A 72089-nucleotide genomic window follows, 5' to 3' on the forward strand; every position below is an offset into this window, starting at 1 on the left:
TCAAAGGGATACAATAAACCTGAAGTGAAGCACCGGTATCTATAACTAGTGTCACAAGAATGGTTCAAAACATAGACTGTAAGAAGAGTCAGTCTTCTTGTACTTTAGTCTGCATTGTGCCTTTTGTATTTACTTCCGATGCAATTTCTGTGTATCATCGTCAATAAGAAGATCCAAGGGATACAGTAAACCTGAAGTGAAGCATCGGAATTTATAACAAGTGACACAGGAATGGTTCAAAACATAGTCAGTAAGAAGAGTCAGTCTTCTTGTACTTAAGTCCTCATTGTGCCTTTCCTATTTTATTCCGATGCAATTTCAGTGTTTCATCGTCAATAAGAAGGTCAGAGGGATACAGTAAACCTGAAGTGTAGCATCGGAATCTATAGCTAGTGTCACTGGAATGGTTCAAAACATAGTCAGTAAGAAGAGTCAGCCTTCTTGTACTTGAGTCAGCATTGTGCCTTTTCTATTAATTCTGATGCAATTTCTGTGTTTCATCGTCAATAAGAAGGTCCAAGGGATACAGTAAACCTGGAGTGAAGCACCGGTATCTATAACTAGTGCCACAAGAATGGTTCAAAACATAGACTGTAAGAAGAGTCAGTCTTCTTCTACTTTAGTCGGCATTGTGCCTTTTGTATTTAATTCCGATGCAATTTCTGTGTTTCATCGTCAATAAGAAGATCCAAGGGATACAGTAAACCTGAAGTGAAGCATCGGAATTTCTAACTAGTGTCACAGGATTGGATCAAAACATAGTCAGTAAGAAGAGTCAGTCTCCTTGTACTTAAGTCGGAATTTTTCCTTTTGTATTTAATTCCGATGCAATTTCTGTGTATCATCGTCAATAAGAAGGTCCAAGGGATACAGTAAACCTGGAGTGAAGCATCGGAATCTATAACTAGTGTCACAGGAATGGTTCAAAACATAGACAATAATAAGAGTCATTCTTCTTGTACTTAAGTCGACATAGTGCCTTTTCTACTTAATTCAGATGCAATTTCCGTGTTTCATCGTCAATAAGAATGTCAGAGGGATACAATAAACCTGAAGTGAAGCATCGGAATCTATAACTTGTGTCACAGGAATGGTTCAAAACATAGTCAGTAAGATGAGTCAGTCTTCTTGTACTTAAGTCCTCATTGTGCCTTTCCTATTTAATTCCGATGCAATTTCTGTGTTTCATCGTCAATAAGAAGGTCCAAGGGAAAGGGTAAACCTGAAGTGAAACATCGGAATCTGTAACTAGTGTCACAGGAATGGTTCAAACATAGTCAGTAAGAAGAGTCAGTCTTCTTGTCCTAAAGTCGGCATTGTGCCTTTTGTATTTAATTCCGACGCAATTTCTGTGTTTCATCGGCATTAAAGTCAGAGGTCTACAGTAAACCTGAAGTGAAGCATCGGAATCTATAACTAGTGTCACAGGAATATTTCAAAACATAGTCAGTAAGTAGAGTTAGTCTTCTTGTCCTTAAGTCGGCATTGTGCCTTTCCTATTTAATTCCGATGCAATTTCAGTGTTTCATCGTCAATTAGAAGGTCAGAGGGATACAGTAAACCTGAAGTGTAGCATCGGAATCTATAGCTAGTGTCACTGGAATGGTTCAAAACATAGTCAGTAAGAAGAGTCAGCCTTCTTGTACTTGAGTCAGCATTGTGCCTTTTCTATTAATTCTGATGCAATTTCTGTGTTTCATCGTCAATAAGAAGGTCCAAGGGATACAGTAAACCTGGAGTGAAGCACCGGTATCTATAACTAGTGTCACAAGAATGGTTCAAAACATAGACTGTAAGAAGAGTCAGTCTTCTTCTACTTTAGTCGGCATTGTGCCTTTTGTATTTAATTCCGATGCAATTTCTGTGTTTCATCGTCAATAAGAAGATCCAAGGGATACAGTAAACCTGAAGTGAAGCATCGGAATTTCTAACTAGTGTCACAGGATTGGATCAAAACATAGTCAGTAAGAAGAGTCAGTCTCCTTGTACTTAAGTCGGAATTTTGCCTTTTGTATTTAATTCCGATGCAATTTCTGTGTTTCATCGTCAATAAGAAGGACCAAGGGATACAGTAAACCTGGAGTGTAGCATCGGAATCTATAACTAGTGTCACAGAGATGGTTCAAAACATAGACAGTAAGACGAGTCAGTCTTCTTGTACCTTAGTCGGCATTGTGCCTTTGGTATTTAATTCCGATACAATATCTGTGTTTCATCGTCAATAAGAAGGTCAGAGGGATACAGTAATCCTGAAGTGAAGCATCGGAATCTATAACTAGCGTCACAGGAATGGTTCAAATCATAGTCAGTAAGAAGAGGCAGTCTTCTAGTACTAAAGTCATCATTGTGCATTTTCTACTTAATTCTGATGCAATTTCTGTGTTTCATCGTCAATAAGAAGGTCCAAGGGATACAGTAAACCTGGAGTGAAGCATCGGAATCTATAACTAGTGTCACAGGAATGGTTCAAGGCATAGTCAGTAAGAAGAGTCTGTCTTCTTTTTCTTAAGTCGGCATTGTGCCTCTTCTATTTAATTCCGATGCAATTTATGTGTTTCATCGTCAATAAGAAGGTCCAAGGGATACAGAAAACCTGGAGTGAAGCTTCGGAATCTATAACTAGTGTCACAGGAATGGTTCAAAGCATAGACAATAAGAAGAGTCAGTCTTCTTGTACTTAAGACGACATAGGGCCTTTTCTACTTAATTACGATGCAATTTCCGTGTTTCCTCGTCAATAAGAAGGTCAAAGGGATACAATAAACCTGAAGTGAAGCACCGGTATCTATAACTAGTGTCACAAGAATGGTTCAAAACATAGACTGTAAGAAGAGTCAGTCTTCTTGTACTTTAGTCTGCATTGTGCCTTTTGTATTTACTTCCGATGCAATTTCTGTGTATCATCGTCAATAAGAAGATCCAAGGGATACAGTAAACCTGAAGTGAAGCATCGGAATTTATAACAAGTGACACAGGAATGGTTCAAAACATAGTCAGTAAGAAGAGTCAGTCTTCTTGTACTTAAGTCCTCATTGTGCCTTTCCTATTTAATTCCGATGCAATTTCAGTGTTTCATCGTCAATAAGAAGGTCAGAGGGATACAGTAAACCTGAAGTGTAGCATCGGAATCTATAGCTAGTGTCACTGGAATGGTTCAAAACATAGTCAGTAAGAAGAGTCAGCCTTCTTGTACTTGAGTCAGCATTGTGCCTTTTCTATTAATTCTGATGCAATTTCTGTGTTTCATCGTCAATAAGAAGGTCCAAGGGATACAGTAAACCTGGAGTGAAGCACCGGTATCTATAACTAGTGCCACAAGAATGGTTCAAAACATAGACTGTAAGAAGAGTCAGTCTTCTTCTACTTTAGTCGGCATTGTGCCATTTGTATTTAATTCCGATGCAATTTCTGTGTTTCATCGTCAATAAGAAGATCCAAGGGATACAGTAAACCTGAAGTGAAGCATCGGAATTTCTAACTAGTGTCACAGGATTGGATCAAAACATAGTCAGTAAGAAGAGTCAGTCTCCTTGTACTTAAGTCGGAATTTTTCCTTTTGTATTTAATTCCGATGCAATTTCTGTGTTTCATCGTCTATAAGAAGGACCAAGGGATACAGTAAACCTGGAGTGTAGCATCGGAATCTATAACTAGTGTCACAGGGATGGTTCAAAACATAGACAGTAATATGAGTCAGTCTTCTTGTACTTAAGTCGGCATTGTGCCTTTTGTATTTAATTCCGATGCAATATCTGTGTTTCACCGTCAGTAAGAAGATCAGAGGGATACAGTAATCCTAAAGTGAAGCATCGGAATCTATAACTAGTGTCACAAGAATGGTTCAAACATAGACAGTAGGAGGAGTCAGTCTTCTTGTACTTAAGTCGGCATTGTGCCTTTTGTATTTAATTCCGATGCAGTTTCTGTGTTTCATCGTCAATAAGAAGGTCCAAGGGAAAGGGTAAACCTGAAGTGAAACATCGGAATCTGTAACTAGTGTCACAGGAATGGTTCAAACATAGTCAGTAAGAAGAGTCAGTCTTCTTGTCCTAAAGGCTACATTGTGCCTTTTGTATTTAATTCCGACGCAATTTCTGTGTTTCATCGGCAATAAAGTCAGAGGTCTACAGTAAACCTGAAGTGAAGCATCGGAATCTATAACTAGTGTCACAGGAATGGTTCAAAACTTAGTCAGTAAGTAGAATTAGTCTTCTTGTCCTTAAGTCGGCATTGTGCCTTTTGAATTTGATTCCGATGCAATTTCTGTGTTTCATCGTAAATAAGAAGGTCCAAGGTTTACAGTAAACCTGAAGTGAAGCATCGTAATCTATAACTAGTGTCACAGGAATGGTTTAAAACATAGTCAGTAAGAAGAGTCTGTCTTCTTTTACTTATGTCGGCATTGTGCCTTTTCTATTTAATTCCGATGCAATTTATGTGTGTCATCGTCAATAAGAAGGTCCAAGGGATACAGTAAACCTGGAGTGAAGCATCGGAATCTATAACTAGTGTCACAGGAATGGTTCAAAACATAGACAATAAGAAGAGTCAGTCTTCTTGTACTTAAGACGACATAGTGCCTTTTCTACTTAATTACGATGCAATTTCCGTGTTTAATCGTCAATAAGATGGTCAGAGGGATACAGTAAACCTGAAGTGTTGCATCGGAATCTATAGCTAGTGTCACTGGAACGGTTCAAAACATAGTCAGTAAGAAGAGTCAGTCTTCTTGTACTTAAGTCCTCATTGTGCCTTTCCTATTTAATTCCGATGCAATTTCTGTGTTTCATCGTCAATAAGAAGGTCAGAGGGATACAGTAAACCTGAAGTGTAGCAACGGAATCTATAGCTAGTGTCACTGGAATGGTTCAAAACATAGTCAGTAAGAAGAGTCTGTCTTCTTGTACTTAAGTCATCATTGTGCCTTCCCTATTTAATTTGATGCAATTTCTGTGTTTCATCGTCAACAAGAAGGTCCAAGGGATACAGTAAACCTGGAGTGAAGCACCGGTATGTATAACTAGTGTCACAAGAATGGTTCAAAACATAGACTGTAAGAAGAGTCAGTCTTCTTGTACTTTAGTCGGCATTGTGCCTTTTGTATTTAATCCCGATGCAATTTCTGTGTTTCATCGTCAATTAGAAGGTCAGAGGGATACAGTAAACCTGAAGTGAAGCATCGGAAGCTATAACTAGTGTCACAGGAATGGATCAAAATATAGTCAGTAAGAAGAGTCAGTCTCCTTGTACTTAAGTCGGAATTTTGCCTTTTGTATTTAATTCCGATGCAATATCTGTGTTTCATCGTCAGTAAGAAGGTCAGAGGGATACAGTAATCCTAAAGTGATGCATCGGAATCTATAACTAGTGTCACAGGAATGATTCAAACATAGACAGTAGGAAGAGTCAGTCTTCTTGTACTTAAGTCGGCATTGTGCCTTTTGTATTTAATTCCGATGCAAATTCTGTGTTTCATCGTCAATAAGAAGGTCCAAGGGAAACGGTAAACCTGAAGTGAAGCAGCGGAATCTATAACTAGTGTCACAGGAATGGTTCAAACATAGACAGTAAGAAGAGTCAGTCTTCTTGTACTTAAGTCGGCATTGTGGCTTTTGTATTTAATCCCGATGCAATTTCTGTGTTTCATCGTCAATTAGAAGGTCAGAGGGATACAGTAAACATGAAGTGGAGCATCGGAAGCTATAACTAGTGTCACAGGAATAGTTCAAAACATAGTCAGTAAGAAGAGTCAGTCTTCTTGTCCTAAAGTCGGCATTGTGCCTTTTGTATTTAATTCCGACGCAATTTCTGTGTTTCATCGGCAATCAGGTCAGAGGTCTACAGTAAATCTGAAATGAAGCATCGGAATCTATACCTAGTGTCACAGGAATAGTTCAAAACATAGTCAGGAAGAAGAGTCAGTCTTCTTGTCCTTAAATCGGCATTGTGCCTTTTGTATTTAATTCCGATGCAATTTCTGTCTTTCATCGTGAATAATAAGATCAGAGGGATACAGTAAACCTGAAGTGAAGCATCGGAATCCAAAGCTAGTGTCACAGGAATGGTTCAAAACATAGACAGTAGGAAGAGTCAGTCTTCTTGTAATTAAGACTGCATTTTGCCTTTTGAATTTAATTCCGATGCAATTTCTGTGTTTCATCGTCAATAAGAAGATCCAAGGGATACAGTAAACCTGATGTGAAGCATCGGAATTTATAACTAGTGTCACAGGAATGGATCAAAATATAGTCAGTAAGAAGAGTCAGTCTCCTAGTACTTAAGTCGGAATTTTGCCTTTTGTATTTAATTCCGATGCAATTTCTGTGCTTCATCGTCAATAAGAAGGACCAAGGGATACAGTAAACCTGTAGTGTAGCATCGGAAACAATAACTAGTGTCCCAGGGATGGTTCAAAACATAGACAGTAATAAGAGTCAGTCTCCTTGCACTTCAAATGGCATTGTGCCTTTTGTATTTAATTCCGATGCAATATCTGTGTTTCATCGTCAGTAAGAAGGTCAGAGGGATACAATAATCCTGAAGTGAAGCATCGGAATCTATAACTAGTGTCACAGGAATGGTTCAAAACATTGTCAGTAAGAAGAGTCAGTCTTCTTGTACTAAAGTCCTCATTGTGCCTTTCCTATTTAATTCCGATGCAATTTCTGTGTTTCATCGTCAATACGAAGGTCAGAGGGATACAGTAAACCTGAAGTGTAGCATCGGAATCTATAGCTAGTGTCAACTGGAATGGTTCAAAACATAGTCAGTAAGAAGAGTCAGCCTTCTTGTACTTAAGTCAGCATTGTGCCTTTTCTATTCAATTCTGATGCAATTTCTCTGTTTCATCGTCAATAAGAAGGTCCAAGGGATACAGTAAACCTGGAGTGAAGCACCGGTTTCTATAACTAGTGTCACAAGAATGGTTCAAAACATAGACTGTAAGAAGAGTCAGTCTTCTTGTACTTTAGTCGGCATTGTGCCTTTTGTACTTAATTCCGATGCAATTTCTGTGATTCATCGTCAATAAGAACATCCAAGGGATACAGTAATCCTGAAGTGAAGCATCGCAATTTATAACTAGTGTCACAGGAATGGATCAAAACATAGTCAGTAATAAGAGTCAGTCTTCTTGTACTTAAATCGGAATTTTGCCTTTTGTATTTAATTCCGATGCAATTTCTGTGTTTCATCGTCACTAAGAAGGTCTGAGGGATACAGTAATCCTGAAGTTAAGCATCGGAATCTACAACTAGTGTCACAGGAATGGTTCAAAGCATAGTCAGTAAGAAGCGTCAGTCTTCGTGTAGTTAAGTCGGCATTGTGCCTTTTCTATTTAATTCCGATGCAATTTCTGTGTTTCATCGTCACTAAGAAGGTCCAAGGGATACAGTAAACCTGGAGTGTAGCATCGGAATCTGTAACTAGTGTCACAGGGATGGTTCAAAACATAGACAGTAATAAGAGTCAGTCTTCTTGTACTTTAGTCGGCATTGTGCCTTTTGTACTTAATTCCGATGCAATTTCTGTGATTCATCGTCAATAAGAACATCCAAGGGATACAGTTAATCTGAAGTGAAGCATCGGAATCCATAACTAGTGTCACAGGAATGGTTCAAAGCATAGTCAGTAAGAAGAGTCAGTCTTCTTGTAGTTAAGTCGGCATTGTGCCTTTTGTACTGAATTCCAATGCAATTTCTGTGTTTCATCGTCAATAAGAAGGTCCAAGGGATACAGTAAACCTGAACTGAAGCATCGGAATCTATAACTAGTGTCACAGGAATGGTTCAAAACATAGACAGTAGGAAGAGTCAGGCTTCTAGAACTTAAGTCTGCATTGAGCCCTTTCTGTTTCATTCCGATGCAATTCCTGGTTTCATCGTCAATAAGAAGGTCAAAGGGAATCAGTAAACCTCGAGTGAAGCACCGGTATCTGTAACTAGTGTCACAAGAATGGTTCAAAACATAGACAGTAAGATGAGTCAGTCTTCTTGTACTTTAGTCGGCATTGTGCCTTTTGTATTTAATTCCGATGCAATTTCTGTGTTTCATCGTCAATAAGGAGATCCAAGGGATACAGTAAACCTGAAGTGAAGCATCGGAATTTCTAACTAGTGTCACAGGATTGGATCAAAACATAGTCAGTAAGAAGAGTCAGTCTCCTTGTACTTAAGTCGGAATTTTTCCTTTTGTATTTAATTCCGATGCAATTTCTGTGTTTCATCGTCAATAAGAAGGACCAAGGGATACAGTAAACCTGGAGTGTAGCATCGGAATCTATAACTAGTGTCACAGGGATGGTTCAAAACATAGACAGTAATATGAGTCAGTCTTCTTGTACTTAAGTCGGCATTGTGCCTTTTGTATTTAATTCCGATGCAATATCTGTGTTTCACCGTCAGTAAGAAGGTCAGAGGGATACAGTAATCCTAAAGTGAAGCATCGGAATCTATAACTAGTGTCACAAGAATGGTTCAAACATAGACAGTAGGAGGAGTCAGTCTTCTTGTACTTAAGTCGGCATTGTGCCTTTTGTATTTAATTCCGATGCAATTTCTGTGTTTCATCGTCAACAAGAAGGTCCAAGGGAAAGGGTAAACCTGAAGTGAAACATCGGAATCTATAACTAGTGTCACAGTAATAGTTCAAAACATAGTCAGTAAGTAGAGTTAGTCTTCTTGTCCTTAAGTCGGCATTGTGCCTTTTGTATTTAATTCCGATGCAATTTCTGTCATTCATTGTCAATAATAAGATCAGAGGGATACAGTAAACCTGAAGTGAAGCATCTGAATCCAAAACTAGTGTCACAGGAATGGTTCAAAACATAGACAGTAGGAAGTGTCAGTCTTCTTGTACTTAAGTCAGCATTTTGCCTTTTGAATTTGATTCCGATGCAATTTCTGTGTTTCATCGTAAATAAGAAGGTCCAAGGTATACAGTAAACCTGAAGTGAAGCATCGTAATCTATAACTAGTGTCACAGGTATGGTTCAAAACATAGTCAGTAAGAAGAGTCTATCTTCTTTGACTTATGTCGGCATTGTGCCTTTTCTATTTAATTCCGATGCAATTTATGTGTTTCATCGTCAATAAGAAGGTCCAAGGGATACAGTAAACCTGGAGTGAAGCATTGGAATCTATAACTAGTGTCACAGGAATGGTTCAAAACATAGACAATAAGAAGAGTCAGTCTTCTTGTACTTAAGACGACATAGTGCCTTTTCTACTTAATTACGATGCAATTTCCGTGTTTAATCGTCAATAAGAAGGTCAGAGGGATACAGTAAACCTGAAGTGTAGCATCGGAATCTATAGCTAGTGTCACTGGAATGGTTCAAAACATAGTCAGTAAGAAGAGTCAGTCTTCTTGTACTTAAGTCCTCATTGTGCCTTTCCTATTTAATTCCGATGCAATTTCTGTGTTTCATCGTCAATAAGAAGGTCAGAGGGATACAGTAAACCTGAAGTGTAGCAACGGAATCTATAGCTAGTGTCACAGGAATGGTTCAAAACATAGTCAGTAAGAAGAGTCTGTCTTCTTGTACTTAAGTCAGCATTGTGCCTTCCCTATTTAATTTGATGCAATTTCTGTGTTTCATCGTCAACAAGAAGGTCCAAGGGATACAGTAAACCTGGAGTGAAGCACCGGTATCTATAACTAGTGTCACAAGAATGGTTCAAAACATAGACTGTAAGAAGAGTCAGTCTTCTTGTACTTTAGTCGGCATTGTGCCTTTTGTATTTAATTCCGATGCAATTTCTGTGTTTCATCGTCCATAAGAAGGTCCAAGGGATACAGTAAACCTGGAGTGAAGCATCGGAATCTATAACTAGTTTCACAGGAATGGTTCAAAACATAAACAGTAAGAAGAGTCAGTCTTCTTGTACTTAAGTCGGCATTGTGCCTTTTCTATTTAATTCCGATGCAATATCTGTGTTTCATCGTCAGTAAGAAGGTCAGAGGGATACAGTAATCCTAAAGTGAAGCATCGGAATCTATAACTAGTGTCACAGGAATGGTTCAAACATAGACAGTAAGAAGAGTCAGTCTTCTTGTACTTAAGTCGGCAATGTGGCTTTTGTATTTAATTCCGATGGAATTTCTGTGTTTCATCGTCAATAAGAAGGTCCAAGGGAAAGGGTAAACCTGAAGTGAAGCATCGGAATCTATAACTAGTGTCACAGGAATGGTTCAAACATAGACAGTAAGAAGAGTCAGTCTTCTTGTACTTTAGTCAGCATTGTGCCTTTTGTATTTAATTCCGATGAAATTTCTGTCTTTCATCGTCAATAAGAAGGTCCAAGGGATACAGTAAACCTGGAGTGAAGCACCGGTATCTATAACTAGTGTCACAAGAATGTTTCAAAACATAGTCTGTAAGAGGAGTCACTCTTCTTGTACTTTAGTCGGCATTATGCCTTTTGTATTAAATTCCGACGCAATTTCTTTGTTTCATCGGCAACAAGGTCAGAGGTCTACAGTAAACCTGAAGTGAAGCATTGGAATCTATAACTAGTGTCACAGGAATAGTTCATAACATAGTCAGTAAGAAGAGCCAGTCTTCTTGTACTTAAGTCGGCATTGTGCCTTTTCTATTTAATTCCGATGCAATATCTGTGTTTCATCGTCAGTAAGAAGGTCAGAGGGATACAGTAATCCTAAAGTGAAGCATCGGAATCTATAACTAGTGTCACAGGAATGGTTCAAACATAGACAGTAAGAAGAGTCAGTCTTCTTGTACTTAAGTCGGCAATGTGGCTTTTGTATTTAATTCCGATGGAATTTCTGTGTTTCATCGTCAATAAGAAGGTCCAAGGGAAAGGGTAAACCTGAAGTGAAGCATCGGAATCTATAACTAGTGTCACAGGAATGGTTCAAACATAGACAGCAAGAAGAGTCAGTCTTCTTGTACTTTAGTCAGCATTGTGCCTTTTGTATTTAATTCCGATGAAATTTCTGTCTTTCATCGTCAATAAGAAGGTCCAAGGGATACAGTAAACCTGGAGTGAAGCACCGGTATCTATAACTAGTGTCACAAGAATGTTTCAAAACATAGTCTGTAAGAGGAGTCACTCTTCTTGTACTTTAGCCGGCATTATGCCTTTTGTATTAAATTCCGACGCAATTTCTTTGTTTCATCGGCAACAAGGTCAGAGGTCTACAGTAAACCTGAAGTGAAGCATTGGAATCTATAACTAGTGTCACAGGAATAGTTCATAACATAGTCAGTAAGAAGAGTCAGTCTTCTTGTACTTAAGTCCTCATTGTGCCTTTCCTATTTAATTCCGATGCAATTTCACTGTTTCATCGTCAATAAGAAGGTCCGAGGGATACAGTAAACCTGAAGTGTCGCATCGGAATCTATAGCTAGTGTCACTGGAATGGTTCAAAGCATAGTCAGTATGAAGAGTCAGTCTTCTTGTACTTAAGTCAGCATTGTGCCTTTTCTATTTCATTCTGATGCAATTTCTGTGTTTCATCGTTAATAAGAAGGTCCAAGGGATACAGTAAACCTGGAGTGAAGCAACGGTATCTATAACTAGTGTCACAAGAATGGTTCGAAACATAGACTGTAAGAGGAGTCACTCTTCTTGTACTTTAGTCGGCATTGTGCCTTTTGTATTTAATTCCGATGCAATTTCTGTGTTTCATCGTCAATAAGAAGATCCAAGGGATACAGTAAACCTGAAGTGAAGCATCGGAATTTATAACTAGTGTCACAGGAATGGATCAAAATATAGTCAGTAAGAAGAGTCAGTCTCCTTGTACTTAAGTCGGAATTTTGCCTTTTGTATTTAATTCCGATGCAATTACTGTGTTTCATCGTCAATAAGAAGGACCAAGGGATACAGTAAACCTGTAGTGTAGCATCGGAAACAATAACTAGTGTCCCAGGGATGGTTCAAAACATAGACAGTAATAAGAGTCAGTCTTCTTGCACTTAAGATGGCATTGTGCCTTTTGTATTTAATTCCGATGCAATATCTGTGTTTCATCGTCAGTAAGAAGGTCAGAGGGATACAGTAATCCTAAAGTGATGCATCGGAATCTATAACTAGTGTCACAGGAATGGTTCAAACATAGACAGTAGGAAGAGTCAGTCTTTTTGTACTTAAGTCGGCATTGTGCCTTTTGTATTTAATTCCGATGCAATTTCTGTGTTTCATCGTCAATAAGAAGGTCCAAGGGAAACGGTAAACCTGAAGTGAAGCAGCGGAATCTATAACTAGTGTCACAGGAATGGTTCAAACATAGACAGTAAGAAGAGACAGTCTTCTTGTACTTAAGTCGGCATTGTGGCTTTTGTATTTAATCCCGATGCAATTTCTGTGTTTCATCGTCAATTAGAAGGTCAGAGGGATACAGTAAACCTGAAGTGAAGAATCGGAAGCTATAACTAGTATCACAGGAATAGTTCAAAACATAGTCAGTAAGAAGAGTCAGTCTTCTTGTCCTAAAGTCGGCATTGTGCCTTCTGTATTTAATTCCGACGCAATTTCTGTGTTTCATCGGCAATCAGGTCAGAGGTCTACAGTAAATCTGAAGTGAAGCATCGGAATCTATAACTAGTGTCACAGGAATAGTTCAAAACATAGTCAGTAAGAAGAGTCAGTCTTCTTGTCCTTAAGTCGGCATTGTGCCATTGTATTTAATTCCGATGCAATTTCTGTCTTTCATCGTGAATAATAAGATCAGAGGGATACAGTAAACCTGAAGTGAAGCATCGGAATCCAAAACTAGTGTCACAGGATTGGTTCAAAACATAGACAGTAGGAAGAGTCAGTCTTCTTGTACTTAAGACTGCATTTTGCCTTTTGAATTTAATTCCGATGCAATTTCTGTGTTTCATCGTCAATAAGAAGGTCCAAGGTATACAGTAAACCTGAAGTGAAGCATCGTAATCTATAACTAGTGTCACAGCTATGGTACAAAACATAGTCAGTAAGAAGAGTCTGTCTTCTTTTACTTAAGTCGGCATTGTGCCTTTTCTATTTAATTCCAATGCAATTTATGTGTTTCATCGTCAATAAGAAGGTCCAAGGGATACAGTAAACCTGGAGTGAAGCATCGGAATCCATAACTAGTGTCACAGGAATGGTTCAAAACATAGACAATAAGAAGAGTCAGTCGTCTTGTACTTAAGTCGACATAGTGCCTTTTCTACTTAATTCCGATGCAATTTCCGTGTTTCATCGTCAATAAGAAGGTCAGAGGGATACAATAATTCTGAAGTGAAGCATCGGAATCTATAACTAGTGTCACAGGAATGGTTCAAAACATTGTCAGTAAGAAGAGTCAGTCTTCTTGTACTAAAGTCCTCATTGTGCGTTTCCTATTTAATTCCGATGCAATTTCTGTGTTTCATCGTCAATAAGAAGGTCAGAGGGATACAGTAAACCTGAAGTGTAGCATCGGAATCTATAGCTAGTGTCAACTGGAATGGTTCAAAACATAGTCAGTAAGAAGAGTCAGTCTTCTTGTACTTTAGTCGGCATTGTGCCTTTTGTATTTAATTCCGATGCAATTTCTGTGATTCATCGTCAATAAGAACATACAAGGGATACAGTAATCCTGAAGTGAAGCATCGCAATTTATAACTAGTGTCACAGGAATGGATCAAAACATAGTCAGTAAGAAGAGTCAGTCTTCTTGTACTTAAATCGGAATTTTGCCTTTTGTATTTAATTCCGATGCAATTTCTGTGTTTCATCGTCACTAAGAAGGTCTGAGGGATACAGTAATCCTGAAGTTAAGCATCGGAATCTACAACTAGTTTCACAGGAATGGTTCAAAGCATAGTCAGTAAGAAGAGTCATTCTTCGTGTAGTTAAGTCGGCATTGTGCCTTTTCTATTTAATTCCGATGCAATTTCTGTGTTTCATCGTCAATACGATGGTCCAAGGGATACAGTAAACCTGGAGTGAAGCATCGGAATCTATAACTAGTGTCACAGGAACGGTTCAAAACATAGACAGTAAGATGAGTCAGTATTCTTGTACTTAAGTCGGCATTGTGCTTTTTGTATTTAATTCCGATGCAATTTATGTGTTTCATCGTCAATAAGAAGGTCTGAGAGATATACAGTAATCCTGAAGTTAAGCATCGGAATCTATAACTAGTGTCACAGGAATGGTTCAAAGCATAGTCAGTAAGAAGAGTCAGTCTTCTTGTAGTTAAGTCAGCATTGTGCCTTTTGTACTGAATTCCAATGCAATTTCTGTGTTTCATCGTCAATAAGAAGGTCCAAGGGATACAGTGAACCTGGAGTGAAGAATCGGAATCTATAACTAGTGTCACAGGAATGGATCAAAACATAGACAGTAAGAAGAGTCAGTCTTCTTGTACTTAATTCTGCATTGTGCCTTTTGTATTTAATTCCGATGCAACCTCTGTGTTTCATCGTCAATAAGAAGATCCAAGGGATACAGTAAACCTGAAGTGAGGCATCGGAATTTATGACTAGTGTCTCAGGAATGGATCAAAACATAGTCAGTAAGAAGAGTCAGTCTTCTTGTACTTAAGTCGGCATTGTGCCTTTTGTATTTAATTCGGATACAATATCTGTGTTTCATCGTCAATTAGAAGCTCAGAGGGATACAGTAATCCTAATTTGAAGCATCGGAATCTATATCTAGTGTCACAGGAATGGTTCAAAGCATAGTCTTTAAAAATAGTCAGTCTTCTTGTACTTAAGTCATCATTGTGCATTTTCTATTTAATACGGATGCAATTTCTGTGTTTCTTCGTCAATAAGAAGGTCCAAGGGATACAGTGAAACTGGAGTGAAGCATCGGAATCCATAACTAGTGTCACAGGAATGATTCAAATCATAGACAGTAGGAAGAGTCAGTCTTCTTGTACTTAAGTCAGCATTGTGCATTTTAAATTTAATTCTAATGCAATATCTGTGTTTCATCGTCAATAAGAAGGTCCAAATGATACAGTAAACCTGGAGTGAATCATCGGAATCTATAACTAGTGTCACAGGAATGGTTCGAAACATAAATAGTAAGAAGAGTCAGTCTCCTTGTACTTAAGTCTGCATTGTGCCTTTTGTATTTAATTCCGATGCAATTTCTGTCTTTCATCGTGAATAATAAGATCAGAGGGATACAGTAAACCTGAAGTGAAGCATCGGAATCCAAAACTAGTGTCACAGGATTGGTTCAAAACATAGACAGTAGGAAGAGTCAGTCTTCTTGTACTTAAGACTGCATTTTGCCTTTTGAATTTAATTCCGATGCAATTTCTGTGTTTCATCGTCAATAAGAAGGACCAAGGTATACAGTAAACCTGAAGTGAAGCATCGTAATCTATAACTAGTGTCACAGCTATGGTACAAAACATAGTCAGTAAGAAGAGTCTGTCTTCTTTTACTTAAGTCGGCATTGTGCCTTTTCTATTTAATTCCAATGCAATTTATGTGTTTCATCGTCAATAAGAAGGTCCAAGGGATACAGTAAACCTGGAGTGAAGCATCGGAATCCATAACTAGTGTCACAGGAATGGTTCAAAACATAGACAATAAGAAGAGTCAGTCGTCTTGTACTTAAGTCGACATAGTGCCTTTTCTACTTAATTCCGATGCAATTTCCGTGTTTCATCGTCAATAAGAAGGTCAGAGGGATACCATAATCCTGAAGTGAAGCATCGGAATCTATAACTAGTGTCACAGGAATGGTTCAAAACATTGTCAGTAAGAAGAGTCAGTCTTCTTGTACTAAAGTCCTCATTGTGCGTTTCCTATTTAATTCCGATGCAATTTCTGTGTTTCATCGTCAATAAGAAGGTCAGAGGGATACAGTAAACCTGAAGTGTAGCATCGGAATCTATAGCTAGTGTCAACTGGAATGGTTCAAAACATAGTCAGTAAGAAGAGTCAGTCTTCTTGTACTTTAGTCGGCATTGTGCCTTTTGTATTTAATTCCGATGCAATTTCTGTGATTCATCGTCAATAAGAACATCCAAGGGATACAGTAATCCTGAAGTGAAGCATCGCAATTTATAACTAGTGTCACAGGAATGGATCAAAACATAGTCAGTAAGAAGAGTCAGTCTTCTTGTACTTAAATCGGAATTTTGCCTTTTGTATTTAATTCCGATGCAATTTCTGTGTTTCACCGTCACTATGAAGGTCTGAGGGATACAGTAATCCTGAAGTTAAGCATCGGAATCTACAACTAGTGTCACAGGAATGGTTCAAAGCATAGTCAGTAAGAAGAGTCATTCTTCGTGTAGTTAAGTCGGCATTGTGCCTTTTCTATTTAATTCTGATGCAATTTCTGTGTTTCATCGTCACTAAGAAGGTCCAAGGGATACAGTAAACCTGGAGTGTAGCATCGGAATCTGTAACTAGTGTCAACTGGAATGGTTCAAAACATAGTCAGTAAGAAGAGTCAGTCTTCTTGTACTTTAGTCGGCATTGTGCCTTTTGTATTTAATTCCGATGCAATTTCTGTGATTCATCGTCAATAAGAACATCCAAGGGATACAGTAATCCTGAAGTGAAGCATCGCAATTTATAACTAGTGTCACAGGAATGGATCAAAACATAGTCAGTAAGAAGAGTCAGTCTTCTTGTACTTAAATCGGAATTTTGCCTTTTGTATTTAATTCCGATGCAATTTCTGTGTTTCACCGTCACTATGAAGGTCTGAGGGATACAGTAATCCTGAAGTTAAGCATCGGAATCTACAACTAGTGTCACAGGAATGGTTCAAAGCATAGTCAGTAAGAAGAGTCATTCTTCGTGTAGTTAAGTCGGCATTGTGCCTTTTCTATTTAATTCTGATGCAATTTCTGTGTTTCATCGTCACTAAGAAGGTCCAAGGGATACAGTAAACCTGGAGTGTAGCATCGGAATCTGTAACTAGTGTCACAGGGATGGTTCAAAACATAGACAGTAATAAGAGTCAGTCTTCTTGTACTTAAGTCGGCATTGTGCCTTTTGTATTTAATTCCAATGCAATATCTGTGTTTCCTCGTCAGTAAGAAGGTCAGAGGGATACAGTAAACCTGAAGTGAAGCATCGGAATCCATAACTAGTGTCACAGGAATGATTCAAATCATAGACAGTAGGAAGAGTCAGTCTTCTTGTACTTAAGTCAGCATTGTGCATTTTAAATTTAATTCTAATGCAATTTCTGTGTTTCATCGTCAATAAGAAGGTCCAAATGATACAGTAAACCTGGAGTGAATCATCGGAATCTATAACTAGTGTCACAGGAATGGTTCGAAACATAAATAGTAAGAAGAGTCAGTCTCCTTGTACTTAAGTCTGCATTGTGCCTTTTCTATTTAATTCCGATGCAATATCTGTGTTTCATCGTCAATACGAAGGTCCAAGGGATACAGTAAACCTGAAGTCAAGCATCGGAGTTTATAACTAGTGTCACAGGAACGGTTCAAAACATAGTCAGTAAGAAGAGTCAGTCCTCTTGTACTTAAGTCGGCATTGTGCCTTTTGTATTTAATTCCGATGCAATTTCTGTGTTTCATCGGCAATAAGGTCAGAGGTCTACAGTAAACCTGAAGTGAAGCATCGGAATATATAACTAGTGTTACAGGAATAGTTCAAAACATAGTCAGTAAGAAGAGTCAGTCTTCTTGTACTTAAGTCGGCATTTTTCCTTTTGAATTTAATTCCGATTCAATTTCTGTGTTTCATCGTCAATAAGAAGGTCCAAAGTATATAGTAAACCTGAAGTGAAGCATCGTAATCTATAACTAGTGTCACAGGAATGGTTCAAAACATAGTCAGTAAGAAGAGTCAGTCTTCTTTTACTTAAGTCGGCATTGTGCCGTTTCTATTTAGTTCCGATGCAATTTCTGTGTTTCATCGTCAATAATAAGGTCCAAGGGATACAGTGAACCAGGAGTGAAGAATCGGAATCTATAACTAGTGTCACAGGAATGGATCAAAACATAGACAGTAAGAAGAGTCAGTCTTCTTGTACTTAATTCTGCATTGTGCCTTTTGTATTTAATTCCGATGCAATCTCTGTGTTTCATCGTCAATAAGAAGATCCAAGGGATACAGTAAACCTGAAGTGAGGCATCGGAATTTATAACTAGTGTCTCAGAAATGGATCAAAACATAGTCAGTAAGAAGAGTCAGTCTTCTTGTACTTAAATCGGCATTGTGCCTTTTGTATTTAATTCGGATACAATATCTTGTTTCATCGTCAATTAGAAGGTCAGAGGGATACAGTAATACTAGTTTGAAGCATTGGAATCTATAACTAGTGTCACAGGAATGGTTCAAAGCATAGTCAGTAAGAATAGTCAGTCTTCTTGTACTTAAGTCATCATTGTGCATTTTCTATTTAATTCGGATGCAATTTCTGTGTTTCATCGTCAATAAGAAGGTCCAAGGGATACAGTAAAACTGGAGTGAAGCATCGGAATCCATAAGTAGTGTCACAGGAATGGTTCAAATCATAGACAGTAGGAAGAGTCAGTCTTCTTGTACTTATGTCGGCATTGTGCCTTTTGTATTTCATTCCGATGCAATTTCTGTGTTTCATCGTCAATAAGAAGGTCCAAGGGATACAGTAAACCTGGAGGGAAGCATCGGAATCTATAACTAGTGTCACAGGGACGGTTCAAAACATAGACAGTAAGATGAGTCAGTATTCTTGTATTTAAGTCGGCATTGTGCTTTTTTAATTTATTCCGATGCAATTTCTGTGTTTCATCGTCACTAAGAAGGTCAGAGGGATACAGTAATCCTGAAGTGAAGCATCAGAATCTATAACTAGTGTCACAGGAATGGTTTAAAACATAGTCAGTAATAAGCGTCAGCCTTCTTGTACTTAAGTCAGCATTGTGCCTTTTCAATTTAATTCTAATGCAATTTCTGTGTTTCATCGTCAATAAGAAGGTCCAAGGGATACAGTAAACCTGGAGTGAAGCATCGGAATCTATAACTAGTGTCACAGGAATGGTTCAAAACATAAACAGTAAGAAGCGTCAGTCTTATTGTACTTAAGTCGGCATTGTGCTTTTTGTATTTAATTCCGATGCAATTTCTGTGTTTCATCGTCAATAATAAGGTCCAAGGTATACAGTAAACCTGAAGTGAAGCATCGTAATCTATAACTAGTGTCACAGGAATGGTTCAAAACATAGTCAGTAAGAAGAGTCAGTCTTCTTGTACATAAGTCGGCATTGTGCTTTTGTATTTAATTCCGATGCAATTTCTGTGTTTCATCGTCAATAAGAAGGTCAGAGAGATACAGTAAACCTGAAGTGAAGCATCGGAATCTATAAGTAGTGTCACAGGATTGGTTCAAATCATAGTCAGTAAGAAGCGTCAGTCTTCTTGTACTTGAGTCGGAATTGTGCCTTTTCTATTTAATTATGATGCAATTCCTGTGTTTCATCGTCAATAAGAAGGTCCAAGGGAAACAGTAAACCTAGAGTGAAGCAACGGAATCTATAACTAGTGTCACAGGAATAGTTCAAAACATAGTCAGTAAGAAGAGTCAGTCTTCTTGGACTTAAGTCGGCATTGTGCCTTTTGTATATATTTCCGATGCAATTTCTGTCTTTCATCGTCAATAAGAAGATCAGTGGGATACTTTAAACCTGAAGAGAAGCATCGGAATCCAAAACTAGTGTCACAGGAATGGTTCAAAGCATAGACAGTAGGAAGACTCAGTCTTCTTGTACTTAAGTCGGCATTTTGCCTTTTGAATTTAATTCCGATGCAATTTCTGTGTTTCATCGTCAATAAGAAGGTTCAAGGGATACAGTAAACCTGGAGTGAAGCATCGGATCCTATAAATAGTGTCACAGGAATGGTTCATATCATAGACAGTAAGAAGAGTCAGACTTCTTTCACTTAAGTCGGCATTGTGCCTTTTGTATTTAATTCCGATGCAATTTCTGTGTTTCATGGACAATAAGAAGGTCCAAGGGATACAGTAGATCTGGAGTGAAGAATCGGAATCTATAACTAGTGTCACAGGGACGGTTCCAAACATAGACAGTAAGATGAGTCAGTATTCTTGTACTTAAGTCGGCATTGTGTTTTTGTATTTAATTCCGATGCAATTTCTGTGTTTCATCTGCAATAAGGTCTGAGGTCTACAGTAAACCTGAAGTGAAGCATCGGAATCTATAACTAGTGTCACAGGAATAGTTCAAAACATAGTCTGTAAGAAGAGTCAGTCTTCTTGGCCTTAAGTCGGCATTGTGCCTTTTGTATATTATTCCGATGCAATTTCTGTCTTTCATCGTCAATAAGAAGATCAGTGGGATACAGTAAACCTGAAGTGAAGCAACGGAATCCAAAACTAGTGTCACAGGAATGGTTCAAAGCATAGACAGTAGGAAGAGTCAGTCTTCTTGTACTTAAGTCGAAATTGTGCCGTTTCCACTTAATTCCGATGCAATTTCTGTGTTTTATCGTCAATAAGAAGGTCAGAGGGATACAATAAACCTGAAGTGAAGCATCGGAATCTATAACTAGTGTCACAGGGACGGTTCAAAACATAGACAGTAAGATGAGTCAGTATTCTTGTACTTAAGTCGGCATTGTGCCTTTTGTATTTAATTCCGATGCAATTTCTGTGTTTCATCGTCAATAAGAAGGTCCAAGGTATACAGTAAACCTGAAGTGAAGCATCGTAATCTATAACTAGTGTCACAGGAATGGTTCAAAACATAGTCAGTAAGAAGAGTCAGTCTTCCTTTACTTAAGTCGGCATTGTGCCTTTTCTATTTAATTCCGATGCAATTTCTGTGTTTCATCGTCAATAAGAAGGTCAAAGGGATACAGTAAACCTGAAGTGTAGCATCGCAAACTATAGCTAGTGTCACTGGAATGGTTCAAAACATAGTCAGTAAGAAGAGTCAGTCTTCTTGTCCTTAAGTCGGCATTGTGCTTTTGTATTTAATTCCGATGCAATTTCTGTGTTTCATAGTCAAAAAGAAGGTCCAAGGGATACAGTAAACCTGGAGTGAAACATCGGAATCCATAACTATTGTCACAGAAATGGTTCAAAACATAGACAGTAAGAAGAGTCAGTCTTCTTGTACATAAGTCGGCATTGTGCTTTTGTATTTAATTCCGATGCAATTTCTGTGTTTCATCGTCAATAAGAAGGTCAGAGAGATACAGTAAACCTGAAGTGAAGCATCGGAATCTATAAGTAGTGTCACAGGATTGGTTCAAAACATAGTCAGTAAGAAGCGTCAGTCTTCTTGTACTTAAGTCGGAATTGTGCCTTTTCTATTTAATTATGATGCAATTCCTGTGTTTCATCGTCAATAAGAAGGTCCAAGGGAAACAGTAAACCTAGAGTGAAGCAACGGAATCTATAACTAGTGTCACAGGAATAGTTCAAAACATAGTCAGTAAGAAGAGTCAGTCTTCTTGGCCTTAAGTCGGCATTGTGCCTTTTGTATATATTTCCGATGCAATTTCTGTCTTTCATCGTCAATAAGAAGATCAGTGGGATACATTAAACCTGAAGAGAAGCATCGGAATCCAAAACTAGTGTCACAGGAATGGTTCAAAGCATAGACAGTAGGAAGACTCAGTCTTCTTGTACTTAAGTCGGCATTTTGCCTTTTGAATTTACTTCCGATGCAATTTCTGTGTTTCATCGTCAATAAGAAGGTTCTAGGGATACAGTAAACCTGGAGTGAAGCATCGGATCCTATAAATAGTGTCACAGGAATGGTTCATATCATAGACAGTAAGAAGAGTCAGACTTCTTTCACTTAAGTCGGCATTGTGCCTTTTGTATTTAATTCCGATGCAATTTCTGTGTTTCATGGACAATAGGAAGGTCCAAGGGATACAGTAGACCTGGAGTGAAGCATCGGACTCTATAACTAGTGTCACAGGGACGGTTCCAAACATAGACAGTAAGATGAGTCAGTATTCTTGTACTTAAGTCGGGATTGTGCGTTTTGTATTTAATTCCGATGCAATTTCTGTGTTTCATCTGCAATAAGGTCTGAGGTCTACAGTAAACCTGAAGTGAAGCATCGGAATCTATAACTAGTGTCACAGGAATAGTTCAAAACATAGTCTGTAAGAAGAGTCAGTCTTCTTGGCCTTAAGTCGGCATTGTGCCTTTTGTATATTCTTCCGATGCAATTTCTGTCTTTCATCGTCAATAAGATGATCAGTGGGATATAGTAAACCTGAAGTGAAGCATCGGAATCCAAAACTAGTGTCACAGGAAAGGTTCAAAGCATAGACAGTAGGAAGTGTCAGTCTTCTTGTACTTAAGTCGCCATTTTGCCTTTTGAATTTAATTCCGATGCAATTTCTTTGTTTCATCGTCAATAACAAGGTCCAAGGTATACAGTGAACCTGAAGCGAAGCATCGTAATATATAACTAGTGTCACAGGAATGGTTCAAAACATAGTCAGTAAGAAGAGTCAGTCTTCTTTTACTTAAGTCGGCATTGTGCCTTTTCTATTTAATTCCGATGCAATTTCTGTGTTTCATCGTCAATAAGAAGGTCCAAGGGATACAGTAAACCTGGAATGAAGCATCGGAATCTATAACTAGTGTCACAGGAATGGTTCAAAACATAGTCAGTAAGAAGAATCAGTCTTCTTGTACTTATGTCATCATTGTGCATTTTCTATTTAATTCGGATGCAATTTCTGTGTTTCATCGTCAATAAGAAGGTTCAAGGGATACAGTAAACCTGGAGTGAAGCATCGGAATCTATAACTAGTGTCACAGGAATGGTTCAAATCATAGACAGTAAGAAGAGTCAGACTTCTTTCACTTAAGTCGTCATTGTGCCTTTTGTATTTAATTCCGATGCAATTTCTGTGTTTCATCGGCAATAAGGTCTGAGGTCTACAGTAAACCTGAAGTGAAGCATCGGAATCTATAACTAGTGTCACAGGAATAGTTCAAAACATAGTCAGTAAGAAGAGTCAGTCTACTTGGCCTTAAGTCGGCATTGTGCCTTTTGTATATAATTCCGATGCAATTTCTGTCTTTCATCGTCAATAAGAAGATCAGTGGGATACAGTAAACCTGAAGTGAAGCATCGGAATCAAAAACTAGTGTCACAGGAATGGTTCAAAGCATAGACAGTAGGAAGAGTCAGTCTTGTTTTACTTAAGTCGGCATTTTGCCTTTTGAATTTAATTCCGATGCAATTTCTGTGTTTCATCGTCAATAAGAAGGTCTAAGGGATACAGTAAACCTGAAGTGAAGCATCGGAATCCAAAACTAGTGTCACAGGAATGGTTCAAAGCATAGACAGTAGGAAGAGTCAGTCTTCTTGTACTTAAGTCGGCATTTTGCCTTTTAAATTTTATTCCGATGCAATTTCTGTGTTTCATCATCAATACGAAGGTCCAAGGGATACAGTAAACCTGGAGTGAAGCATTGGAATCTATAACTAGTGTCACAGGAATGGTTCAAAACATAGACAATAAGAAGAGTCAGTCTTCTTGTACTTAAGTCGTAATTGTGCCGTTTCTACTTAATTCCGATGCAATTTCTGTGTTTCATCGTCATTAAGATGGTCAGAGGGATACAATCAACCTGAAGTGAAGCATCGGAATCTATAACTAGTGTCACAGGAATGGTTTAAACATAGTCAGTAAGAAGAGTCAGTATGTTTGTACTTAAGTCCTCATTGTGCCTTTCCAATTTAATTCCGATGCAATTTTAGTGTTTCATCGTCAATAAGAAGGTCAGAGGGATACAGTAAACCTGAAGTGTAGCATCGGAATCTATAGCTAGTGTCACTGGAATGGTTCAAATCATAGTCAGTAAGAAGAGTCAGTTTTCTTGTACATAAGTCGGCATTGTGCTTTTGTATTTAATTCCGATGCAATTTCTGTGTTTCATAGTCAACAAGAAGGTCAGAGGGATACAGTAAACCTGAAGTGAAGCATCGGAATCTATAAGTAGTGTCACAGGATTGGTTCAAAACATAGTCAGTAAGAAGCCTCAGTCTTCTTGTACTTAAGTCGGAATTGTGCCTTTTCTATTTAATTATGATGCAATTCCTGTGTTTAATCGTCAATAAGAAGGTCCAAGGGAAACAGTAAACCTAGAGTGAAGCAACGGAATCTATAACTACTGTCACAGGAATAGTTCAAAACATAGTCAGTAAGAAGAGTCAGTCTTCTTGGCCTTAAGTCGGCATTGTGCCTTTTGTATATAATTCCGATGCAATTTCTGTCTTTCATCGTCAATAAGAAGATCAGTGGGATACAGTAAACCTGAAGTGAAGCAACGGAATCCAAAACTAGTGTCACAGGAATGGTTCAAAGCATAGACAGTAGGAAGAGTCAGTCTTCTTGTACTTAAGTCGAAATTGTGCCGTTTCCACTTAATTCCGATGCAATTTCTGTGTTTCATCGTCAATAAGAAGGTCAGAGGGATACAATAAACCTGAAGTGAAGCATCGGAATCTATAACTAGTGTCACAGGAATGGTTTAAAACATAGTCAGTAAGAAGAGTCAGTCTTCTTGTACTTAAGTCCTCATTGTGCCTTTCCTATTTAATTCCGATGCAATTTCTGTGTTTCATCGTCAATAAGAAGGTCAGAGGGATACAGTAAACCTGAAGTGTAGCATCGGAATCTATAGCTAGTGTCACTGGAATGGTTCAAAACATAGTCAGTAAGAAGAGTCAGTCTTCTTGTCCTTAAGTCGGCATTGTGCTTTTGTAGTTAATTCCGATGCAATTTCTGTGTTTCATAGTCAACAAGAAGGTCCAAGGGATACAGTAAACCTGGAGTGAAGCATCGGAATCTATAACTAGTGTCACAGAGATGGTTCAAAACATAGACAGTAAGAAGAGTCAGTCTTCTTGTACTTAGGTCGGCATTGTGCCTTTTGTATTTAATTCCGATGCAATTCTGTGTTTCATCGTCAATAAGAAGGTCCAAGGGATACAGTAAACCTCAAGTGAGGCATCGGAATCTTTAACTAGTGTCACAGGAATGGTTCAAAATATAGTCAGTAAGAAGCGTCAGTCTTCTTGTACTTAAGTCGGAATTGTGCCTTTTCTATTTAATTATGATGCAATTCCTGTGTTTCATCGTCAATAAGAAGGTCCAAGGGAAACAGTAAACCTGGAGTGAAGCAACGGAATCTATAACTAGTGTCACAGGAATGGTTCAAAACATAGACTGTTAGAAGAGTCAGTCTTCTTGTACTTTAGTCGGCATTGTGCCTTTTGTATTTAATACCGATGCCATTTCTGTGTTTCATCGTCAAATAGAAGGTCCAAGGGATACAGTAAACCTGGAATGAAGCATCGAAATCTATAACTAGTGTCACAGGAGTGGATCAAAGCATAGACCGTAAGAAGAGTCAGTCTTCTTGTACTTAATTATGCATTGTGCCTTTTGTATTTAATTCCGATGCAATTTCTGTGTTTCATCGTCAATAAGAAGATCCAAGGGATACAGTAAACCTGAAGTGAAGCATCGGAATTTATAACTAGTGTCACAGGAATGGATCAAAACATAGTCAGTAAGAAGAGTCAGTCTTCTTGTACTTATGTCATCATTGTGCATTTTCTATTTAATTCGGATGCAATTTCTGTGTTTCATCGTCAATAAGAAGGTTCAAGGGATACAGTAAACCTGGAGTGAAGCATCGGACTCTATAACTAGTGTCACAGGAATGGTTCAAATCATAGACAGTAAGAAGAGTCAGACTTCTTTCACTTAAGTCGGCATTGTGCCTTTTGTATTTAATTCCGATGCAATTTCTGTGTTTCATGGACAATAAGAAGGTCCAAGGGATACAGTAAACCTGGAGTGAAGCATCGGAATCTATAACTAGTGTCAGAGGAATGGTTCAAATCATAGACAGTAAGAAGAGTCAGACTTCTTTCACTTAAGTCGGCATTGTGCCTTTTGTATTTAATTCCGATGCAATTTCTGTGTTTCATGGACAATAAGAAGGTCCAAAGGATACAGTAAACCTGGAGTGAAGCTTCGGAATCTATAACTAGTGTCACAGGAAAGGTTCAAAGCATAGACCGTAGGAAGTGTCAGTCTTCTTGTACTTAAGTCGGCATTTTGCCTTTTGAATTTAATTCCGATGCAATTTCTGTGTTTCATCGTCAATAACAAGGTTCAAGGTATACAGTGAACCTGAAGTGAAGCATCGTAATATATAACTAGTGTCACAGGAATGGTTCAAAGCATAGTCAGTAAGAAGAGTCAGTCTTCTTTTACTTAAGTCGGCATTGTGCCTTTTCTATTTAATTCCGATGAAATTTCTGTGTTTCATCGTCAATACGAAGGTCCAAGGGATACAGTAAACCTGGAGTGAAGCATCGGAATCTATAACTAGTGTCACAGGAATGGTTCAAAACATAGACAATAAGAAGAGTCAGTCTTCTTGTACTTAAGTCGAAATTGTGCCGTTTCTACTTAATTCCGATGCAATTACTGTGTTTCATCGTCAAAAAGAAGGTCAGAGGGATACAATAAACCTGAAGTGAAGCATCGGAATCTATAACTAGTGTCACAGGAATGGTTTAAAACATAGTCAGTAAGAAGAGTCAGTCTTCTTGTACTTAAGTCCTCATCGTGCCTTTCCTATTTCATTCCGATGCAATTTCTGTGTTTCATCGTCAATAAGAAGGTCAGAGGGATACAGTAAACCTGAAGTGTAGCATCGGAATCTATAGCTAGTGTCACTGGAATGGTTGAAAACATAGTCAGTAAGAAGAGTCAGTCTTCTTGTCCTTAAGTCGGCATTGTCCTTTTGTAGTTAATTCCGATGCAATTTCTGTGTTTCATAGTCAACAAGAAGGTCCAAGGGATACAGTAAACCTGGAGTGAAGCATCGGAATCTATAACTAGTGTCACAGAGATGGTTCAAAACATAGACAGTAAGAAGAGTCAGTCTTCTTGTACTTAGGTCGGCATTGTGCCTTTTGTATTTAATTCCGATGCATTTCATCGTCAATAAGAAGGTCCAAGGGATACAGTAAACCTCAAGTGAAGCATCGGAATCATTAACTAGTGTCACAGGAATGGTTCAAAACATAGTCAGTAAGAAGCGTCAGTCTTCTTGTACTTAAGTCGGAATTGTGCCTTTTCTATTTAATTATGATGCAATTCCTGTGTTTCATCGTCAATAAGAAGGTCCAAGGGAAACAGTAAACCTGGAGTGAAGCAACGGAATCCATAACTAGTGTCACAGGAATGGTTCAAAACATAGACTGTTAGAAGAGTCAGTCTTCTTGTACTTTAGTCGGCATTGTGCCTTTTGTATTTAATTCCGATGCAATTTCTGTGTTTCATCGTCAATAAGAAGGTCCAAGGGATACAGTAAACCTGGAATGAAGCATCGGAATCTATAACTAGTGTCACAGGAGTGGATCAAAACATAGACCGTAAGAAGAGTCAGTCTTCTTGTACTTAATTATGCATTGTGCCTTTTGTATTTAATTCCGATGCAATTTCTGTGTTTCATCGTCAATAAGAAGATCCAAGGGATACAGTAAACCTGAAGTGAAGCATCGGAATTTATAACTAGTGTCACATGAATGGATCAAAACATAGTCAGTAAGAAGAGTCAGTCTTCTTGTACGTATGTCATCATTGTGCATTTTCTATTTAATTCGGATGCAATTTCTGTGTTTCATCGTCAATAAGAAGGTTCAAGGGATACAGTAAACCTGGAGTGAAGCATCGGACTCTATAACTAGTGTCACAGGAATGGTTCAAATAATAGACAGTAAGAAGAGTCAGACTTCTTTCACTTAAGTCGGCATTGTGCCTTTTGTATTTAATTCCGATGCAATTTCTGTGTTTCATGGACAATAAGAAGGTCCAAGGGATACAGTAAACCTGGAGTGAAGCATCGGAATCTAAAACTAGTGTCACAGGAATGGTTCAAATCATAGACAGTAAGAAGAGTCAGACTTCTTTCACTTCAGTCGGCATTATGCCTTTTGTATTTAATTTCGATGCAATTTCTGTGTTTCATGGACAATAAGAAGGTCCAAAGGATACAGTAAACCTGGAGTGAAGCTTCGGAATCTATAACTAGTGTCACAGGGACGGTTCAAAGCATAGACAGTAAGATGAGTCAGTATTCTTGTACCTAAGTCGGCATTGTGCTTTTTGTATTTAATTCCGATGCAATTTCTGTGTTTCATCGTCAATAAGAAGGTCAGAGGGATACAGTAAACCTTAAGTGTAGCATCGGAATCTATAGCTAGTGTCACTGGAATGGTTCAAAACATAGTCAGTAAGAAGAGTCAGTCTTCTTGTCCTTAAGTCGGCATTGTGCTTTTGTATTTAATTCCGATGCAATTTGTGTGTTTCATAGTCAACACGAAGGTCCAAGGGATACAGTAAACCTGGAGTGAAGCATCGGAATCTAAAACTAGTGTCACAGGAATGGTTCAAAACATAGACAGTAAGAAGAGTCAGTGTTCTTGTACTTAGGTCGGTATTGTGCCTTTTGTATTTATTTCCCATGCAATTTCTGTGTTTCATCGTCAATAAGAAGGTCCAAGGGATAAAGTAAACCTCAAGTGAAGCATCGGAATCTTTAACTAGTGTCACAGGAATGGTTCAAAACATAGTCAGTAAGAAGCGTCAGTCTTCTTGTACTTAAGTCGGAATTGTGCCTTTTCTATTTAATTATGATGCAATTCCTGTGTTTCATCGTCAATAAGAAGGTCGAAGGGAAACAGTAAACCTGGAGTGAAGCAACGGAATCTACGACTAGTGTCACAGGAACGGTTCAAAACATAGACTGATAGAACAGTCAGTCTTCTTGTACTTTAGTCGGCATTGTGCCTTTTGTATTTAATTCCGATGCAATTTCTGTGTTTCATCGTCAATAAGAAGGTCCAAGGGATACAGTAAACCTGGAATGAAGCATCGGAATCTATAACTAGTGTCACAGGAATGGTTCAAAACATAATCAGTAAGAAGAGTCAGTCTTCTTGTACTTATGTCATCATTGTGCATTTTCTATTTAATTCGGATGCAATTTCTGTGTTTCATTGTTAATAAGAAGGTTCAAGGGATACAGTAAACCTGGAGTGAAGCATCGGAATCTATAACTAGTGTCACAGGAATGGTTCAAAACATAGTCAGTAAGAAGAATTAGTCTTCTTTTACTTAAGTCGGCATTGTGCCTTTTCTATTTAATTCCGATGCAATTTCTGTGTTTCATCGTCAATACGAAGGTCCAAGTGATACAGTAAACCTGAAGTGGAGCATCGGAATCCATAACTAGTGTCACAGGAATGGTTTAAAACATAGTCAGTAAGAAGAGTCAGTCTTCTTGTACTTAAGTCCTCATTGTGCCTTTCCTATTTAATTCCGATGCAATTTCTGTGTTTCATCGTCAATAAGAAGGTCAGAAGCATACAGTAGACCTGAAGTGTAGCATCGGAATCTATAGCTAGTGTCACTTGAATGGTTCAAAACATAGTCAGTAAGAAGAGTCAGTCTTCTTGTCCTTAAGTCGGCATTGTGCTTTTGTATTTAATTCCGATGTAATTTCTGTGTTTCATAGTCAACACGAAGGTCCAAGGGATACAGTAAACCTGGAGTGAAGCATCGGAATCTATAACTAGTGTCACAGGAATGGTTCAAAACATAGACAGTAAGAAGAGTCAGTCTTCTTGTACTTAGGTCGGCATTGTGCCTTTTGTATTTAATTCCGATGCAATTTCTGTGTTTCATCGTCAATAAGAAGGTCCAAGGGATACAGTAAACCTCAAGTGATTCATCGGAATCTTTAACTAGTGTCACAGGAATGGTTCAAAACATAGTCAGTAAGAAGCGTCAGTCTTCCTGTACTTAAGTCGGAATTGTGCCTTTTCTATTTAATTATGATGCAATTCCTGTGTTTCATCGTCAATAAGAAGGTCCAAGGGAAACAGTAAACCTGGAGTGAAGCAACGGAATCTATAACTAGTGTCACAGGAATGGTTCAAAACATAGACTGTTAGAAGAGTCAGTCTTCTTGTACTTTAGTCGGCATTGTGCCTTTTGTATTTAATTCCGATGCAATTTCTGTGTTTCATCGTCAATAAGAAGGTCTAAGGGATACAGTAAACCTGGAATGACGCATCGGAATCTATAACTAGTGTCACAGGAATGGATCAAAACATAGACCGTAAGATGAGTCAGTCTTCTTGTACTTAATTCTGCACTGCGCCTTTTGTATTTAATTGCGATGTAATATCTGTGTTTCATCGTCAATAAGAAGATCCAAGGGATACAGTAAACCTGAAGTGAAGCATCGGAATTTATAACTAGTGTCACAGGAATGGATCAAAACATAGTCAGTAAGAAGAGTCAGTCTTCTTGTACTTATGTCATCATTGTGCATTTTCTATTTAATTCGGATGCAATTTCTGTGTTTCATCGTCAATAAGAAAGCTCAAGGGATACAGTAAACCTGGAGTGAAGCATCGGAATCTATAACTAGTGTCACAGGAATGGTTCAAATCATAGACAGTAAGAAGAGTCAGACTTCTTTCACTTAAGTCGGCATTGTACTTTAGTATTTAATTCCGATGCAATTTCTGTGTTTCATGGACAATAAGAATGACCAAGGGATACAGTAAACCTGGAGTGAAGCATCGGAATCTATAACTAGTGTCACAGGGACGGTTCAAAACATAGACATTAAGATGAGTCAGTATTCGTGTACTTAAGTCGGCATTGTGCTTTTTGTATTTAAATCCGATGCAATTTCTGTGTTTCATCGTCAATAAGAAGATCAGTGGGATACAGTAAACCTGAAGTGAAGCATCGGAATCCAAAACTAGTGTCACAGGAATGGTTCAAAGCATAGACAGTAGGAAGAGTCAGTCTTCTTGTACTTAAGTCGGCATTTTGCCTTTTGAGTTTAATTCCGATGCAATTTCTGTGTTTCATCGTCAATACGAAGGTCCAAGGGATACAGTAAACCTGTAGTGAAGCATCGGAATCTGTAACTAGTGTCACAGGAATGGTTCAAAACATAGACAGTAAGAAGAGTCAGTCTTCTTGTACTTAGGTCGGCATTGTGCCTTTTGTATTTAATTCCGATGCAATTTCTGTGTTTCATCGTCAATAAGAAGTACAAGGGATACAGTAAACCTCAAGTGAAGCATCGGAATCTTTAACTAGTGTCACAGGAATGGTTCAAAACATAGTCAGTAAGAAGCGTCAGTCTTCTTGTACTTAAGTCGGAATTGTGCCTTTTCTTTTTAATAATGATGCAATTCCTGTGTTTCATCGTCAATAAGAAGGTCCAAGGAAAACAGTCAACCTGGAGTGAAGCAACGGAATCTATAACTAGTGTCACAGGAATGGTTCAAAACATAGACTGTTAGAAGAGACAGTCTTCTTGTACTTTAGTCGGCATTGTGCCTTTTGTATTTAATTCCGATGCAATTTCTGTGTTTCATCGTCAATAAGAAGGTCCAAGGGATACAGTAAACCTGGAATGAAGCATCGGAATCTATAACTAGTGTCACAGGAATGGATCAAAACATAGACAGTAAGAAGAGTCAGTCTTATTGTACTTAATTCTGCATTGTGCCTTTTGTATTTAATTCCGATGCAATTTCTGTGTTTCATCGTCAATAAGAAGATCCAAGGGGTACAGTAAACCTGAAGTGAAGCATCAGGATTTATAACTAGTGTCACAGGAATGGATCAAAACATAGAAAGTAAGAAGAGTCAGTCTTCTTGTACTTATGTCATCATTGTGCATTTTCTATTTAATTCGGATGCAATTTCTGTGTTTCATCGTCAATAAGAAGGTTCAAGGGATACAGTAAACCTGGAGTGAAGCATCGGAATCTATAACTAGTGTCACAGGAATGGTTCAAATCATAGACAGTAAGAAGAGTCAGACTTCTTTCACTTAAGTCGGCATTGTGCCTTTTGTATTTAATTCCGATGCAATTTCTGTGTTTCATCGACAATAAGAAGGTCCAAGGGATACAGTAAACCTGGAGTGAAGCGTCGGAATCTATAACTAGTGTCACAGGGACGGTTCAAAACATAGACAGTAAGATGAGTCAGTATTCTTGTACTTAAGTCGGCATTGTGTTTTTGTATTTAATTCCGATGCAATTTCTGTGTTTCATCGTCACTAAGAAGGTCAGAGGGATACAGTAATCCTGAAGTTAAGCATCGGAATCTATAACTAGTGTCACAGGAATGGTTCAAAGCATAGTCAGTAAGAAGAGTCAGTCTTCTTGTAGTTAATTCGGCATTGTGCCTTTTGTACTGAATTCCAATGCAATTTCTGTGTTTCATCGTCAATAAGAAGGTCCAAGGGATACAGTAAACCTGGAGTGAAGCATCGGAATCTATAACTAGTGTCACAGGAATGGTTCAAAACATAAACAGGAAGAAGACTCAGTCTTCTTGTACTTAAGTCGGCATTGTGCCTTTTCTATTTAATTCCGAAGCAATATCTGTGTTTCATCGTCAATAAGAAGGTCCAAGGGATACAGTAAACCTGAAGTGAAGCATCGGAATTTATAAATAGTGTCACAGGAACGGTTCAAAACATAGTCAGTAAGAAGAGTCAGTCTTCTTGTACTTAAGTCGGCATTGTGCCTTTTGTATTTAATTCCGATGCAATTTCTCTGTTTCATCGTCAATAAGAAGGTCCAAGGGATACAGTAAACCTGGAATGAAGCATCGGAATCTATAACTAGTGTCACAGGAATGGTTCGAAACATAGACAGTAAGAAGAGTCAGACTTCTTGTACTTTAGTCGGCATTGTGCCTTTTGTATTTAATTCCGATGCAATTTCTGTGTTTCATCGTCAATAAGAAGGTCCGAGGGATACAGTAATCCTGAAGTGAAGCATCGGAATCTATAACTAGTGTCACAGGAATGGTTCAAAACATAGTCAGTAATAAGAGTCAGTCTTCTAGTACTTAAGTCATCATTGTGCATTTTCTATTTAATTCTGATGCAATTTCTGTGTTTCATCGTCAATACGAAGGTCCAAGGGATACAGTAAACCTGGAGTGAAGCATCGGAATCCATAACTAGTGTCACAGGAATGCTTCAAATCATAGACAGTAAGATGAGTCAGTCTTCTGGTCCTTAAGTTGGCATTGTGCCTTTCGTATTTAAATCCGATGCAATTTCTGTGTTTCACCAGCAATAAGAATGTCAGAGGGATACAGTAAACCTGAAGTCAAGCACCGGAATCTATAACTAGTGTCACAGGAATGGTTCAAAACATAGACAGTAAGAAGAGTCAGTCTTCTGGTCCTTAAGTCGGCATTGTGCCTTTTGTATTTAATTCCGATGCGATTTCTGTTATTCATCGGCAATAAGGTCAGAGGGATACAGTAATCCTAAAGTGAAGCATCGGAATCTATAACTAGTGTCACAGGAATGGTTCAAAGCATAGTCAGTAAGAATAGTCAGTCTTCTTGTACTTAAGTCATCATTGTGCATTTTCTATATCATTCGGATGAAATTTCTGTGTTTCATCGTCAATAAGAAGGTCCAAGGGATACAGTAAACCTGGAGTGAAGCATCGGAATCCATAACTAGTGTCACAGGAATGCTTCAAATCATAGACAGTAAGATGAGTCAGTCTTCTTGTACTTAAGTCGGAATTGTGCCTTTTGTATTTCATTCCGATGCAATTTCTGTGTTTCATCGTCACTAAGAAGGTCAGAGGGATACAGTATTCCTGAAGTGAAGCATCGGAATCTATAACTAGTGTCACAGGAAAGGTTCAAAGCATAGTCAGTAAGAAGAGTCTGTCTTCTTGTAGTTAAGTCGGTATTGTGCCTTTAGTACTGAATTCCAACGCAATTTCTGTGTTTCATCGTCAATAAGAAGGTCCAAGGGATACAGTAAACCTGAAGTGAAGCATCGGAATCTATAACTAGTGTCACAGGAATGGTTCAAAACATAGACAATAGGAAGAGTCAGGCTTCTAGTACATAAGTCGGCATTGTGCCTTTTCTATTTGATTCCGATGCAATTTCTGTATTTCATCGTCAATAAGAAGGTCCAAGGGATACAGTAAACCTGGAGTGAAGCATCGGAATCTATAACTAGTGTCACAGTAATGTTACAAAACATAGACAGTAAGAAGAATCAGACGCCTTGTACTTAAGTCGGCATTGTGCCTTTTGTGTTTAATCCCGATGCAATTTCTGTGTTTCATTGGCAATAGGAAGGTGCAAGGGATACTGTAAACCTGAAGTGAAGCATCGGAATCTATAACTAGTGTCACAGGAATGGTTCAAAATATAGACAGTAAGAAGAGTCAGTATTCTTGTACTTAAGTTTGCATTGTGCCTTTTGTATTTAATTCCGATGCAATTTCTGTGATTCATCGTCAATAAGAAGGCTCAAGGGATACAGTAAACCTGAAGTGAAGCATCGGACTCTATAACTAGTTTCACAGAAATGGTTCAAAACATAGACAGTAGGAAGAGTCAGTCTTCTTGTACTTACGTCGGCATTGTGCCTTTTGTATTTCATTCCGATGCAATTTCTGTGTTTCATCGTCAATAAGAAGGTCCAAGGGAAACAGTAATACTGAAATGAAGCATCGGAATCTATAACTAGTGTCACAGGAATGGTTCAAAACATAGTCAGTAAGAAGAGACAGTCTTCTTGTCCTTAAGTCAACATTGTGCCTTTTGTATTTAATTCCGATGCAATTTCTGTGTTTCATCGGCAATAAGGTCAGAGGGATACAGTAAACCTGAAGTGAAGTATCGGAATCTATAACTAGTGTCACAGGATTGGTTCAAAACATAGACAGTAGGAAGAGTCAGTCTTCTTGTACTTAAGTCGGCATTGTGCCTTTTGTAATTAATTCCGATGCAATTTCTGTGTTTCATCGTCAATAAGAAGGTCAGAGGGATACAGTAAACCTGAAGTGAAGCATCCGAATCCAAAACTAGTGTCACAAGAATGGTTCAAAACATAGACAGTAGGAAGAGTCAGTCTTCTTGTACTTAAGTCGGCATTGTGCCTTTTGTATTTAATTCCGATGCAATTTCTGTGTTTCATTGTCAATAAGAAGGTATAAGGTATACAGTAAACCTGAAGTGAAGCATCGGAATCTATAACTAGTGTCACAGGAATGGTTTAAAACATAGTCAGTAAGAAGAGTCAGTCTTCTTGTACTTAAGTCGGCAATGTGCCTTTTCTATTTAATTCCGATGCAATTTCTGTGTTTCTTCGTCAATAAGAAGGTCAGAGGGATACAATAAACCGGAAGTGAAGCATCGGAATCTATAGCTAGTGTCACAGGAATGGTTCAAAACATAGTCATTAAGAACAGTCAGTCTTCTTGTCCTTAAGTCGACATTGTGCCTTTTGTAGTTAATTCCGATGCAATTTCTGTGTTTCATCGTCAATAAGAAGGTCCAAGGGATACAGTAAACCTGGGGTGTAGCATCGGAATCTATAACTAGTGACACAGGAATGGTTCAAAACATTGACGGTAACAAGAGTCAGTCTTCGTGTACTTAAGTCGGCATTTTGCTTTTTTATTTAATTCCGATGCAATTTCTGTGTTTCATCGTCAATAATAAGGTCCAAGGGATACAGTAAACCTTAAGTGAAGCATCGGAATCAATAACTAGTGTCACAGGAATGGTTCAAATCATAGTCAGTAAGAAGAGTCAGTCTTCTAGTCCTTAAGTCGTTATTGTGCCTTTTGTATTTAATTCCGATGCAATTTCTGTGTTTCATCGTCAATAAGAAGGTCCAAGGGATACAGTAAAATTGGAGTGTAGCTTTGGAATCTATAACTAGTGTCACAGGAATGGTTCAAAACATAGACAGTAAGAAGACTCAGTCATTTTGTACTTAAGTCGGCATTGTGCCTCTTGTATTAAATTCCGATGCAATTTCTGTTTTTCATCGTCAATAAGAAGGTCCAAGGGATACAGTAAACCTTAAGTGAAGCATCGGAATCTATAACTAGTGTCACAGGAATGGTTCAAAACATAGTCAATAGGAAGAGTCGGTCTTCATGTACCTTGGTCGGCATTGTGCCTTTTGTATTTAATTCCGATGCAATTTCTGTGTTTCATCGTCAATATGAAGGTCCAAGGTATACAGTAAACCTGACGTGAAGCATCGGAATCTATACCTAGTGTCACAGGAAAGGTTCAAAGCATAGTCAGTAAGAAGAGTCTGTCTTCTTGTAGTTAAGTCGGTATTGTGCCTTTTGTACTGAATTCCAACGCAATTTCTGTGTTTCATCGTCAATAAGAAGGTCCAAGGGATACAGTAAACCTGAAGTGAAGCATCGGAATCTATAACTAGTGTCACAGGAATGGTTCAAAACATAGACAATAGGAAGAGTCAGGCTTCTAGTACATAAGTCGGCATTGTGCCTTTTCTATTTGATTCCGATGCAATTTCTGTGTTTCATCGTCAATAAGAAGGTCCAAGGGATACAGTAAACCTGGAGTGAAGCATCGGAATCTATAACTAGTGTCACAGTAATGGTACAAAACATAGACAGTAAGAAGAATCAGACGTCTTGTACTTAAGTCAACATTGTGCCTTTTGTATTTAATTCCGATGCAATTTCTGTGTTTCATCGGCAATAAGGTCAGAGGGATACAGTAAACCTGAAGTGAAGTATCGGAATCTATAACTAGTGTCACAGGAATGGTTCAAAACATAGACAGTAGGAAGAGTCAGTCTTCTTGTACTTAAGTCGGCATTGTACCTTTTGTATTTCATTCCGATGCAATTTCTGAGTTTCATCGTCAATAAGAAGGTCCAAGGGAAACAGTAATACTGAAATGAAGCATCGGAATCTATAACTAGTGTCACAGGAATGGTTCAAAACATAGTCAGTAAGAAGAGTCAGTCTTCTTGTCCTTAAGTCAACATTGTGCCTTTTGTATTTAATTCCGATGCAATTTCTGTGTTTCATCGGCAATAAGGTCAGAGGGATACAGTAAACCTGAAGTGAAGTATCGGAATCTATAACTAGTGTCACAGGAATGGTTCAAAACATAGACAGTAGGAAGAGTCAGTCTTCTTGTACTTATGTCGGCATTGTGCCTTTTGTAATTAATTCCGATGCAATTTCTGTGTTTCATCGTCAATAAGAAGGTCAGAGGGATACAGTAAACCTGAAGTGAAGCATCCGAATCCAAAACTAGTGTCACAAGAATGGTTCAAAACATAGACAGTAGGAAGAGTCAGTCTCCTTGTACTTAAGTCGGCATTGTGCCTTTTGTATTTAATTCCGATGCAATTTCTGTGTTTCATTGTCAATAAGAAGGTATAAGGTATACAGTAAACCTGAAGTGAAGCATCGGAATCTATAACTAGTGTCACAGGAATGGTTCAAAACATAGTCAGTAAGAAGAGTCAGTCTTCTTGTACTTAAGTCGGCAATGTGCCTTTTCTATTTAATTCCGATGCAATATCTGTGTTTCATCGTCAATAAGAAGGTCCAAGGGATCCAGTAAACCTGGAGTGAAGCATCAGAACCTATAACTAGTGTCACAGGAATGGTTCATAACATAGACAGTAAGAAGAGTCAGTCTCCTTGTACTTAAGTCGTCATTGTGCCTTTTCTATTTTATTCCGATGCAATTTCTGTGTTTCTTGGTCAATAAGAAGGTCAGAGGGATACAATAAACCGGAAGTGAAGCATCGGAATCTATAGCTAGTGCCACAGGAATGGTTCAAAACATAGTCATTAAGAACAGTCAGTCTTCTTGTCCTTAAGTCGACATGGTGCCTTTTGTAGTTAATTCCGATGCAATTTCTGTGTTTCAGCGTCAATAAGAAGGTCCAAGGGATACAGTAAACCTGGGGTGTAGCATCGGAATCTATAACTAGTGACACAGGAATGGTTCAAAACATTGGCGGTAACAAGAGTCAGTCTTCGTGTACTTAAGTCGGCATTTTGCTTTTTTATTTAATTCCGATGCAATTTCTGTGTTTCATCGTCAATAATAAGGTCCAATGGATACAGTAAACCTTAAGTGAAGCATCGGAATCAATAACTAGTGTCACAGGAATGGTTCAAATCATAGTCAGTAAGAAGAGTCAGTCTTCTAGTCCTTAAGTCGTTATTGTGCCTTTTGTATTTAATTCCGATGCAATTTCTGTGTTTCATCGTCAATAAGAAGGTCCAAGGGATACAGTAAAATTGGAGTGTAGCATCGGAATCTATAACTAGTGTCACAGGAATGGTTCAAAACATAGACAGTAAGAAGACTCAGTCATTTTGTACTTAAGTCGGCATTGTGCCTTTTGTATTAAATTCCGATGCAATTTCTGTTTTTCATCGTCAATAAGAAGGTCCAAGGGATACAGTAAACCTTAAGTGAAGCATCGGAATCTATAACTAGTGTCACAGGAATGGTTCAAAACATAGTCAGTAGGAAGAGTCGGTCTTCATGTACTTAAGTCGGCATTGTGCCTTTTGTATTTAATTCCGATGCAATTTCTGTGTTTCATCGTCAATATGAAGGTCCAAGGTATACAGTAAACCTGACGTGAAGCATCGGAATCTATAACTAGTGTCACAGGAAAGGTTCAAAACATAGTCAGTAAGAAGAGTCTGTCTTCTAGTCCTTAAGTCGGCATTGTGCCTTTGGTGTTAAATTCCGATGCAATGTCTTAGTTTCATCGTCAATAAGAAGGTCCAAGGGATACAGTAAGCTTCAAGTGAAGCATCGGAATCTATAACTAGTGTCACAGGAATGGTTCAAAACATAGTCAGTAGGAAGAGTCGGTCTTCCTGTACTTAAGTCGGCATTGTGCCTTTTGTATTTAATTCCGATGCAATTTCTGTGTTTCATCGACAATAAGAAGGTCCAAGGTATACAGTAAACGTGAAGTGAAGCATCGTAATCTATAACTAGTGTCACAGGAATGGTTGAAAACATAGACAGTAGGAAGTGTCAGTCTTCTTGTACTTCAGTCGGCATTGTGCCTTTTGTGTTACATTCCGATGCAATTTCTGTGTTTCAGCGTCAATAACAAGGTCCAAGGGATACAGTAAACCTGAAGTGAAGCATCGGAATCTATAACTAGTGTCACAGGAATGGTTCAAAATATAGACAGTAAGAAGAGTCAGTCTTCTTGTACTTAAGTCTGCATTGTGCCTTTTGTATTTAATTCCGATGCAATTTCTGTGATTCATCGTCAGTAAGAAGGCCCAAGGGATACAGTAAACCTGAAGTGAAGCATCGGACTCTATAACTAGTTTCACAGAAATGATTCAAAACATTGACAGTAGGAAGAGTCAGTCTTCGTGTACTTAAGTCGGCATTGTGCCTCTTGTATTTCATTCCGATGCAATTTCTGTGTTTCATCGTCAATAAGAAGGTCCAAGGGAAACAATAATACTGATGTGAAGCATCGGAATCTATAACTAGTGTCACAGGAATGGTTCAAAACATAGTCAGTAAGAAGAGTCAGTCTTCTTGTTCTTAAGTCGGCATTGTGCCTTTTGTATTTAATTCCGATGCAATTTCTGTGTTTCATCGGCAATAAGGTCAGAGGGATACAGTAAACCTGAAGTGAAGTATCGGAATCTATAACTAGTGTCACAGGAATGGTTCAAAACATAGACAGTAGGAAGAGTCAGTCTTCTTGTACTTAAGTCGGCATTGTGCCTTTTGTATTTAATCCCGATGCAATTTCTGTGTTTCATTGGCAATAGGAAGGTGCAAGGGATACTGTAAACCTGAAGTGAAGCATCGGAATCTATAACTAGTGTCACAGGAATGGTTCAAAATATAGACAGTAAGAAGAGTCAGTATTCTTGTACTTAAGTCTGCATTGTGCCTTTTGTATTTAATTCCGATGCAATTTCTGTGTTTCATCGTCAATAAGAAGGTCCAAGGGATCCAGTAAACCTGGTGTGAAGCATCGGAATCTACAACTAGTGTCCCAGGAATGGTTCATAACATAGACAGTAAGAATTTTCAGTCTCCTTGTACTTAAGTCGACATTGTGCCTTTTCTATTTAATTCCGATGCAATTTCTGTGTTTCTTCGTCAATAAGCAGGTCAGAGGAATACAGTATACCTGGAGTGTAGCTTCGGAATCTATAACTAGTGTCACAGGAATGGTTCAAAAAATAGACAGTAAAAAGAGTCAGTCAACATGTACTTAAGTCGGCATTGTGCCTTTTGTATTAAATTCCGATGCAATTTCTGTCTTTCATCGTCAATAAGAAGGTCCAAGGGATACAGTAAACGTGAAGTGAAGCATCGGAATCTATAACTAGTGTCACTGGAATGGTTCAAAACATAGACAGTAAGATGAGTCAGTCTTCTTGTACTTAAGTCGGCATAGTGCCTTTTGTATTTAATTCCGATGCAATTTCTGTGCTTCATCGTCAATAAGATGGTCAGAGGGATACAGTAAACCTGATGTGAAGCATCGCAATCTATAACTAGTGTCACAGGAATGGTTCAAAACATAGTCAGTAAGAAGAGTCGGTATTTTTGTACTTAAGTCGGCATTTTGCCTTTTGTGTTTAATTCCGATGCAATTACTGTGTTTCAGCGTCAATAACAAGGTCCTAAGGGATACAGTAATCCTGAAGTAAAGCATCGGAATCTATAACTAGTGTCACAGGAATGGTTCAAAATATAGACAGTAAGAAGAGTCAGTCTTCTTGTACTTAAGTCGGCATAGTGCCTTTTGTATTTAATTCCGATGCAATTTCTGTGTTTCATCGTCAATAAGAAGGTCCAAGGGATACAGTAAATCTGAAGGGAAAGATCGGAATCTATAACTAGTGTCACAGGAATGGTTAAAAACATAGACAGTAAGGAGAGTCAGTCTTCTTGTACTTAAGTCGGCATAGTGCCTTTTGTATTTAATTCCGATGCAATTTCCGTGTTTCATCGTCAATAAGATGGTCAGAGGGATACAGTAAACCTGAAGTGAAGCATCGCAATCTATAACTAGTGTCACAGGAATGGTTCAAAACATAGTCAGTAAGAAGAGTCAGTATTTTTGTACTTAAGTCGGCATTGTGCCTTTTGTGTTTAATTCCGATGCAATTTCTATGTTTGAGCGTCAATAACAAGGTCCAAGGGATACAGTAAACCTGAAGTGAAGCTTCGGAATCTATAACTAGTGTCACAGGAATGGTTCAAAACATAGACAGTAAGATGAGTCAGTCTCCTTGTACTTAAGTCGACATTGTGCCTTTTCTATTTAATTCCGATGCAAATTTCTGTGTTTCATCGTCAATATGAAGGTCAGAGGGATACAATAAGCCTGAAGTGAAGCATCGGACTCTATAACTAGTGTCACAGGAATGGTTCAAACATAGTCAGTAAGAACAGTCAGTCTTCTTGTCCTTAAGTCGGGATTGTGCCTTTTGTATTTAATTCCGATGCAATTTCTGTGTTTCATCGTCAATAAAAAGGTCCAAGGGATACAGTAAACATGGAGTGTAGCATCGGAATCTATAACTAGTGTCACAGGAATGGTTCAAAACATAGACAGTAAGAAGAGTCAGTCATCATGTACTTAAGTCGGCATTGTGCCTTTTGTATTAAATTCCGAAGCAATTTCTGTGCTTCATCGTCAATAAGAAGGTCCAAGGGATACAGTAAACCTCAAGTGAAGCATCGGAATCTATAACTAGTGTCACAGGAATGGTTCAAAACATAGTCAGTAGGAAGAGTCGGTCTTCATGTACCTAAGTCGGCATTGTGCCTTTTGTATTTAATTCCGATGCAATTTCTGTGTTTCATCGTCATTAAGAAGGTCCAAGGGATACAGTAAACGTGAAGTGAAGCATCGCAATCTATAACTAGTGTCACAGGAATGGTTCAAAACATAGTCAGTAAGAAGAGTCAGTATTTTTGTACTTAAGTCGGCATTTTGCCTTTTGTGTTTAATTCCGATGCAATTACTGTGTTTCAGCGTCAATAACAAGGTCCTAAGGGATACAGTAATCCTGAAGTAAAGCATCGGAATCTATAACTAGTGTCACAGGAATGGTTCAAAATATAGACAGTAAGAAGAGTCAGTCTTCTTGTACTTAAGTCTGCATTGTGCCTTTTGTATTTAATTCCGATGCAATTTCTGTGATTCATCGTCAATAAGAAGGCCCAAGGGATACAGTAAACCTGAGGTGAAGCATCGGACTCTATAACTAGTTTCACGGAAATGGTTCAAAACATAGACAGTAGGAAGAGTCAGTCTTCTTGTACTTAAGTCGGCATTGTGCCTTTTGTATTTAATTCCGGTGCAATTTCTGTGTTTCATCGTCAATAAGAAAGTCCAAGGGATACAGTACACCTAGAGTGTAGAATCGGAATCTATAACTAGTGTCACAGGAATGGTTCAAAACATAGACAATAAGAAGAGTCAGTCATCCTGTACTTAAGTCAGCATTGTACCTTTTGTATTAAATTCCGATGCAATTTCTGTGTTTCATCGTCAATAAGATGGTCCAAGGGATACAGTAAACCTCAAGTGAAATATCGGAATCTATAACTAGTGTCACACGAATGGTTCAAAACATAGTCAGTAGGAAGAGTCGGTCTTCATGTACTTAAGTCGGCATTGTGCCATTTGTATTTAATTCCGATGCAATTTCTGTGTTTCATCGTCAATCAGAAGGTCCAAGGGATACAGTAAACGTGAAGTGAAGCATCGTAATCTATAACTAGTGTCACAGGAATGGTTGAAAACATAGACAGTTGGAAGAGTCAGTCTTCTTGCAGTTAAGTCTGCATTGTGCCTTTTGTATTTAATTCCGATGCAATTTCTGTGTTTCATCGTCAATAAGAAGGTCCAAGGGATACAGTAAATCTGAAGGGAAAGATCGGAATCTATAACTAGTGTCACAGGAATGGTTCAAAACATAGACAGTAAGAAGAGTCAGTCTTCTTGTACTTAAGTCGGCATAGTGCCTTTTGTATTTAATTCCGATGCAATTTCCGTGTTTCATCGTCAATAGGATGGTCAGAGGGATACAGTAAACCTGATGTAAAGCATCGCAATCTATAACTAGTGTCACAGGAATGGTTCAATACCTAGTCAGTAAGAAGAGTCAGTATTTTTGTACTTAAGTCGGCATTTTGCCTTTTGTGTTTAATTCCGATGCAATTACTGTGTTTCAGCGTCAATAACAAGGTCCTAAGGGATACAGTAATCCTGAAGTGAAGCATCGGAATCTATAACTAGTGTCACAGGAATGGTTCAAAATATAGACAGTAAAAAGAGTCAGCTTCTTGTATTTAAGTCTGCATTGTGCCTTTTGTATTTAATTCCGATGCCATTTCTGTGATTGATCGTCAATAAGAAGGCCCAAGAGATACAGTAAACCTGAAGTGAAGCATCGGACTCTATAACTAGTTTCACAGAAATGGTTCAAAACATATACAGTAGGAAGAGTCAGTCTTCTTGTACTTAAGTCGGCATTGTGAATCTTGTATTTCATTCCGATGCAATTTCTGTGTTTCATCGTCAATAAGAAGGTCCAAGGGAAACAGTAATACTGAAGTGAAGCATCTTAATCTATAACTACTGTCACAGGAATGGTTCAAAACATAGTCAGTAAGAAGAGTCAGTCTTCTTGTCCTTAAGTCGGCATTGTGCCTTTTGTATTTAATTCCGATGCAATTTCTGTGTTTCATCGACAATAAGGTCAGAGGTATACAGTAAACCTGAAGTGAAGTATCGGAATCTAAAACTAGTGTCACAGGAATGTTTCAAAACATAGACAGTAGGAAGAGTCAGTCTCCTTGTACTTAAGTCGACATTGTGCCTTTTCTATTTAATTCCGATGCAATTTCTGTGTTTCTTCGTCAATAAGAAGGTCAGAGGGATACAGCATACCTGGAGTGTAGCTTCGGAATCTATAACTAGTGTCACAGGAATGGTTCAAAACATAGACAGTAAGATCAGACAGTCTTCTTGTCCTTAAGTCGGCATTGTGCCTTTTGTATTTAATTCCGATGCAATTTCTGTGTTTCATCGTCAATAAGAAGGTCCAAGGGATACAGTAAACCTGGAGTGTAGCAACGGAATCTATAACTAGTGTCACAGGAATGGTTCAAATCATAGACGGTAAGAAGAGTCAGCTTCGTGTACTTAAGTCATCATTTTGCCTTCTTTATTTACTTCCGATGCAATATCTGTGTTTCATCGTCAATAATAAGGTCCAAGGGATACAGTAAACCTGAAGTGAAGCATCGGAATCAATAACTAGTGTCACAGGAAAGGTTCAAAACATAGTAAGTAAGAAGAGTCAGTCTTCTAGTCCTTAAGTCGGCATTGTGCCTTTTGTATTTAATTCCGATGCAATTTCTGTGTTTCATCGTCAATAAGAAGGTCCAAGGGATACAGTAAACGTGAAGTGAAGCATCGTAATCTATAACTAGTGTCACAGGAATGGTTGAAAACATAGACAGTAGGAAGAGTCTGTCTTCTTGTACTTAAGTCGTCATTGTGCCTATTGTATTTAATTCCGATGCAATTTCTGTGTTTCATCGTCAATAAGAAGGTCCAAGGGATACAGTAAATCTGAAGGGAAGCATCGGAATCTATAACTAGTGTCACAGGAATGGATCAAAGATAGACAGTAAGAAGAGTCAGTCTTCTTGTACTTAAGTCGGCATTGTGCCTTTTGTATTTAATTCCGATGCAATTTCTGTGTTTCATCGTCAATAAGAAGGTCCAAGGGATCCAGTAAACGTGAAGTGAAGCATCGTAATCTATAACTAGTGTCACAGGAATGGTTGAAAACATAGACAGTAGGAAGAGTCTGTCTTCTTGTACTTAAGTCGTCATTGTGCCTATTGTATTTAATTCCGATGCAATTTCTGTGTTTCATCGTCAATAAGAAGGTCCAAGGGATACAGTAAATCTGAAGGGAAGCATCGGAATCTATAACTAGTGTCACACGAATGGTTCAAAACATAGTCAGTAGGAAGAGTCGGTCTTCATGTACTTAAGTCGGCATTGTGCCTTTTGTATTTAATTCCGATCCAATTTCTGTGTTTCATCTTCAATAAGAAGGTCCAAGGGATACAGTAAACGTGAAGTGAAGCATCGTAATCTATAACTAGTGTCACAGGAATGGTTGAAAACATAGACAGTAGGAAGAGTCAGTCTTCTTGTACTTAAGTCCGCATTGTGCCTTTTGTATTTAACTCCGATGCAATTTCTGTGATTCATCGTCAATAAGAAGGTCCAAGGGATACAGTAAATCTGAAGGGAAGCATCGGAATCTATAACTAGTGTCACAGGAATGGTTCAAAACATAGACAGTAAGAAGAGTCAGTCTTCTTGTACTTAAGTCGGCATAGTGCCTTTTGTATTTAATTCCGATGCAATATCCGTGTTTCATCGTCAATAAGATGGTCAGAGGGATACAGTAAACCTGAAGTGAAGCATCGCAATCTATAACTAGTGTCACAGTAATGGTTCAAAACATAGTTAGTAAGAAGAGTCAGTATTTTTGTACTTAAGTCGGTATTGTGGCTTTTGTGTTTAATTCCGATGCAATTTCTGTGTTTCAGCGTCAATAACAAGGTCCAAGGGATACAGTAAACCTGAAGTGAAGCATCGGAATCTGTGACTAGTGTCACAGGAATGGTTCAAAACATAGACAGTAAGATGAGTCAGTCTCCTTGTACTTAAGTCGACATTGTGCCTTTTCTATTTAATTCCGATGCAATTTCTGTGTTTCATCGTCAATAAGAAGGTCCAAGGGATACAGTAAACCTCAAGTGAAGCATCGGAATCTATAACTAGTGTCACAGGAATGGTTCAAAACTTAGTCAGTAGGAAGAGTCGGTCTTCATGTACTTAAGTCGGCATTGTTCCTTTTGTATTTAATTCCGATGCAATTTCTGTGTTTCATCGTCATTATGAAGGTCCAAGGAATACAGTAAACGTGAAGTGAAGCATCGGAATCTATAACTAGTGTCACAGGAATGGTTCAAAGCATAGACAGTAGGAAGAGTCAGTCTTCTTGTACTTAAGTCGGCATTGTGCCTTTTGTATTTAATTCCGATGCAATTTCTGTGTTTCATCGTCAATCAGAAGGTCCAAGGGATACAGTAAACGTGAAGTGAAGCATCGTAATCTATAACTAGTGTCACAGGAATGGTTGAAAACATAGACAGTTGGAAGAGTCAGTCTTCTTGCAGTTAAGTCTGCATTGTGCCTTTTGTATTTAATTCCGATGCAATTTCTGTGTTTCATCGTCAATAAGAAGGTCCAAGGGATACAGTAAATCTGAAGGGAAAGATCGGAATCTATAACTAGTGTCACAGGAATGGTTCAAAACATAGACAGTAAGAAGAGTCAGTCTTCTTGTACTTAAGTCGGCATAGTGCCTTTTGTATTTAATTCCGATGCAATTTCCGTGTTTCATCGTCAATAGGATGGTCAGAGGGATACAGTAAACCTGATGTAGAGCATCGCAATCTATAACTAGTGTCACAGGAATGGTTCAATACCTAGTCAGTAAGAAGAGTCAGTATTTTTGTACTTAAGTCGGCATTTTGCCTTTTGTGTTTAATTCCGATGCAATTACTGTGTTTCAGCGTCAATAACAAGGTCCTAAGGGATACAGTAATCCTGAAGTGAAGCATCGGAATCTATAACTAGTGTCACAGGAATGGTTCAAAATATAGACAGTAAAAAGAGTCAGCTTCTTGTATTTAAGTCTGCATTGTGCCTTTTGTATTTAATTCCGATGCCATTTCTGTGATTGATCGTCAATAAGAAGGCCCAAGAGATACAGTAAACCTGAAGTGAAGCATCGGACTCTATAACTAGTTTCACAGAAATGGTTCAAAACATATACAGTAGGAAGAGTCAGTCTTCTTGTACTTAAGTCGGCATTGTGAATCTTGTATTTCATTCCGATGCAATTTCTGTGTTTCATCGTCAATAAGAAGGTCCAATGGAAACAGTAATACTGAAGTGAAGCATCTTAATCTATAACTACTGTCACAGGAATGGTTCAAAACATAGTCAGTAAGAAGAGTCAGTCTTCTTGTCCTTAAGTCGGCATTGTGCCTTTTGTATTTAATTCCGATGCAATTTCTGTGTTTCATCGACAATAAGGTCAGAGGTATACAGTAAACCTGAAGTGAAGTATCGGAATCTAAAACTAGTGTCACAGGAATGTTTCAAAACATAGACAGTAGGAAGAGTCAGTCTCCTTGTACTTAAGTCGACATTGTGCCTTTTCTATTTAATTCCGATGCAATTTCTGTGTTTCTTCGTCAATAAGAAGGTCAGAGGGATACAGCATACCTGGAGTGTAGCTTCGGAATCTATAACTAGTGTCACAGGAATGGTTCAAAACATAGACAGTAAGATCAGTCAGTCTTCTTGTCCTTAAGTCGGCATTGTGCCTTTTGTATTTAATTCCGATGCAATTTCTGTGTTTCATCGTCAATAAGAAGGTCCAAGGGATACAGTAAACCTGGAGTGTAGCAACGGAATCTATAACTAGTGTCACAGGAATGGTTCAAATCATAGACGGTAAGAAGAGTCAGCTTCGTGTACTTAAGTCATCATTTTGCCTTTTTTATTTACTTCCGATGCAATATCTGTGTTTCATCGTCAATAATAAGGTCCAAGGGATACAGTAAACCTGAAGTGAAGCAACGGAATCAATAACTAGTGTCACAGGAAAGGTTCAAAACATAGTAAGTAAGAAGAGTCAGTCTTCTAGTCCTTAAGTCGGCATTGTGCCTTTTGTATTTAATTCCGATGCAATTTCTGTGTTTCATCGTCAATAAGAAGGTCCAAGGGATACAGTAAACGTGAAGTGAAGCATCGTAATCTATAACTAGTGTCACAGGAATGGTTGAAAACATAGACAGTAGGAAGAGTCTGTCTTCTTGTACTTAAGTCGTCATTGTGCCTATTGTATTTAATTCCGATGCAATTTCTGTGTTTCATCGTCAATAAGAAGGTCCAAGGGATACAGTAAATCTGAAGGGAAGCATCGGAATCTATAACTAGTGTCACAGGAATGGATCAAAGATAGACAGTAAGAAGAGTCAGTCTTCTTGTACTTAAGTCGGCATTGTGCCTTTTGTATTTAATTCCGATGCAATTTCTGTGTTTCATCGTCAATAAGAAGGTCCAAGGGATCCAGTAAACGTGAAGTGAAGCATCGTAATCTATAACTAGTGTCACAGGAATGGTTGAAAACATAGACAGTAGGAAGAGTCTGTCTTCTTGTACTTAAGTCGTCATTGTGCCTATTGTATTTAATTCCGATGCAATTTCTGTGTTTCATCGTCAATAAGAAGGTCCAAGGGATACAGTAAATCTGAAGGGAAGCATCGGAATCTATAACTAGTGTCACACGAATGGTTCAAAACATAGTCAGTAGGAAGAGTCGGTCTTCATGTACTTAAGTCGGCATTGTGCCTTTTGTATTTAATTCCGATCCAATTTCTGTGTTTCATCTTCAATAAGAAGGTCCAAGGGATACAGTAAACGTGAAGTGAAGCATCGTAATCTATAACTAGTGTCACAGGAATGGTTGAAAACATAGACAGTAGGAAGAGTCAGTCTTCTTGTACTTAAGTCCGCATTGTGCCTTTTGTATTTAACTCCGATGCAATTTCTGTGTTTCATCGTCAATAAGAAGGTCCAAGGGATACAGTAAATCTGAAGGGAAGCATCGGAATCTATAACTAGTGTCACAGGAATGGTTCAAAACATAGACAGTAAGAAGAGTCAGTCTTCTTGTACTTAAGTCGGCATAGTGCCTTTTGTATTTAATTCCGATGCAATATCCGTGTTTCATCGTCAATAAGATGGTCAGAGGGATACAGTAAACCTGAAGTGAAGCATCGCAATCTATAACTAGTGTCACAGTAATGGTTCAAAACATAGTTAGTAAGAAGAGTCAGTATTTTTGTACTTAAGTCGGTATTGTGGCTTTTGTGTTTAATTCCGATGCAATTTCTGTGTTTCAGCGTCAATAACAAGGTCCAAGGGATACAGTAAACCTGAAGTGAAGCATCGGAATCTGTGACTAGTGTCACAGGAATGGTTCAAAACATAGACAGTAAGATGAGTCAGTCTCCTTGTACTTAAGTCGACATTGTGCCTTTTCTATTTAATTCCGATGCAATTTCTGTGTTTCATCGTCAATAAGAAGGTCCAAGGGATACAGTAAACCTCAAGTGAAGCATCGGAATCTATAACTAGTGTCACAGGAATGGTTCAAAACTTAGTCAGTAGGAAGAGTCGGTCTTCATGTACTTAAGTCGGCATTGTTCCTTTTGTATTTAATTCCGATGCAATTTCTGTGTTTCATCGTCATTATGAAGGTCCAAGGAATACAGTAAACGTGAAGTGAAGCATCGGAATCTATAACTAGTGTCACAGGAATGGTTCAAAGCATAGACAGTAGGAAGAGTCAGTCTTCTTGTACTTAAGTCGGCATTGTGCCTTTTGTATTTAATTCCGATGCAATTTCTGTGTTTCATCATCAATAAGAAGGTCCAAGGGATACAGTAAACCTGAAGTGAAGCATCGGAATCTATAACTAGTGTCACAGGAATGGTTCAAAACATAGACAGTAAGAAGAGTCAGTCTTCTTGTACTTAAGTCTGCATTGTGCCTTTTGTATTTCATTCCGATGCAATTTCTGTGATTCATCGACAATAAGATGGCCCAAGGGATACAGTAAACCTGAAGTGAAGCATCGGACTCTATAACTAGTTTCACAGAAATGGTTCAAAACATAGACAGTAGGAAGAGTCAGTCTTCTTGTACTTAAGTCGGCATTGTGCCTCTTGTATTTCATTCCGATGCAATTTCTGTGTTTCATCGTCAATAAGAAGGTCCAAGGGATACAGTAAATTTGAAGGGAAGCATCGGAATCTATAAATAGTGTCACAGGAATGGATCAAAACATAGACAGTAAGAAGAGTCAGTCTTCTTGTACTTAAGTCGGCATTGTGCCTTTTCTATTTAATTCCGATGCAATTTCTGTGTTTCATCGTCAATAAGAAGGTCCAAGGGATCCAGTAAACCTGGAGTGAAGCATCGGAATCTCGAACTACTGTCACAGGAATGGTTCATAACATAGACAGTAAGAAGAGTCAGTCTTCTTGTACATAAGACTGCATTGTGCCTTTTGTATTTAATTCCGATACAATTTCTGTGATTCATCGTCAATAAGAAGGCCTAAGGGATACAGTAAACCTGAAGTGAAGCATCGGACTCTATAACTAGTTTCACAGAAATGGTTCAAAACATAGACAGTAGGAAGAGTCAGTCTTCTTGTACTTAAGTCGGCATTGTGCCTCTTGTATTTCATTCCGATGCAATTTCTGTGTTTCATCGTCAAATATAAGGTCAGAGGGATACAGTAAACCTCCAGTGAAGAATCGGAATCTATAATTAGTGTCACAGGAATGGTTCAAAACATAGTCAGTAAGAAGAGCCAGTCTTCTTGTACTTAAGTCGGCATTGTGCCTTTTGTATTTAATTCGGATGCAATTTCTGTGTTTCATCGTCAATAAGAAGGTCCAAGGGATACAGTAAACCTGGAGTCAAGCATCGGAATCTATAACTAGTGTCACAGGGATGGTTCAAAGCATATACAGTAAGTAGAGTCAGTATTCAAGTACTTAAGTCGGCATTGTTCCTTTTGTATATAATTCCGATGCAATTTCTGTGTTTCATCGTCAATAAGAAGGTCCAAGGGATACAGTAAACCTGAAGTGAAGCTCCGGAATCTATAACTAGTGTCACAGGAATGGTTCAAAACATAGTCAGTAAGAACAGTCAGTCTTCTTGTACTTAAGTCGGCATTGTGCCTTTTGTGTTTAATTCCGATGCAATTTCTGTGTTTCGTCGTCAATAAGAAGGTCCAAGGGATACAGTAAACCTGACGTGAAGCATCAGAGTCTATAACTAGTGTCATAGGAATTGTTCAAAACATAATCAGTAAGAGGAGTCAGTCTTCTTGTACTTAAGTCGGCATTATGCCTTTTGTATTTAATTCCGATGCAATTTCTGTGTTTCATCGTCAATAAGAAGATCAGAGGGATAGAGTAAACCTGAAGTGAAGCAACGGATTCTATAACTAGTGTCACAGGAATGGTTCAAATCACTGACTGTAGGAAGAGTCAATCTTCTTGTACTTAAGTCGGCATGGTGCCCTTTGTACTTAATTCCGATGGACTTTCTGTGTTCCATCGTCATTAAGAAGGTCCAGGGGATACAGAAAACCTGAAGTGAAGCTTCGGAATCTATAACTAGTGTCACAGGAATGGTTCAAAACATAGACAGTAAGAAGAGTCAGTCTTCTTGTACTTAAGGCGGTATTGTGCCTTTTGTATTTAATTCCGAGGCAATTTCTATGATTCATCGTCAATAAGAAGGTCCAAGGAATACAGTAAACCTGAAGTGAAGCATCAGAATCCATAACTAGTGTCACAGGAATGGTTCAAAGCATAGACAGTAAGAAGTGTCAGTCTTCTTGTACTTAAGTCAGCATTGTGCCTTTTCTATTTAATTCCGATGCAATTTCTGTGTTTCATCGTCAATAAGTAGGTCCAAGGGATACAGTAAACCCGAAGTGAAGCTTCGGAATCTATAACTAGTGTCACAGTAATGGTTCAAAACATAGACAGTAAGAAGGGTCAGCCATCTTGTACTTAAGTAGGCATTGTGGCGTTTCTATTTAATTCCGATGCAATTTCTGTGTTTCCTCGTCAATAAGAAGGTCAGAGGGATACCGTGAACCTGAAGTTAAGCACCGGGATCTATAACTAGTGTCACAGGAATGGTTCAAAACATAGTCAGTAAGAAGAGTCAGTCTTCTTGTACTTAAGTCGGCATTGTGCCTTTTGTATTTAATTCCGATGCAATTTCTGTGTTTCATCGTCAATAAGAAGGTCCAAGGGATACAGTAAACGTGAAGTGAAGCATCGTAATCTATTACTAGTGTCACAGGAATGGTTGAAAACATAGACAGTAGGAAGAGTCAGTCTTCTTATACTTAAGTCGGCATTGTGCCTTTTGTATTTAATTCCGATGCAATTTCTGTGTTTCATCGTCAATAAGAAGGTCCTAGGGATACAGTAAACGTGAAGTGAAGCATCGTAATCTATAACTAGTGTCACAGGAATGGTTGAAAACTTAGACAGTAGGAAGAGTCAGTCTTCTTGTACTTAAGTCGGCATAGTGCCTTTTGTATTTAATTCCGACCAATTTCCGTGTTTCGTCGTCAATAAGATGGTCAGAGGGATACAGTAAACCTGAAGTGAAGCATCGGAATCTATAACTAGTGTCACAATAATTTTTCAAAACATAGTCAGTAAGAAGAGTCAGTATTTTTGTACTTAAGTCGGCATTGGGCCTTTTGTGTTTAATTCCGACGCAATTTCTGTGTTTCAGCGTCAATAACAAGGTCCAAGGGATACAGTAAACCTGAAGTGAAGCATCGGAATCTATAACTAGTGTCACGGGAATGGTTCAAAAGATAGACAGTATGATGAGTCAGTCTCCTTGTACTTAAGTCGACACTGTGCCTTTTCTATTTAATTCCGATGCAATTTCTGTGTTTCATCGTCAACAAGAAGGTCAGAGGGATACAATAAACCTGAAGAGAAGCATCGGAATCTATAACTAGTGTCACAGGATTGGTTCAAAACATAGTATGTAAGAACAGTCAGTCTTCTTGTCCTTAAGTCGGCATTGTGCCTTTTGTATTTAATTCCGATGCAATTTCTGTGTTTCATCGTCAATAAGAAGGTCCAAGGGATACAGTAAACGTGAAGTGAAGCATCGTAATCTATAACTAGTGTCACAGGAATGGTTGAAAACATATACAGTAGGAAGAGTCAGTCTTCTTGTACGTAAGTCGGCATTGTGCCCATTTTGTATTCAATTCCGATGCAATTTCTGTGTTTCATCGTCAATAAGAAGGTCCAAGGGATACAGTAAATCTGAAGGTAAGCATCGGAATCTATAACTAGTGTCACAGGAATGGATCAAAACATAGACAGTAAGAAGAGTCAGTCTTCTTGTACTTAAGCAAGCATTGTGCCTTTTCTATTTAATTCCGATGCAATTTCTGTGTTTCATCGTCAATAAGAAGGTCCAAGGGATCCAGTATACCTGGAGTGAAGCATCGGAATCTATAACTAGTGTCCCAAGAATGGTTCATAACATAGACCGTAAGAAGAGTCAGCCTCCTTGTACTTAAGTCGGCATTGTGCCTTTTGTATTTAATTCCGATGCTATTTCTGTATTTCATCGTCAATAAGAAGGTCCTAGGAATACAGTAAACGTGAAGTGAAGCATCGTAATCTATAACTAGTGTCACAGGAATGGTTGAAAACATAGACAGTAGGAAGAGTCAGTCTGCTTGTACATAAGTCGGCATAGTGCCTTTTGTATTTAATTCCGACCAATTTCCGTGTTTCATCGTCAATAAGATGGTCAGAGGGATACAGTAAATCTGAAGGGAAGCATCGGAATCTATAACTAGTGTCACAGGATTGGATCAAAACATAGACAGTAAGATCAGTCAGTCTTCTTGTCCTTAAGTCGGCATTGTGCCTTTTGTATTTAATTCCGATGCAATTTCTGTATTTCATCGTCAATAAGAAGGTCCTAGGGATACAGTAAACGTGAAGTGAAGCATCGTAATCTATAACTAGTGTCACAGGAATGGTTGAAAACTTAGACAGTAGGAAGAGTCAGTCTTCTTGTACTTAAGTCGGCATAGTGCCTTTTGTATTTGATTGCGACCAATTTCCGTGTTTCGTCGTCAATAAGATGGTCAGAGGGATACAGTAAACCTGAAGTGATGCATCGGAATCTATAACTAGTGTCACAGTAATGGTTCAAAACATAGTCAGTAAGAAGAGTCAGTATTTTTGTACTTAAGTCGGCATTGGGCCTTTTGTGTTTAATTCCGATGCAATTTCTGTGTTTCAGCGTCAATAACAAGGTCCAAGGGATACAGTAAACCTGAAGTGAAGCATCGGAATCTATAACTAGTGTCACGGGAATGGTTCAAAAGATAGACAGTAAGATGAGTCAGTCTCCTTGTACTTAAGTCGACACTGTGCCTTTTCTATTTAATTCCGATGCAATTTCTGTGTTTCATCGTCAACAAGAAGGTCAGAGGGATACAATAAACCTGAAGAGAAGCATCGGAATCTATAACTAGTGTCACAGGATTGGTTCAAAACATAGTATGTAAGAACAGTTAGTCTTCTTGTCCTTAAGTCGGCATTGGGCCTTTTGTGTTTAATTCCGATGCAATTTCTGTGTTTCAGCGTCAATAACAAGGTCCAAGGGATACAGTAAACCTGAAGTGAAGCATCGGAATCTATAACTAGTGTCACAGGAATGGTTAAAACATAGACAGTAAGAAGAGTCAGTCATCATGTACTTAAGTTGGCATTGTGCCTTTTGTATTAAATTCCGATGCAATTTCTGTGTTTCATCGTCAATAAGAAGGTCCAAGGGATACAGTAAACCTCGAGTGAAGCATCGGTATCTATAACTAGAGTCACAGGAATGGTTCAAAACTTAGTCAGTAGGAGGAATCGGCCTTCATGTACTTAAGTCGGCATTGTGCCTTTTGTATTTAATTCCGATGCAATTTCTGTGTTTCATCGTCATTAAGAAGGTCCAAGGGATACAGTAAACGTGAAGTGAAGCATCGTAATCTATAACTAGTGTCACAGGAATGGTTGAAAACTTAGACAGTAGGAAGAGTCAGTCTTCTTGTACTTAAGTCGGCATAGTGCCTTTTGTATTTAATTCCGACCAATTTCCGTGTCTCGTCGTCAATAAGATGGTCAGAGGGATACAGTAAACCTGAAGTGAAGCATCGGAATCTATAACTAGTGTCACAGTAATGGTTCAAAACATAGTCTGTAAGAAGAGTCAGTCTTGTTGTACGTAAGTCGGCATTGTGCCCATTTTGTATTCAATTCCGATGCAATTTCTGTGTTTCATCGTCAATAAGAAGGTCCAAGGGATACAGTAAATCTGAAGGTAAGCATCGCAATCTATAACTAGTGTCACAGGAATGGATCAAAACATAGACAGTAAGAAGAGTCAGTCTTCTTGTACTTAAGTCGGCATTGTGCCTTTTCTATTTAATTCCGATGCAATTTCTGTGTTTCATCGTCAATAAGAAGGTCCAAGGGATCCAGTATACCTGGAGTGAAGCATCGGAATCTATAACTAGTGTCCCAAGAATGGTTCATAACATAGACAGTAAGAAGAGTCAGCCTCCTTGTACTTAAGTCGGCATTGTGCCTTTTGTATTTAATTCCGATGCAATTTCTGTATTTCATCGTTAATAAGAAGGTCCTAGGAATACAGTAAACGTGAAGTGAAGCATCGTAATCTATAACTAGTGTCACAGGAATGGTTGAAAACATAGACATTAGGAAGAGTCAGACTTCTTGTACTTAAGTCGGCATAGTGCCTTTTGTATTTAATTCCGACCAAATTCCGTGTTTCATCGTCAATAAGATGGTCAGAGGGATACAGTAAATCTGAAGGGAACCATCGGAATCTATCACTACTGTCACAGGAATGGATCAAAACATAGACAGTAAGATCAGTCAGTCTTCTTGTCCTTAAGTCGGCATTGTGCCTTTTGTATTTAATTCCGATGCAATTTCTGTATTTCATCGTCAATAAGAAGGTCCTAGGGATACAGTAAACGTGAAGTGAAGCATCGTAATCTATAACTAGTGTCACAGGAATGGTTGAAAACTTAGACAGTAGGAAGAGTCAGTCTTCTCGTACTTAAGTCGGCATAGTGCCTTTTGTATTTAATTCCGACCAATTTCCGTGTTTCGTCGTCAATAAGATGGTCAGAGGGATACAGTAAACCTGAAGTGAAGCATCGGAATCTATAACTAGTGTCACTGGAATGGTTCAAAAGATAGACAGTAAGATGAGTCTGTCTCCTTGTACTTAAGTCGACATTGTGCCTTTTCTATTTAATTCCAATGCAATTTCTGTGTTTCATCGTCAATAAGAAGGTCAGAGGGATACAATAAAGCTGAAGAGAAGCATCGGAATCTATAACTAGTGTCACAGAATTGGTTCAAAACATAGTATGTAAAACAGTCAGTCTTCTTGTCCTTAAGTCGGCATTGTGCCTTTTGAATTTAATTCCGATGCAATTTCTGTGTTTCATCGTCAATAAGAAGGTCCAAGGGATACAGTAAACCTGGAGTGTAGCATCGGAATCTATAACTAGTGTCACAGGAATGGTTAAAACATAGACAGTAAGAAGAGTCAGTCATCATGTACTTAAGTTGGCATTGTGCCTTTAGTATTAAATTCCGATGCAATTTCTGTGTTTCATCGTCAATAAGAAGGTCCAAGGGATACAGTAAGCCTCAAGTGAAGCATCGGAATCTATAACTAGTGTCACAGGAATGGTTCAAAACTTAGTCAGTAGGAAGAGTCGGTCTTCATGTACTTAAGTCGGCATTGTGCCTTTTGTATTTAATTCCGAAGCCATTTCTGTGTTTCATCGTCATTAAGAAGGTCCAAGGGATACAGTAAACGTGATGTGAAGCATCGGAATCTATAACTAGTGTCACAGGAATGGTTCAAAACATAGACATTAGGAAGAGTCAGTCTTCTAGTCCTTAAGTCGGCATTGTGCCTTTTGTATTTAATTCCGATGCAATTTCTGTGTTTCATCGTCAATAATAAGGTCCAAGGGATACAGTAAACGTGAAGTGAAGCATCGTAATCTATAACTAGTGCCACAGGAATGGTTGAAAACATATACAGTAGGAAGAGTCAGTCTTCTTGTACGTAAGTCGGCATCGTGCCTATTGTATTCAATTCCGATGCAATTTCTGTGTTTCATCGTCAATAAGAAGGTCCAAGGGATACAGTAAATCAGAAGGGAAGCATCGGAATCTATAACTAGTGTCACAGGAATGGATCAAAACATAGACAGTAAGAAGAGTCAGTCTTCTTGTACTTAAGTCGGCATTGTGCCTTTTCTATTTAATTCCGATGCAATTTCTGTGTTTCATCGTCAATAAGAACGTCCAAGGGATCCAGTATACCTGGAGTGAAGCATCGGAATCTATAACTAGTGTCACAGGAATGGTTCATAACATAGACAGTAAGAAGAGTCAGTCTTATTGTACTTAAGTCGACATTGTGCCTTTTCTATTTAATTCCGATGCAATTTCTGTGTTTCTTCGTCAATAAGAATGTCCAAGGGATACAGTAAACCTCAAGTGAAGCATCGGAATCTATAACTAGTGTCACACGAATGGATCAAAACATAGTCAGTAGGAAGAGTCGGTCTACATGTACATAAGTCGGCATTGTGCCTTTTGTATTTAATTCCGATGCAATTTCTGTGTTACATCGTCAATAAGAAGGTCCAAGGGATACAGTAAACGTGAAGTGAGGCATCGTAATCTATAACTAGTGTCACAGAAATGGTTGAAAACATAGACAGTAGGAAGAGTCTGTCTTCTTGTACTTAAGTCCGCATTGTGCCTTTTGTATTTAATTCCGATGCAATTTCTGTGTTTCATCGTCAATAAGAAGGTCCAAGGGATACAGTAAATCTAAAGGGAAGCATCGGAATCTATAACTAGTGTCACAGGAATGGTTCAAAACATAGACAGTAAGAAGAGTCAGTCTTCTTGTACTTAAGTCGGCATAGTGCCTTTAGTATTTAATTCCGACCAATTTCCGTGTTTCATCATCAATAAAATGGTCAGAGGGATACAGTAAACCTGAAGTGAAGCATCGGAATCTATAACTAGTGTCACAGGAAAGGTTCAAATCATAGTCAGTAAGGAGAGTCAGTATTTTTGTACTTAAGTCGGCATTGTGCCTTTTGTGTTTAATTCCGATGCAATATCTGTGTTTCAGCGTCAATAACAAGGACCAAGGGATACAGTAAACCTGAAGTGAAGCATCGGAATCTATAACTAGTGTCACAGGAATGGTTCAAAAGATAGACAGTAAGATGAGTCAGTCTCCTTGTACTTAAGTCGACATTGTGCCTTTTCTATTTAATTCCAATGCAATTTCTGTGTTTCATCGTCAATAAGACGGTCAGAGGGATACAATAAACCTGAAGAGAAGCATCGGAATCTATAACTAGTGTCACAGGATAGGTTCAAAACATAGTCAGTAAGAACAGTCAGTCTTCTTGTCCTTAAGTCGGCAATGTGCCTTTTGTATTTAATTCCGATGCAATTTCTGTGTTTCATCGTCAATAAGAAGGTCCAAGGGATACAGTAAACCTGGAGTGTAGCATCGGAATCTATAACTAATGTCACAGGAATGGTTAAAACATAGACAGTAAGAAGAGTCAGTAATCATGTACTTAAGATGGCATTGTGCCTTTTGTATTAAATTCCGATGCAATTTCTGTGTTTCATCGTCAATAAGAAGGTCCAAGGGATACAGTAAACCTCAAGTGAAGCATCGGAATCTATAACTAGTGTCACAGGAATGGTTCAAAACTTAGTCAGTAGGAAGAGTCGGTCTTCATGTACTTAAGTCGGCATTGTGCCTTTTGTATTTAATTCCGATGCAATTTCTGTGTTTCATCGTCATTAAGAAGGTCCAAGGGATACAGTAAACGTGAAGTGAAGCATCTGAATTTATAACTAGTGTCACAGGAATGGTTCAAAACATAGACAGTAGGAAGAGTCAGTCTTCTTGTACTTAAGTCGATATTGTGCCTTTTGTTTTTAATTCCGATGCAATTTCTGTGTTTCATCGTCAATAAGAAGGTCCAAGGGATACAGTAAACCTGAAGTGAAGCATAGGAATCTATAACTAGTGTCACAGGAATGGTTCAAAACATAGACAGTAAGAAGAGTCAGTCATCTTGTACTAAAGTCGGCATAGTGCCTTTTGTATTTAATTCCGATGCAATTTCTGTGCTTTATCGTCAATAAGATTGTCAGAGGGATACAGCAAATCTGATGTGAAGCATCGCAATCTATAACTAGTGTCACAGGAATGGTTCAAAACATAGTCAGTAAGAAGAGTCAGAATTTTCTACTTAAGACGGCATTTTGCCTTTTGTGTTTAATTCCGATGCAATTACTATGTTTCAGCGTCAATAACAAGGTCCTAAGGGATACAGTAATCGTGAAGTGAATCATCGGAATCTATAACTAGTGTCACAGGAATGGCTAAAAACATAGACAGTAAGATGAGTCAGTCATCTTGTACTTAGGTCGAAATTGTGCCTTTTGTATTTGTTTCCGATGCAATTTCTGTGTTTCATCGTCAATAAGAAGGTCCAAGGGATACAGTAAACCTGGAGTGAAGCATCGGAATCTATAACTAGTGTCACAGGGATGGTCCAAAACATAGACAGTAAGTAGAGTCAGTATTCTTGTACTTAAGTCGGCATTGTGCCTTTTGTATATAATTCCGATGCAATTTCTGTGTTTCATCGTCAATAAGAAGGTCCAAGGGATACAGTAAACCTGAAGTGAAGCACCGGAATCTATAACTAGTGTCACAGGAATGGTTCAAAACATAGTCAGTAAGAACAGGCAGTCTTCTTGTACTTAAGTCGGCATTGTGCATTTTGTGTTTAATTCCGATGCAATTTCTGTGTTTCGTCGTCAATAAGAAGGTCCAAGGGATACAGTAAACCTGAAGTGAAGCATCAGAGTCTATAACCAGTGTCATAGCAATGGTTCAAAACATAATCAGTAAGAAGAGTCAGTCTTCTTGTACTTAAGTCGGCATTGTGCCTTTTGTATTTAATTCCGATGCAATTTCTGTGTTTCTTCGTCAATAAGAAGGTCAGAGGGATACAGTATACCTCGAGTGTAGTTTCGGAATCTATAACTAGTGTCACAGGAATGGTTCAAAACATAGACAGTAAGATCAGTCAGTCTTCTTGTCTTAAGTCGTCATTGTGCCTTTTGTATTTAATTCCGATGCAATTTCTGTATTTCATCGTCAATAAGAAGGTCCTAGGGATACAGTAAACGTGAAGTGAAGCATCGTAATCTATCACTAGTGTCACAGGAATGGTTCAAAACATAGACAGTAGGAAGAGTCAGTCTTCTTGTACTTAAGTCGGCATAGTGCCTTTTGTATTTAATTCCGACCAATTTCCGTGTTACATCGTCAATAAGATGGTCAGAGGGATACAGTAAACCTGAAGTGAAGCATCGGAATCTATAACTAGTGTCACAGGAATGGTTCAAAACATAGTCAGTATTTTTGTACTTAAGTTGGCATTGTTCCTTTTGTGTTTAATTCCGATGCAATTTCTGTGTTTCAGCGTCAATAACAAGGTCCAAGGGATACAGTAAACCTGAAGTGAAGAATCGGAATCTATAACTAGTGTCACAGGAATGGTTCAAAAGATAGACAGTAAGATGAGTCAGTCTCCTTGTACTTAAGTCGACATTGTGCCTTTTCTATTTAATTCCGATGCAATTTCTGTGTCTCATCGTCAATAAAAAGGTCAGAGGGATACAATAAACCTGAAGACAAGCATCGGAATCTATAACTAGTGTCACCGGATTGGTTCAAAACATAGTCAGTAAGAACAGTCAGTCTTCTTGTCCTTAAGTCGGCATTATGCCTTTTGTATTAAATTCCGATGCAATTTCTGTGTTTCATCGTCAATAAGAAGGTCCAAGGGATACAGTAAACCTCAAGTGAAGCATCGGAATCTATAACTAGTGTCACAGGAATGGTTCAAAACTTAGTCAGTAGGAAGAGTCGGTCATCATTTACTTAAGTCGGCATTGTGCCTTTTGTATTTAATTCCGATGCAATTTCTGTGTTTCATCGTCATTAAGAAGGTCCAAGGGATACAGTAAACGTGAAGTGAAGCATCGGAATCTATAACTAGTGTCACAGGAATGGTTCAAAACATAGACATTAGGAAGAGTCAGTCTTCTAGACCTTAAGTCGGCATTGTGCCTTTTGTATTTAATTCCGATGCAATTTCTGTATTTCATCGTCAATAAGAAGGACCTAGGGATACAGTAAACGTGAAGTGAAGCATCGTAATCTATAACTAGTGTCACAGGAATGGTTGAAAACATAGACAGTAGGAAGAGTCAGTCTTCTTGTACTTAAGTCGGCATAGTGCCTTTTGTATTTAATTCCGAATAATTTCCGTGTTTCATCGTCTATAAGATGGTCAGAGGGATACAGTAAACCTGAAGTGAAGCATCGGAATCTATAACTAGTGTCACAGGAATGGTTCAAAACATAGTCAGTAAGAAGAGTCAGTATTTTTGTACTTAAGTCGGCATTGTGCCTTTTGTGTTTAATTCCGATGCAATTTCTGTGTTTCAGCTTCAATAACAAGGTCCAAGGGATACAGTAAACCTGAAGTGAAGCATCGGAATCTATAACTAGTGTCGCAGGATTGGTTCAAAACATAGTCAGTAAGAACAGTCAGTCTTCTTGTCCTTAAGTCGGCACTGTGCCTTTTGTATTTAATTCCGATGCAATTTCTGTGTTTCATCGTCAATAAGAAGGTCCAAGGGATACAGTAAACCTGAAGTGAAGAATCGGAATCTATAACTAGTGTCACAGGAATGGTTCGAAACATAGACAGTAAGAAGGGTCAGTCTTCTTATACTTAAGTCGGCATTGTGACTCTTGTATTTAATTCCGATGCAATTTCTGTGTTTCCTCGTCAATAATAATGTCAGAGGGATACAGTAAACCTGAAGTGAAGCATCGGAATCTATAACTAGTGTCACAGGAGTGGTGCAAAGCATAGTCAGTAAAAAGAGTCAGTCTTCTTGTACTTAAGTCAGCATTGTGCCTTTTGTATTTAATTCCGATGCAATTTCTGTGTTTCATCGTCAATAAGAAGGTCCAAGGGATACAGTAAACCTGAAGTGAAGCATCGGAATCTATAACTAGTGTCACAGGAGTGGTGCAAAACATAGTCAGTAAAAAGAGTCAGTCTTCTTGTACTTAAGTCAGCATTGTGCCTTTTGTATTTAATTCCGATGCAATTTCTGTGTTTCATCGTCAATAAGAAGGTCAGAGGGATGCAGTAAACCTGTAGTGAAGCATCGGAATCTATTACTAGTGTCACAGGAATGGTTCAAAACATAGTCAGTAAGAAGAGTGAGTCTTCTTGTACTTATTTCGGCATTGTGCCTTTTGTATTTAATTCCGATGCAATTTCTGTGTTTCATCGTCAATAAGGAGGTCCAAGGGATACAGTAAACCTGAACTGAAGCATCGGAATCTATAACTAGTCTCACAGGAATGGTTCTAAACACAGACAGTAAGAAGAGTCAGTCTTCTCGTACTTATGTCGGCATTGTGCCTTTTGTATTTAATTCCGATGCAATTTCTGTGTTTCATCGTCAATAAGAAGGTCCAAGGGATACAGTAAACCTGAAGTGAAGAATCGGAATCTATAACTAGTGTCACAGGAATGGTTCGAAACATAGACAGTAAGAAGGGTCAGTCTTCTTATACTTAAGTCGGCATTGTGACTCTTGTATTTAATTCCGATGCAATTTCTGTGTTTCACCGTCAATAAGAAGGTCCAAGGGATACAGAAAACCTGAAGTGAGGCATCGCAATCTATAACTAGTGTCACAGGAATGGTTTAAAACATAGTCAGTAAAAAGAGTCAGTCTTCTTGTACTTAAGTTGGCATTGTGCCTTTTGTATTTAATTCCGATGCAATTTCTGTGTTTCATCGTCAATAAGAAGGTCAGAGGGATACAGTAAAACTGAAGTGAAGCATCGGAATACATAACTAGTGTCACAGGAATGGTTCAAAACATAGTCAGTAAGAAGAGTCAGTCTTTTTGTACTTAAGTCGGCATTGTGCCTTTTGTGTTTAATTCTGATGCAATTTCTGTGTTTCATCGTCAATAAGAAGGTCCAAGGGATGCAGTAAACCAGAAGTGAAGCATCGGAATCTATAACTAGTGTCACAGGAATGGTTCAAAACATTGCCAGTAAGAAGAGTCAGTCTTCTTGTACTTATTTCGGCATTGTGCCTTTTGTATTTAATTCCGATGCGATTTCTATGTTTCATCGTCAATAAGAAGGTCCAAGGGATGCAGTAATCCTGAAGTGAAGCATCGGAATCTATAACTAGTGTCACAGGAATGGTTCATAACATAGACAGTAAGATGAGTCAGTCTTCTTGTACTTAAGTCGGCATTGTGTCTTTTGTATTTACTTCCGATGCAATTTCTGTGTTTCATCGTCAATAAGAAGATCAGAGGGATACAGTAAACCTGAAGTGAAGCATCGGAATCTATAACTAGTGTCACAGGAATGGTTCAAAACATAGTCAGTAAGAAGAGTCAGTCGTTTTGTACTTATGTCGGCATTGTGCCTTTTGTGTTTAATTCTGATGCAATTTCTGTGTTTCATCGTCAATAAGAAGGTCCAAGGGATACAGTAAACCTGAAGTGAAGCATCGGAATCCATAACTAGTGTCACAGGAATTGTTCAAAACATAGAAAGTAAGATGAGTCAGTCTTCTTGTACTTAAGTCTGCATTGTGTCTTTTGTATTTAGTTCCGATGCAATTTCTGGGTTTCATCGACAATAAGAAGATCAGAGGGATACAGTAAACCTGAAGTGAAGCATCAGAATCTATAACTAGTGTCACAGGAATGGTTCAACACATAGCCAGTAAGAAGATTCAGTCTTCTTGTACTTATTTCGGCATTGTGCCTTTTGTATTTAATTCCGATGCAATTTCTGTGTTTCATCGTCAATAAGAAGGTCCAAGGGATGCAGTAAACCTGAATTGAAGCATCTGAATCAATAACTAGTGTCACAGGAATGGTTCAAAACATAGTCCGTAAGAAAAGTCAGTCTTCTAGTCCTTAAGTCGGCATTGTGCCTTTTGTATTTAATTCGGATGCAATTTCTGTGTTTCATCGTCAATAAGAAGGTCCAAGGTATACAGTAAACCTGGAGTGTAGCATCGGAATCTATATCTAGTGTCACAGGAATGGTTCAAAGCATAGACAGTAAGAATAGTTTTCCTGTACTTAAGTCGGCATTGTGCCATTTGTATTTAATTCCGATGCAATTTCTGTTTCGTCGTCAATAAGAAGGTCCAAGGGATACAGGAAAGCTGAAGTCAAGCATCGGAGTCTATAACTAGTGTCACAGGAATGGTTCAAAACATAGTCATTAAGAAGAGTCAGTCCTCTTGTACTTAAGTCGGCATTGTGTCTTTTGTATTTAATTCCGATGCAGTTTCTGTGTTTCATCGTCAATAAGAAGGTCCAAGGGATACAGAAAACCTGAAGTGAAGCATCGGAATCTATAACTAGTGTCACAGGAATGGTTTAAAACATAGTCAGTAAAAAGAGTCAGTCTTCTTGTACTTAAGTTGGCATTGTGCCTTTTGTATTTAATTCCGATGCACTTTCTGTGTTTCATCGTGAATAAGAAGGTCAGAGGGATACAGTAAACCTGAAGTGAAGCATCGGAATCCATAACTAGTGTCACAGGAATGGTTCAAAACATAGTCAGTAAGAAGAGTCAGTCTTTTTGTACTTAAGTCGGCATTGTGCCTTTTGTATTTAATTCCGATGCAATTTCTGTGTTTCATCGTCAATAAGAAGGTCCAAGGGATACAGTAAACCTGAATTGAAGCATCTGAATCAATAACTAGTGTCACAGGAATGGTTCAAAACATAGTCCGTAAGAAAAGTCAGTCTTCTAGTCCTTAAGTCGGCATTGTGCCTTTTGTATTTAATTCGGATGCAATTTCTGTGTTTCATCGTCAATAAGAAGGTCCAAGGGATACAGTAAACCTGGAGTGTAGCATCGGAATCTATATCTAGTGTCACAGGAATGGTTCAAAACATAGACAGTAAGAATAGTTTTCTTGTACTTAAGTCGGCATTGTGCCATTTGTATTTAATTCCGATGCAATTTCTGTTTCGTCGTCAATAAGAAGGTCCAAGGGATACAGGAAAGCTGAAGTCAAGCATCGGAGTCTATAACTAGTGTCACAGGAATGGTTCAAAACATAGTCATTAAGAAGAGTCAGTCCTCTTGTACTTAAGTCGGCATTGTGTCTTTTGTATTTAATTCCGATGCAATTTCTGTGTTTCATCGTCAATAAGAAGGTCCACGGGATGCAGTAAACCTGTAGTGAAGCATCGGAATCTATTACTAGTGTCACAGGAATGGTTCAAAACATAGTCAGTAAGAAGAGTGTGTCTTCTTGTACTTATTTCGGCATTGTGCCTTTTGTATTTAATTCCGATGCAATTTCTGTGTTTCATCGTCAATAAGGAGGTCCAAGGGATACAGTAAACCTGAACTGAAGCATCGGAATCTATAACTAGTCTCACAGGAATGGTTCTAAACACAGACAGTAAGAAGAGTCAGTCTTCTTGTACTTATGTCGGCATTGTGCCTTTTGTATTTAATTCCGATGCAATTTCTGTGTTTCATCGTCAATAAGAAGGTCCAAGGGATACAGTAAACCTGAAGTGAAGAATCGGAATCTATAACTAGTGTCACAGGAATGGTTCGAAACATAGACAGTAAGAACGGTCAGTCTTCTTATACTTAAGTCGGCAGTGTGCCTTTTGTATTTAATTCCGATGCAATTTCTGTGTTTCACCGTCAATAAGAAGGTCCAAGGGATACAGAAAACCTGAAGTGAAGCATCGCAATCTATAACTAGTGTCACAGGAATGGTTTAAAACATAGTCAGTAAAAAGAGTCAGTCTTCTTGTACTTAAGTTGGCATTGTGCCTTTTGTATTTAATTCCGATGCAATTTCTGTGTTTCATCGTCAATAAGAAGGTCAGAGGGATACAGTAAACCTGAAGTGAAGCATCGGAATCCATAACTAGTGTCACAGGAATGGTTCAAAACATAGTCAGTAAGAAGAGTCAGTCTTTTTGTACTTAAGTCGGCATTGTGCCTTTTGTGTTTAATTCTGATGCAATTTCTGTGTTTCATCGTCAATAAGAAGGTCCAAGGGATGCAGTAAACCAGAAGTGAAGCATCGGAATCTATAACTAGTGTCACAGGAATTGTTCAAAACATAGAAAGTAAGATGAGTCAGTCTTCTTGTACTTAAGTCTGCATTGTGTCTTTTGTATTTAGTTCCGATGCAATTTCTGGGTTTCATCGACAATAAGAAGATCAGAGGGATACAGTAAACCTGAAGTGAAGCATCAGAATCTATAACTAGTGTCACAGGAATGGTTCAACACATAGCCAGTAAGAAGAGTCAGTCTTCTTGTACTTATTTCGGCATTGTGCCTTTTGTATTTAATTCCGATGCAATTTCTGTGTTTCATCGTCAATAAGAAGGTCCAAGTTATACAGTAAACCTGAATTGAAGCATCTGAATCAATAACTAGTGTCACAGGAATGGTTCAAAACATAGTCCGTAAGAAAAGTCAGTCTTCTAGTCCTTAAGTCGGCATTGTGCCTTTTGTATTTAATTCGGATGCAATTTCTGTGTTTCATCGTCAATAAGAAGGTCCAAGGGATACAGTAAACCTGGAGTGTAGCATCGGAATCTATATCTAGTGTCACAGGAATGGTTCAAAACATAGACAGTAAGAATAGTTTTCTTGTACTTAAGTCGGCATTGTGCCATTTGTATTTAATTCCGATGCAATTTCTGTTTCGTCGTCAATAAGAAGGTCCAAGGGATACAGGAAAGCTGAAGTCAAGCATCGGAGTCTATAACTAGTGTCACAGGAATGGTTTAAAACATAGTCAGTAAAAAGAGTCAGTCTTCTTGTACTTCAGTTGGCATTGTGCCTTTTGTATTTAATTCCGATGCAATTTCTGTGTTTCATCGTGAATAAGAAGGTCAGAGGGATACAGTAAACCTGAAGTGAAGCATCGGAATCCATAACTAGTGTCACAGGAATGGTTCAAAACATAGTCAGTAAGAAGAGTCAGTCTTTTTGTACTTAAGTCGGCATTGTGCCTTTTGTGTTTAATTCTGATGCAATTTCTGTGTTTCATTGTCAATAAGAAGGTCCAATGGATGCAGTAAACCTGAAGTGAAGCATCGGAATCTATAACTAGTGTCACAGGAATGGTTCAAAACATAGCCAGTAAGAAGAGTCAGTCTTCTTGTACTTATTTCGGCATTGTGCCTTTTGTATTTAATTCCGATGCAATTTCTATGTTTCATCGTCAATAAGAAGGTCCAAGGGATGCAGTAAACCTGAAGTGAAGCATCGGTATCTATAACTAGTGTCACAGGAATGGTTCAAATCATTGACAATAGGAAGAGTCAGTCTTCTTGTACTTAAGTCGGCATTGTGCCTCTTGTATTTAATTCCGATGCAATTTCTGTGTTTCATCGTGAATAAGAAGGTACAAGGGATACAATAAACCTGGAGTGTAGCATCGGAATCTATAACTAGTGTCACAGGAATGGTTCAAAGCATGGACAGTAAGAAGAGTCAGTGTACGTGTACTTAAGGCGGCATTTTCTCTTTTGCATTTAATTCCGATGCAATTTCTGTGTTTTATCGACAGTAAGAAGGTCCAAGGGATACAGTAAACCTGAAGTGAAGCATCGGAATCTATAACTAGTGTCACAGGAATGGTTCAAATCATAGTCAGTAAGAAGTGTCAGTCTTCTTGCCCTTAAGTCGGCATTGTGCCTTTTCTATTTAATTCCGATGCAATTTCTGTGTTTCATCGTCAATAACAAGGTCCAACGGATACAGTAAAGCTGGAGTGAAGCATCGGAATCTATAACTAGTGTCACAGGAATGGTTCAAAACATAGTCAGTAAGAAGAGTCAGTCTTCTTGTCCTTAAGGTGGCATTGTGCCTTTTGTATTTAATTCCGATGCAATTTCTGTGTTTCATCGTCAATAAGAAGGTCCAAGGGATGCAGTAAACCAGAAGTGAAGCATCGGAATCTATAACTAGTGTCACAGGAATGGTTCAAAACATTGCCAGTATGAAGAGTCAGTCTTCTTGTACTTATTTCGGCATTGTGCCTTTTGTATTTAATTCCGATGCGATTTCTATGTTTCATCGTCAATAAGAAGGTCCAAGGGATGCAGTAAACCTGAAGTGAAGCATCGGAATCTATAACTAGTGTCACAGGAATGGTTCATAACATTGACAGTAAGATGAGTCAGTCTTCTTGTACTTAAGTCGGCATTGTGTCTTTTGTATTTACTTCCGATGCAATTTCTGTGTTTCAACGTCAATAAGAAGATCAGAGGGATACAGTAAACCTGAAGTGAAGCATCGGAATCTATAACTAGTGTCACAGGAATGGTTCAAAACATAGTCAGTAAGAAGAGTCAGTCGTTTTGTACTTATGTCGGCATTGTGCCTTTTGTGTTTAATTCTGATGCAATTTCTGTGTTTCATCGGCAATAAGATGGTCCAAGGGATACAGTAAACCTGAAGTGAAGCATCGGAATCTATAACTAGTGTCACAGGAATTGTTCAAAACATAGAAAGTAAGATGAGTCAGTCTTCTTGTACTTAAGTCTGCATTGTGTCTTTTGTATTTAGTTCCGATGCAATTTCTGGGTTTCATCGACAATAAGAAGATCAGAGGGATACAGTAAACCTGAAGTGAAGCATCAGAATCTATAACTAGTGTCACAGGAATGGTTCAACACATAGCCAGTAAGAAGAGTCAGTCTTCTTGTACTTTTTTCGGCATTGTGCCTTTTGTATTTAATTCCGATGCAATTTCTGTGTTTCATCGTCAATAAGAAGGTCCAAGGGATACAGTAAACCTGAATTGAAGCATCTGAATCAATAACTAGTGTCACAGGAATGGTTGAAAACATAGTCCGTAAGAAAAGTCAGTCTTCTAGTCCTTAAGTCGGCATTGTGCCTTTTGTATTTAATTCGGATGCAAGTTCTGTGTTTCATCGTCAATAAGAATGTCCAAGGGATACAGTAAACCTGGAGTGTAGCATCGGAATCTATATCTAGTGTCACAGGAATGGTTCAAAACATAGACAGTAAGAATAGTTTTCTTGTACTTAAGTCGGCATTGAGCCATTTGCATTTAATTCCGATGCAATTTCTGTTTCGTCGTCAATAAGAAGGTCCAAGGGATACAGTAAAGCTGAAGTCAAGCATCGGAGTCTATACCTAGTGTCACAGGAATGGATCAAAACATAGTCATTAAGAAGAGTCAGTCTTCTTGTACTTAAGTCGGCATTGTGTCTTTTGTATTTAATTCCGATGCAATTTCTGTGTTTCATCGTCAATAAGAAGGTCCAAGGGATACAGAAAACCTGAAGTGAAGCATCGGAATCTATAACTAGTGTCACAGGAATGGTTTAAAGCATAGTCAGTAAAAAGAGTCAGTCTTCTTGTACTTAAGTTTGCGTTGTGCCTTTTGTATATAATTCCGATGCAATTTCTGTGTTTCATCGTGAATAAGAAGGTCAGAGGGATACAGTAAACCTGAAGTGAAGCATCGGAATTAATAACTAGTGTCACAGGAATGGTTCAAAATATAGTCAGTAAGAAGAGTCAGTCTTTTTGTACTTAAGTCGGCATTGTGCCTTTTGTGTTTAATTCTGATGCAATTTCTGTGTTTCATTGTCAATAAGAAGGTGCAAGGGAATGCAGTAAACCTGAAGTGAAGCATCGGAATCTATAACTAGTGTCACAGGAATGGTTCAAAACATAGCCAGTAAGAAGAGTCAGTCTTCTTGTACTTATTTCGGCATTGTGCCTTTTGTATTTAATTCCGATGCAATTTCTATGTTTCATCGTCAATAAGAAGGTCCAAGGGATGCAGTAAACCTGAAGTGAAGCATCGGTATCTATAACTAGTGTCACAGGAATGGTTCAAATCATTGACAATAGGAAGAGTCAGTCTTCTTGTACTTAAGTCGGCATTGTGCCTCTTGTATTTAATTCCGATGCAATTTCTGTGTTTCATCGTGAATAAGAAGGTCCAAGGGATACAATAAACCTGGAGTGTAGCATCGGAATCTATAACTAGTGTCACAGGAATGGTTCAAAGCATGGACAGTAAGAAGAGTCAGTGTACGTGTACTTAAGGCGGCATTTTCTCTTTTGCATTTAATTCCGATGCAATTTCTGTGTTTTATCGACAGTAAGAAGGTCCAAGGGATACAGTAAACCTGAAGTGAAGCATCGGAATCTATAACTAGTGTCACAGGAATGGTTCAAATCATAGTCAGTAAGAAGAGTCAGTCTTCTTGCCCTTAAGTCGGCATTGTGCCTTTTCTATTTAATTCCGATGCAATTTCTGTGTTTCATCGTCAATAACAAGGTCCAACGGATACAGTAAAGCTGGAGTGAAGCATCGGAATCTATAACTAGTGTCACAGGAATGGTTCAAAACATAGTCAGTAAGAAGAGTCAGTCTTCTTGTCCTTAAGGTGGCATTGTGCCTTTTGTATTTAATTCCGATGCAATTTCTGTGTTTCATCGTCAATAAGAAGGTCAGAGGGATACAGTAAACCTGAAGAGAAGCATCGGAATCCACAACTAGTGTCACAGGAATGGTTCAAAACATAGACTGTAGGAAGAATCTGTCTTCTTGTCCTTAAGTCGGCTTTTTCCCTTTTGTATTTAATTCCGATGCAATTTCTGTGTTTCATCGTCAATAAGATGGTCCAAGGGATAAAATAAAACTGGAGTGTAGCATCGGAATCTATAAGTAGTGTAACAGGAATGGTTCAAAGCATAGACAGTAAGAAGATTCAGTATTCTTGTCCTTAAGTCGCCATTGTGCCTTTCGTATTTAATTCTGATGCAATTTATGTGTTTCATCGTCAATAAGTAGGTCCAAGGGATACAGTAAACCTGGAGTGAAGCACGGGAATCTATAACTAGAGTCACTGTAATGGATCAAAACATAGACAGTAAGAAGAGTAGGTCTTCTTGTACTTAAGTTGGCATTGTGCCTTTTGTATTTAATTCCGATGCAATTTCTGTGTTTCATCGTCAATAAGAAGGTCCAAGGTATACAGTTAACCTGAAGTGAAGCATCAAAATCTATTCTAGTGTCACTGGAATGGTTCTAAATATAGACAGTAAGAAGAGTCAGTCTGCCTGTACTTAAGTCGGCATTGTGGCTTTTGTATTTAATTCCGATGCAATTTCAGTGATTCATCGTCAATAAGAAGGTCCAAGGGAAACAGTAAGCCTGAAGTGAAGCATCGGAATCTATAACTAGTGTCACAGGAATGGTTCAAAACATAGACAGTACGAAGAGTCAGTCTTCTTGTACTTAAGTCGGCATTGTTCCTTTTCTATTTAATTCAGATGCAATTTCTGTGTTTCATCGTCAATAACAAGGTCCAAGGGATACAGTAAACCTGGAGTGAAGCATCTGAATCTATAACTAGTGTCACAGGAATGGTTCAAAACATAGTCAGTAAGAAGAGTCAGTCTTCTTGTCCTTAAGTTGGCATTGTGCCTTTTGTATTTAATTCCGATGCAGTTTCTGTGTTTCATCGACAATAAGAAGGACCAAGGGATACAGTAAACCTGGAGTGAAGCATCGGAATCTATAACTAGTGTCACAGGCAAGGTTCAAATCATAGACAGTAAGAATAGTCAGCCTTCTTGTACTTAAGTCGGCATTGTGCCTTTTCTATTTAATTCCGATGCAATTTCTGTGTTTCATCGTCAATAAGAAGGTCAGAGGGATACAGTAAACCTGGAGTGTAGCATCGGAATCTATAACTAGTGTCACAGGAATGGTTCAAAACATAGACAATAAGAAGAGTCAGTCTTCGTGTACTTAAGTCGGCATTTTGCCTTTTGTATTTAAATCCGATGCAATTTCTGTGTTTCATCGTCAATAAGAAGATCCAAGGGATACAGTAAACCTCAAGTGAAGCATCGGAATCTATAACTAGTGTCACAGGAATGGTTCAAAACATAGTCAGTAAAAAGAGTCAGTCTTCTTGTACTTAAGTCGGTATTCGGCCTTTTCTATTTAATTCCGATGCAATTTCTGTGTTTCATCGTTAATAAGAAGGTCCAAGGGATACAGTAAACCTGGAGTGAAGGATCGGAATCTATAACTAGTGTCACAGGAATGGTTCCACACATAGACAGTAGCAAGAGTCAGTGTTCTTGTACTTAAGTCGGCATTGTGCATTTTGTATTTAATTCCGATGCAATTTCTGTGTTTCACCGT

This window comes from Schistocerca serialis, chromosome 9, assembly GCF_023864345.2.
Source record: "Schistocerca serialis cubense isolate TAMUIC-IGC-003099 chromosome 9, iqSchSeri2.2, whole genome shotgun sequence".
In the NCBI taxonomy this organism is placed as follows: domain Eukaryota; kingdom Metazoa; phylum Arthropoda; class Insecta; order Orthoptera; family Acrididae; genus Schistocerca; species Schistocerca serialis.